Source organism: Protopterus annectens, chromosome 8.part0, assembly GCF_019279795.1.
Source record: "Protopterus annectens isolate FY-2018-M chromosome 8.part0, PAN1.0, whole genome shotgun sequence".
NCBI lineage: Eukaryota > Metazoa > Chordata > Ceratodontiformes > Protopteridae > Protopterus > Protopterus annectens.
Window position 1 is genome coordinate 820164751 of NC_056741.1, and position 72089 is coordinate 820236839.

Consider the following 72089-nt stretch of genomic DNA (forward strand, 5'->3'; position numbering starts at 1 on the left):
TGGGTAGCCCTAGTCCTACTTGATTTATGGATATGCAGGAAGTTCATTAGGTTTGGGCCTGAGATTGCTCTGTAAGCGAGGCATAAGTCTCACCTAAAAAGTCTATATAATACAGAGTATAGTGACAGGGACTTTAGTATGTCTATGTACAGCATGTGCTGGAGTCCTTTGATCTTCTTTGTTAGAAACCTCTGAGGTCTCTTGAATTGCTGCAGGTACTTTGTAAGGTACATGCCGTATGGGGCATTATACTCAATTATGGGCCAGATTAATGCCAAGTATAGAGGGGTTATAACCTCTTTTGGTCTTGAGGTGATGCCTTTACTAATCAAGTGTGCTATGTAGAAAGTCTTCCTTTCTACAGTAGACACATGGTGGTTGATGTTAAGATCATAGTCAACTTGTGAACCCAGGACCCTTACCACTTCATGGGTAGTTAGGGTATTGTTGTTCATTTGATAGTCTGAAGGGACATTGTGCCGAAGGGAATGCTGATGCATTTCTTTGCATTCAGTTTGAGACTGTGACTAAAACACCAATTGTTGGTCTGCATAAGACCCACGTGGAGTATACTGACATCATTTGGGGATTCAATTAATAATTGCACCCAGTTTGCAGTCATCTGGAAACTTGGTCAGCCACAACCCCTTAGTTTTGACCTGAACATCTGAGAAGCATATATACCAAACAGTAGGGGGCCCAGCACTGAACCTTGTGACACTCCGCTGGTAACAGGTCTGTGGTTGATGTGGAGTCACCCAATTCCATAATGGTACTGTATTTGAAGTTTACTACTGGCTTCTGCTTTTTGTTGTATCAATATACTTTAACCTTTGCTTAGTCAAGATGATAAATTGAAGTAGATCATGCTTGATAAGAAGTGGGAAAAATCATTAATTACTGAGTGTTGTATAAGTTGCATAAACTACTTCATGCATTTCCTGTAAATGAATTTGTAGATCTCTCATTTTGTCATTCTTTTAGGCTAGGAGCAACATCTATTTTTGTAATAATCCACATTGGGGTGGGGGTTATTTATTTATTTATGATTTATTAACGGAGTAAGTGATCTGCTCTATAGACTCTTTCCAACTGCTGCCCAAGCCACTTATAACAAAACTTTTTTTCTGCACAGAATAATGCATTTACCAAAGTTAATTTAACAGGACATTGACATTAAACATTCAGTCAAATGATTAGGTTAGAGTCAGAATCAGTGAAAGACATGTACTTACGCTTTAACAGCAACCTGGCATAGAAGTGACATTACTCCAACTCTAGTTACTTAATATTTAGTGGTAAGGAAGAGTATTTATAATGCAAGCAGTATAGTTAGGAGAAAGAAGAAGGCAAGAGAGTTGGCAGAAAAAAAAATGATTAACCTAGTCAGGAGAGAGAAGAACAAAAAAAGAGAGAGATAAACAAGAAAACCCTTTGTGTTATTGCTTTACAAAGTATGAATGCTGGAATTAACCATGACATTAAAACCAAACAGTCAAACAAAAAGCACAAGTGGATAAAACATTTCCCACACAATACAGCATAGCTGACTATTGCTAGTATTGCAACTTAATTAACTTTCACTTCTGTTATTTTAAATTGTTTACATTAGCAGTAAATACATCCGCGGTGGTGTAGCAGTAGCATTGTTGCCTCACAGCAAGACGTTCTCCTGTTCGATTCTTGGCTGGAGTGCGGGGAGTGCCTTCTTTGTGGAGTCTGCATCTCCTCCCAGTGGTTGGGTGGGGGTTCGAAAGACATGCATATGGGCGTGCCTTCATTGAAGGTTGAACATCGAGCTGGCACCTCAGCGTTTGTCAAAATCTACTGCCAATCATTAGCGGACCGGAGTTCCGCTGTGGTGACCTCTAATCGGGAAAAGTCGAAGGACAACAACATTAGCAGCAGTAAATAAAAGAGTAAAAGTTAAACCTTGAATTATAACGATGGTGATAATGCACTCTGGGATTTAAAACAGTAATGCATCATTCCTGCAGTTGTTTCCATTAGCAGCAGTACATAAAAGAGCAAAAGTTAATCCTTGGATTATAATGATAGTAATAATACACACTTTAGGATTTAAAATAGTAATGCACTATTCCTGTAGTTGCAAATGAGTATACAAGTATCAAGGTGGTACTTTTTTGGTGTTCAGAATATAAACAGCCCAACTCAGCTCAGACGTTTACATTGCCAAGTGCTTATTGATGGAAAACGATGGTTTAAATGTGCTATGACATGTGCACATTACATTTTTAGGTTGCTTTTCATGGACGAAAATGAAGGTTTCTTGCTGCAAGGGTAATGTGTGTATTTACAATTTTACCTCAGAAATGGTCAGGTTATAAAATGCTAAGATCATTTACTAATTCCATTTGAGTAAGCACCTGCTTCTGGCATCAATGAATTCTGACAACTTGACTATTCTGTGGAAAGACAATATGTTACAGTTCAGTGTCACAAAGGAACAGGCCCTTGGGCTCAAGATCTTAGCAGTTTCAAAAATGTCAAATAGTAAAATGTATAACCAGTGGTAGAGTGGAGAGAAAAAAACTCAAGGCAAACAGCAAAAAATAGAAAATATTCTCTCCATACTGTCAAACCAATAACAAATTTATTAAAACTGACAAAGCTTTCGGATAGCTATCCGAAAGCTTTGTCAGTTTTAATAAATTTGTTATTGGTTTGACGGTGTGTAGAGAATATTTTCTATTTTTTGCAGTTTCAGAAATGTGCCATTGCAATGTGAAATTATTAAGTGTTTTCATTCATTGTTCCATTACTGTGTAGAGCAGGGTGCTATTCATACCTCTCAACTGTCTATATTTTTGTAGAATGTCCAGATTTTTGCCTCATAATTTTATTCTTTCCTCATAAAATGTTTGATCTCAGGCAAATTGTTGAGGATTGAAGTCAGACAATAATGACAGGCATTTAAGTTTTAGACTTCCTATATTTAACATTCATGCTAATGCAAAATGTGTTGTTCTATCAACTTTAAAAAAAAACACAGAAAACATGTTTAAAAAATAGAGAAAACATGTTATATATATATATATATATATATATATATATCTGTGTGTGTGTGTATGCATTTATGTGTATGTATTTATATTATATATATATATATCTATATATATATATATATATATATATATATACATATTTATACAGAGAGAGAGATGTGATGCAGTCTGTCGAACTTACTCCTAATCGATGGAATGAATGGCTATGATATGGTAGATTATCTCATTCTTTGAAATTTTAACATTTTGAATGAATGTGACATTGAAGGTTTGTGGGTAAGTTAAGTCTAGGTCTGAGAAAGCCAAAACCTTTAGATATTCTGAAGGTTTTAGCATTGCAGGGGTAGGAGTGGTTGTAATATTATTTATACATTTATAAGAAAATTAATACTAATGTTAAAAAAATCATAAACTTTCCTTATTATCCAAGTTGTAACTGGTAAAATGTAATGGAGGCTATCATTAGAGCAACTGTGACTAGGTCACTGTTTTAGACGACTTGTAGTTAGATAAAATGATAAACTACTTAAATGGATTAAGACTAGATGGTGCTTCCTTGGCATCTTTGAAAGTTAGTAAAGCATTTTTATGAGATACTTTGTTATTAAAACCCTTCTTTTAAGATACTATGCATCCATTGTACCTAAATTTCATGCTGGAGATGCTAACGCTGTCCTTTTTTTAGTAGCAGTCACCTTAGCCAAAAAGGTTTCAGAACTTCAAGCTATGTCTTTTAAACTAACATATATTGCTTTTCCTAAGAACAGCATATGTTTAGACATTATCTGGTGTTCATGTCAAAGGTTGCTACAGAATGTAATCTCAACCAATCTATCAATTCACCTATGTTTTTCCTCAGCTTTCTAATAATGGAAAATATCAGCTGCATTGCCTTGATGTTCACCAGCAGTTTAGATTGCATCAAGACGTATCCAAATTCATCAGGATATATGATCCTCTGTGTGTCTTTTGAGTCTTATAAAGCAGGTCAGAATGTGTTTAAAGTCTCTATGTCCAGCTAGTTACCTGATTGCATTACTTTTTGTTATATGACATGTAACATAATGTTTGCCATGTAAATCCAAACCCCATTCAACAAGAGTTATATCTACAACTTCAGCCCTTTTAAGGCGTTATTATGGGGGTGATATATTTATGGCTGTCAAATAGGCCTCCCTCCACACTTTTGCAAGACATTACAAGCTGGATATGATCTCAGCATTTAGGTCCACCATTTTCTCTGGCATTCTGTCATGATCACATCCAAGCATAGTAGCTTGTGACTCTGTTCTGAATTCAAAGTGGATGGAGGGGAAAAGAGAAGAGAAGAAAATAAAATAAAGTTATGTGCTTGTCACAATGTTAATCTTAATAATCCACATTCATCCACTTCAGAATGTTCTCCCACCTTCTCTAGCCCTGATCTGGTATTTTTTTGTCATTTCTGTCCCCACTGTCTGTTGATCATCAGCCCCTCCTGGTTAACAGGCCCAGCTGTTCTTTATCACCAGGGAAATGGTTGACCAGAATCGGCTACCAATTAGGCAGCCATTGAAGTGAATTGAGTTTCTCCTGCTTAGTACTACTTCCCTGCAAACACAGCAACCCACCGAGGAGCGGATGTGCAATTTGTTGACTCTGGAGGATGTCCCCTTATTTCCTAAAGGTGTGTTCCCTTCCAGCAGCCTTACCACTCCCACTGAAGCACTTTGTGGTGTTTTCTTTAGCCTGCTACATAGAATTCAAACTATTTTGTGTACCTCAAGTGTATGTTTCCCTGTTCACTCCTGGAAGTGGAAGGCAGGTCATGTCCCTTCGTGCTTCCCCCTCTTTGTCTGGCTCCTCCAGCAGTGGAGCCACTAATATAACCCAGAAGAGTGGGTCAGACTTAGGACACCATCTCTCTGCACCACAGAGCCATGTAAAACATAATGAGTACAATTTTTGCATTATGATTATTAAAAATGAAACTACAGTATTTAGCCTATTTTATAGAGACCACACTGAAATGATATAGTGAATTAGCTCTTTTGTGGCATGGTGGCTGTATTAACTCTAAAAGGAACATTAAAAGAATAGTGTATGTATGTATGTATGTATGTAAGTATGTAGGTATGTATGTATATATAGGCTCAAATGTTTCACCTTTGTAATTTTCATGGGCATTTCAGTGGTCCCATCTCGAAACAAAAACAGAACATTCCCACATGCAACCCCTAGCCTAGGTAATGAATACCATCTAAAACAGTTCTCATATAGTAAAGAATAATACCCAGTCTGTTTCAGTCCATGGACTGCTCCAGTAATTATCAAGCAAATTAAGATACTCACATCAGTTAGTGGGAATACTTAAAATATGGAAAAAGGGAGACTGCATTAGTTACTCTTTGCTACTACAGTTACTGCAGTCCTAATAACTTGCCCATTTTCTAGCTTCAGTAATTAAATATTAAAGTTATGTCATATCCTGGGTATATCACTCCTCTACAATGATTAATCATCTTCACAGAAAACTTTAAAGATCAAGTGGAACACTTTACTAATGTCTTTATTTTTCAATTATTATTATTGACGTCATTCTTTTTTGCAATAGCTGTTTTGAATGAAAATTCATATGGTGAGTGTATAGTGTACTTTTATTTACCATATTTTAAAGATTTGTGCAGCTATGTTGGAGAGCAGTGTATGTGCTATTTCCTTGATTTGCGTATGTTTGCATATGATGTGTCTTGATGACATGTTAGTGTAGAGAAAATAAATATCGTGAGAATGAGGGAGTGTTTATTTATTTTGACCTCTTTGAAGGGTTGTTAGTTTTATTATTTTATTTTAAGTAGTTTGAATTACTGAATGGAATATTTTTCATAAAGTGTTTTTTTCCCAACAAACATCTTTTTTAAATTTTCACATATGACATAGGCAGTCTTACATTTATATAAATGGAAAAACAAACAACATGACACCACTTTAGTTGCAAATGGTATACATCACAGACACCATTGAAACAACAGTAGTTGCAAACAATTTATATCACTTATAATCTATCCAGTCATTGTCAGTTAAGCATTATATGGCTCATTCAAATCCTGTGTTTAATTGTACTTTAGTGAATAGAAGATTTAATTGCTATTATGTATATTAAGGTTGCAACATTTTTTTATGTTAGAAAAGGTTACATTTAGTATTGTTGTAAGGCATCACGGAATTTGTATTTAGTGAAATATTTGTGAATGCATTAAAGTGTGCATGTGCGTGTGTGTGTGTGTGTGTGTGTGTGTGTGTGTGTGTGTGTGTGTGTGTGTGTGTGTGTGTGTGTGTATATGTGTGATGCTTGGTGGAAGATGTAGTCTATGATGTATATGTGTTCTTATTTTATGATTCCTATGTAATAAATATGTGTCAAACCATTGATAGCACTTTCATTGAGTGCTGTATGATTGATGAGAAAGGAGAAAAACAAGTCTCTCCCAACCTTGGAGATAAGTTCTTTGCAGAAGATCTGAGGGACAGCCCCCACACATATGAATATAAATATATCTACTCCAAGGTTACACAACAAAAGAGAAAAAAAAAAGAAAAAAAGAAAACTCCACTGTTGGCAAAACTTATTTCTCTATTTTCCTGTCAATTTTATAACACTAAAGAAAAGTGCTGTCAATGGATTGACTACAACTTTTGAAAAACATAGGTAATGTACAAGTCTTCCTCTTTTTTCAAGTGACTTTTTAATGACATTTATACATAACATCATTATTTGTGTATTGTTTGAGTTTGTTTCCCATTTTAGCTTGAATTTTAAAGTGACTGTAAATATTGTATTATTGTAAGGGTGTAAAGTTGGTTTTGATGACAGTGAGTTATCTTCCTCATTTTGGAATGTGTATTAGTTTGTAATTTTAATATTATTCTTCCATGTGTTACTTATTATTTATGAATTATTTATATTTGCATTTTCTGTTTGTGCCTTCAATTAATATTTTCTTAAATATTTTCAAGTTGATCTTTAGGTTTTATTTTTGGTATGTGCATTGAATTATTTTTGGTGGAAATTACCTCAAAGTGTTTTCAAGTATTAAGGCTTTCCAAGATGGCTGCACACTGATCAATAGATTAACTTCAGATATCCCAGTGTAAAGAAAGACACTGAAACACAATGGTCAGAAACTCTATCACTTTTAGCAAATCCATTTACTGGCTACTAAGTAGACTGCCTGGATGCTAGCAAAGAAGAAAATAAGGGAGCCTCAAAGAAAATGAACTAGAAAAGGTGAACAGAAACACTGGCTGGCAAGAATCCTGCAGATGTTCAGCAAAAAGCAGTTCAAGCTCCAGCTTTGGTGTAGTGCATGGCTTCCAGAAATCTAGAGGAAAAATAAGTCAAATATGCTTAAAGTTGATTAACAAAACACAGAAGGAGTATATCAACTCATATAACAAGAGGCTTGAAAAAATGGAAGACACTTTAGACAGATACTCAGATGAGCTGATAAAACTGCAAATATCAGAAATTGAAATGAAGAAAATGCTGGCTGAGTATGAGACTGCTCAAGAAGAGATGTTTCAACAATGGTAGAAATAGAGGACAGAACACTCTGCAGTACCAGAGAAACTAGAAGGAACAGACTGTATTAATTTTATGAAGGCACTGATAAGCATCTGGATTGGTATTCCACAGCAGGGTCTGTTAATTGAAAGGGCAGATCATGTGTATGCTCCAAAACTGGCCATGAGAAAGCAGCCAAGACATGTATTAGTAAAGATGCAATCTTACCAGCAGAAAGAGTTGATCCTGACAAAACTGTGGCAAAAGGGCAAAATATTAAACGTTGGAGACAGTAGAGTGTGGAAAATGATTATACACTGTACTTCAGGCAGAATTAGAGCAAAGTTATTCCAGCAATCAGGGAATGTTGAGAGGTGTGGGATTCAAGCTGCTGTAGCCATCTGTATTTAGAATATTTTTCCTGGAGGATCAAAATCATTTTTGATGTAGAACAAGCTAAAGAGGAAATATAAAAGTTTGTCCAACAAACAGTGAGCCATTAAGCAGAAGGGGACTCTGCTTTTCATTCTTTTGATAATAATGTACACAGGGAGAATTTGCCAGTGAAGCCTTTTTCCAATTTTCCAAGGTAAAATGCTTTAGAGACAGAGAAAAGCACAGGAGTTGACTAGAAGAATTGGGAGTACCTTGGAATTGAACCCATATCTGGAGTTAGCAGATGGAGATGAACAGGAAAAAGACCACCAACATGGAAATTAGTGAGATTACATAACATTAATTGTGTTTGTGAAATATGGCTGTACAAGAAAAAGTGGAAAGAATGGACTTATGTTCACTTTGTTAAATGTGAGGAAATGAAAGGCCTTACTTCATATCATTAATGTTTGAAAGCACACTAAAGAGAAGGGAAGACAAAGAAAAGGGAAACTAAGTAAACAATTTATTTTCTTAACAGTATTTCTATAGCACTTTCCCTGATATTAATTGCATGTTTTATAGTAAAGCATTTTTAGTTACTGTATGTGATAAAGATACTAAAGAAAACAGATGCCTTTTTTCCTTGCTTTCAATATTTTAGTATTAAGAAATGTAGGCATAAGAATGCAAAAAGAGAAAAAAACTAGACAAAAGTGTATTTAAGTTAGGCTGAAATCTTGGGTTGTTGAGGTTAGTGATGGGGTAAAATGTACACAGATCATAATATATGTAGAGCTGATATGTTTCTCTTACTTTTGGGCAGATGAATGTCTGGATTAAGACCCTTGGCTAAATCTAATAGCAAGTTTAGTTTTAAGTGGAAACAAGTAAAGAAGGAAACACTGAATATAATGAAAAGTTTCCTTTAGCAATAAATGTTTTATCTTTAGAAGCCTGCAGCTGAATGTTATGTTCTTTTTCTTTACATTTTATTATATGCAAGCTGATTATAGGGCAATAAAAAAAGCCAAAGCACTGGTTTCTTCAAGGCAAAAAGTTAATGTTTTCGGAAAGCAAACAATTTGTTTTTCACATCTGGGAGGGGAATAAAGATAAAAACACCAGTCAGTGTAAGTAGGAACATAGGCAGTCATATGAGTCTTAATACAGATAACCTCAACTTTGAATTACATGAGGCCTGTGTTTGCAGCTGTTTGTTTTGGACAATTTTTCATATTAACAGGGTTAAACTTTATAATTTGAAGATGTAGATAGTTTTCTGTGTTTATATTAAGGTTCTGGGTGTGTGTGCTTTTTCATGTGAGGGTTTTCATTAAAACAAAAGGTCTAGTAAAATATTACATATGTTCAAATAGAAAAGATAAAAATATATATAAAAGGTCAACCTGCCAAACATTAGTGGGTGCATGTATCACAAAAGCTATAAACAGGCATTTAAAAACTGTCATATATATATATATATATATATATATATATATATATATATATATATATATAATAGGAGGGAATAATGACTTCTTATCATAATGGTGACACTTCACATATTATCTTGGAATGTGAATGGTCTCACAGCTATAGACAAAAAAAGGAAAGAATATTAAATTATATTAAGAAATGCAAAGTGCAAATAGCAGTGCTACAGGAGACACATTTGAAAAGAAGTGAACATATGAATTTGATAAAGAAAGGATTTCAGGATGGATATTCAGCAGAATATCAGAGACAAGCTCCAATACTGATAGAAGAGGGAAAAAAGATAAGAATGGTAGATTTGTGGCAGTAAGGGTCCACTGGCAAGGGATGAGGATTATGCTGAAATGTATTTATATTCTACCCAAAACTGCTATCATGGAGCTTAAGAAAATTTTAGGAAACATAATCAGCTTTCAGAAGGGAATATTACTTCTAGGTGGAGATGGGAATTTGATTTGCAACAATGAGGGTGCATCTAAGGGCCTAGAAGGGAAATATAACAGAGGAGAGTAGATTTCTGAAGAAATTAATGAAAATATTTGGTATGGAAGATGTGAATTCAATAGTAGAAACTCAGAGGGAATTTACATATTATGCCTGAAGGTCCAATAACTGGACTAGACTAGACAAAAATTATATTTCACAGGAACATGTGTATTTAATTGAGAACTTCGACACGCATCCAACAACTATGTCAGATCATGCCCAATAATAACTAACATAATAATGCAGGGAAATTAAATAAAAATATGACACTAATACTTCCCTACCTACCTGCTTAAAAGAGAGAAATTTAAGGTATGGGAAATAGAAATTATTTGGGAGTTATAGGGAAGATATAAAGTATTCCAGAAGTTATAACTAGTGAGTGGGATAAAATGAATTAGAGTTTAAAAATGGGGTAGAAATAAAAGAAAAAGAGATATGGTTAAGAAGTAACAATAATTATTTAGAGGGGCTGACAAAGGTTAAAGTAATGCAGAATAAGGGAAATCTCACAGAATAAAATGAGGTACAACTGCAGAGTGCTAAAGAGGAAATAAGGAGTACCTAGGTAACATGCATGAGTTTAGAAATATTGCTGTTAAGCAACTGTTTTTGGTAATAACTCTAGAGCACAAAACCTTTCGCACACCAACTTAAGGAATAGAAAGTAGAAAGAGTTATTACTGGACTTAGGGAACCTATAATAAGAAAAAACACAATAAATCATGTAGAGGTATTAGAGTTATTTTGTACATTTTCTGAAAACTTGCAGAAAGCATAGACATTGGGAAATCAAGAAAAAGGACAATATAAACATGCCAAGGATAGAGGGAGACAAGACTCAACACCTAACGGTTAAGATAGGAGGAGATGAGATAAAAACAGTGATGTATAACCAATCTGCAGTAAAGTCTCCAGGAACAGATGGTATTACAGTGGAAGAAGGTAGTAAATATCTGGAAGGCCTTGCTTAACAGTATTTTAAAAGGAGGGTAAAATATCAGGTTTCATTTAAATGTAGTTTGTTAGACAAAATACAGTATTCTCTTTGCATAAGTCTAGAAATGCAGCCGTATTAAAGCAGAGGCATATATCATCATTTTACATTTTACATGCAGATTCAATAATAAAGGAATGTTTCGGTAGCCTTCAGTCAAGAATACTGATAATAAAATATGTTAACAGAATGTGTAGTACATGAAGTACAAACAGGCTGGGGGACCAAGGTTAAAGAGGTGTGTAGAAATATACAGGGTTTTGGTATTATTAAGAGATTCTTCAGTCAGTGAATTAGTTACTTTGGACTGATAAGTAGGAAGTCATCACAGTGCTGTCCACAGACAGTTGGTACAGACACTAGAGAGTGAATGCAGAAGTCAGGTCAAATGTCCAGCATTCAAGATTATTAGTTATTTTATTCAGGAGAAAATAACTAATTCTGAATGTAATGAGAGCATAAGCTATGAACATTGTAATTCAGTCTGTTTCAGTTTATCGGCATTGTTATTGGAGACAGTAAGATATGATTCAGAATCTGCTGACATCTATCTCCACCATACATAATAAAACATTCTTAACCAAACTACATTATATGCAGACTTTTATTCTAAAAGGTACAAGAAGATTTGGCACATAAAGGAGAGATTGTCACCTTTTCAACACAGTTCTGGGTAATTAAAAGATAAAGACATTAATTTCAGTTTCTTACAGTTATTTCCATTTCATTCCTGTATTCTGCAGTCCTATCAGTTCTTACAATGGCAAGCCACCATCATTTGGGGGGCAACATTTATAGTCCCAAACCCCATAGCAATCTAGCAAATCTATCAGCAGACAGATCACGTGTGTTTTACAGAGCAGCAGTGTTCCTTCAGAACATTACGTCAGAAAATCTACTATAAAGCCTCAAAGAACTTCAGACTCTCCAAGGTACCAGTTAAAGGACATTATCCAGTTAACAGCAACATATCAGAAAACTTGACAGACTTTCAGGTTTCAAGTGTGACATCACAGAGCCAAGGGAATCCTTATAAGAGGGAGTTTGAAAAGCTGTGAGACATCTGACCACCTTCTTAATGCAACTTTAACTTTCCATATGTGAGCATCATTTTTATTACAATGCATGTTCTAGCTAAATCAGACAGTAAAGCTCAGAAACGTTTAAATACATCAGTAAATGTAAATTGTATAAATATGTCAAACCATAATTCTACAGTAAAGGCACCAGTAAATGTGTAGTTTAAACTTAAAAATCAGGTAAAGCAGTCTAAAAAACTGTGCTCCGGAATTGTTCATTTAAATTTAAATTTTATTGGTTCAGGAATTTTAAACCTTTCTAGATGCAAAAGGATTAAAATACAGAAGTACACTGTAATGAGTAAGGTAATGGGCATACTTTCTTATGATTTGCAATATAATTCAGTTTCTAATATCAGTATGATTTCAGACTTACATACAAATTTTAGTTTACAGTATTCAGAAATCAATGTATCGGTACAGCACATGTAGTTCAAAATATAGACTTACATCACAATATTTCAAATACAGATGTAAACATAGGTAGTGTATGCAACATGCACATTTCCAGACAAAACACAAAGCAAACCTTTGCAGTGTCTCATGTTCACTTTAATTTAAATACAGATGTTTAGAATGTAATAAATTCTAGTTTATTGTTTTCAGAAGCCAGTGCAAATATTGTTCTGAGGGGGGATAAGAGGGATCAGAGTGCAGATTTTGATCAGTTTGATAAAGTAAACACCAGCAGAGATGATACATAGGCTTCAGGGCAAAATAAATAAGAAATGCACACCATAGCTCGTCAGTGTTGTTGTTCTATAAAAAAATATTTTTGTCTTACCTATAAAGGGTGTGGCAGTCCAGCATCAAACCAGATTATTTATCTGTCATTGTTTAAGAATGAGAGAAATGACAATGTTTCATTGTTTGCAGAAAATAAATTATGGAATAATGTACTGATAAATACAGAAACATCAGTTTCACTTAAAAAATAGACCTCTACTAGAGGACACAAGTGCAGCTGTGTCAGGATTTGAAGCATCAAAGGTTACAGAAGTGAATAATTCTAAGTGTTACAGTGTCGTACTAGGCATGGACTTTCCATCAGAGTTACATGTTGCATTTAGACTTCAGTAACAAGATTTTATGGAAAAAATAAAAATGCTTCGGAATGTAAAGTAGTGTACACAGATGACACTTGTAAAAATTTGTGTGCAGAAGATATTGCAAATGTACAGAATTTGAAAAATTGCTTATGACAGGAACATGCAGTTTCATGGGTTAAAGATAAAATAAATTCCAGTTCAGCTGTTACAGCTGAAATACAGACAGTCAAGTTATCACCTTTTCAAAAACAGTATCTTATTATCAGAAAAGCAAAGACAGACTGGAAAGGAAATTTCAATTCACTTTTTATGGCCAGTAATAAAAAAGGTAACAGTTTTAGGCTAGTACTAGATTTAAAATTTATATACATATTTACCATTCTGGAAGCATATGTGTATAATACACCAGAAATGACAATCAAATTAATTCACACAATAAATGGTTTACAGTTACAGATCCGGTAAATGATTTTTTTTATGTTATTGTTTTGCTTTAGGAGATATTTTTAAGACCTTAGAAATATGGTAGTAAAGTGTTGCAATGCATAAATAATATCTTGATACAGACAGAGACAAAAGAGCATTTATAGCTATTAAATGCTGTTTTGATAGTTTTACAGAATGTAGAATTTAAAGTCAGTGTTACATTTTAAAAGTGAAATTACAGTCAAAAGTTCAGATTCCATGTAAGGTAAGAGTGCAGTATAAATATGTATACTTAAAGCCACAGGTTCAAATCTCAAGTCAGGAATAGAATACAACTATTTGAGGAAACTTCACATACTTGCAAACGACAGACAAAAGTTTCATAATCAAATTAGTTAAATTTTAGTAATAAATGCATATATGTAAATGGTTCAAGATTTTATATATTTCATGCAGAAATTGCAGTTTACCAGAGCATATCAGAGGCATGGACTTATATAACTGAATTACAGATTACAGGCCAGCTCAGCGAGCTGCATTAAAGAAAGTATTGTATGCCATAAAACATAATGGTGAAGATCAGTTAAATAGTTGTGAAAGTTTTATGCAGTAATAGTTCTTACTATTTATCCAAGAAAATTGTAGACTGTAATGGTGAATCCTTGCAGCATTCAGTAGTACTGAAAGAGTTAAATTGCATCAGCTAAAAGAACAACATGTAAGGCAGTGGGAAGACACCTGCACAATGAAGAAATTCTTTTGTAAATTATGACCTGAGGGTCAAAGAGTAAACAAAAAAATTCAACAGGTAAGACTAATTTTATAATGGCACAGAAATGCAAAACAAAATCTGAAAAATTAATATAGTGTCAGATTAGTACTTTAGTTTCATTTGAGTTTATGACAAGAAAAAACAATGCCACTGAGGTTTCGGTATGATTAAATAATGAAGTTAAAGCCCTTTAATTTTGTTGTAGTACATTATCAGTTCAGTTTCAGACTTGCAAGAATTTATTTATTATTAACAGGTCTATGTCACTATAGTGCCTTATCAATTTCCTTACAGTCTTATAAGAGTTTATTAGTAACATATGTTTATGGCATGTAGAAAAATATAAATAAAGTCAGGACAACAAGCAATGCTATCAGTTTACAATTGTTAAAGCTGCAAATGTTATTTTAAGGACCTGATACTTATTTATTTGTACTTTGCAGATATTGCTATAAAAAGACATGCAGTCAGTTTTGGATATTTGAAGAAAAAAAAGTTTGGTTTTCCAGAATGGAGATTTTGCAATAAAGGCAAGAAAAAATATTACATCTGCTACCCAGACTTGCACCAGAGATGATGGGGGAGGGGATTGGAGAGTCTAATTGTATAAAATACTCATTAAGGGACCCTTGGACATTAAGGCAGCTCTTCGAATACCTCACCTGTGATTGGAACAATGCAGAGTAAGGCTTAAACTTGGCAAGAGTTGTGGTGCAAAAGTCAAGTATCAGCAGAAAAACAAGACCACCAAAGCCAGATGTAAAGATTATTGATTTCTCTTCAATGTTTGTTTACTCAGAACATATACAGTAAATGTGTTTCAATTATCTAAAAATATTCTTTAGAGTTAAAATGTATATACAACAGATATACATTTATGCAGATTAGAGTAAAAGTAAGTATGCAGAATTTCCATTTATGTTTCCAGACAAATGTATAACAGTGCTAGTTTTCAGTTTATGTTTTTTTTTCTGGGTTCAAATGATTACTGACAGAAACAAAGTATTCTTTTAGCATTAGTTTAGTTAGTTTCCAGTATAACATTTATACACTGCTATTTTAGATTGTTCAGTACAAATATGTATCACTTTAGTGTAAATTTCAGTCAAGTTTCAGAATATGACATTCATACCCAGATATTAGTTCAGTAAAGTATATTTCAGTCAGATTTCAGAATATAACATTCATACTGAGTTATACATTTCCAAGAGCATTAGTACACACTTTAGAATATGCAATTACACAACACCTCATATTATTCAGTCATTAGCTTTAATGGCAAAGTGACAGAATTACTTATATAACGAGCTTATTAAAATAAGTTATTTAAATAATAAGTAGTAATAATTATTTAATATACTCAAAGCATGGCATGTCATGCTTAATTTGTTAATTTACAAAATACAGTGCACATTACATAATTATTACACATTAGACAAAAATTAAAAAAATACACTGACAGGGTATACAAAATTATAGATCTGAAATGCAGAAAGCATAGGTTTTAGTAAATGTACTTCTACTATTACAGCACATTGATATTTAAATGATGTTTAAGTCATAAATATAAAAGGCAGGCATATACTAGACCACATAGAAATTAAAAAAGCAAATAGACATGATTATTAGTAACACATCTAGCTAAAAATTTACAAAAATAAGTTAATACAGTATATTGTATTTATGCTTCAAGATACATATGGTATAGGCATTACCAGAAATAACACATGCTAAAGACTTGCCCAGATATAATTAAAACATAAAATTAGGAGACTTCAATCCAGTCCAGGGGCAACACGTGCTGATTGGGGTTTATTTTTTGGGGATAAACTCTTGGCTAGGCTTGTAAGAGCCCCAGAGCCATTAGCCTAGCAATCTCCTATGATCCTATGATACAAGACTTTCAAATAATTCACAGACTATAAATGCTCAAGTGATACCTACAGGTCAAAATTAAAACTGCAAGTTTATTTATCTGATAAAAAAAATTATAACTGCTATATTAGTTCTAATGATCATTATAGTATCCTTTGCTGACTATATTAATACATTTATAAAGTAATTGCAGAAGTAAATCCCATTTCAGTAATATCAGAGACAATTGTTAGACAATAAATCCTGCATAAATACAGTTAGTAGAATAGACCTTGCATAGGCCTGAAAATGTAAGGTCAAGCATGTGTCTTCATTTTATAAGTAACTGCAGAAATAGATACCTGTTAAGGCATCTCTAGAGGAATTGTAAGATCAGGTTTCATTTAAATGTACTATATTAGACAAAAACACAGTATTCTATTTGCATAAGTCTAGAAATGCAGCTATAACAAAGTAAATGTATCTTCATTTTACATTTTACACACAGTTTCAATAAGAAAGGACTGTTTTGGTAACCTTCAGTCAAGAATACTGACAAGAATAAAATGTGCTAACCGACTGTGCAGTATGGTAAGTACAAACAGGCTTGGGAACCAAATTTACAGGGTTTTGGTATTATTAGGAGATACTTCAGACACAGTTAGTTCATTCAGACTGATAAGCATAAAGCCATTGCAGTGCAGTCCACAGAAGTTTGATACAGATTCTCAAGAGTGAGTGCAGAAGTCAGGTCAAATATATGGCATTCCAGGATATTAATTATATTATTCAGGAGGAAAGGAATAATTCTTAGCATAATGAATGCAGAAGCTGTGGATATTATAATTCAGTCTAATTTCAGTTTATTAGCACTGTTATTGGAGATAGTAAGATTTGATTCAGATATTGTTGGCATCTACCTCCACTGTAAATAATAAAACATTCTTAACTGAACTGCAGTGTATGCAGACTTTTATTCTGAAAGGTACAAGAAGATTTGGTGCATAAAGGAGAAACTAGCACCTGTTCTGTACAGTTTTAGGTAACTAAAAGATAATGGCATTCATTCCAGCCTCATTCCAGTTTCTTCCAGTTATTTCCAGTTCATTCCAGTATTTCTACAATCTTATTAATTCTTACAAAGGGAATGCAGCAACTTCCTGTAAAAAGGTTGTGGTAGCTGTAATGCCTAAAGATGGCAAAAACCCATCAGATCTAGCTTCACATAGGCCTATTTCAATTTTAAAACATAAAGTGTTTATGTCTATAATGGCAAAGGTGTTGCGAAAAAATGATAGTTATGAATCAATGTGGTTTTGTGTGTGTGTGTGTGTGTGTGTGTGTGTGTGTGTGTGTGTGTGTGTGTGTGTGTGTGTGTGTGTGTGTGTCTGTGTGTATGGGCGGCCACAGTGGTGCAGCAGTTAGCTTTGTCACCTCACAGCAAGAGGTTCTCTGGTTCGATCCTCGGCTGGGGTGCCTTATGTGCGGAGTCTGCATGTCCTCCCTGTGGTCGCGTGGGTTTCCTCCAGGTACTCCGGTTTCCTCCCACACCTCAAAAACATGCTGTAGGTGGATTGGACACTCTAAATTGGCCCTAGGTGTGAGTTTGTGTGTGCCTTCTGTGGAAGGTTGGGCGCCTGGCTGGCAATTCGACACCGTAAAACTCCACTGCCAATCATGAGCGGACAGGTGTTCCACTGTGGCGACCCCTAACCGGGAAAAGAAGAAGAAGTGTGTGTGTGTGTGTGTGTGTGTGTGTGTGTGTGTGTGTGTGTGTGTGTGTGTGTGTGTGTGTGTGTGTGTACAAACATTCAACAACATTAATAAAACAATGATGATCTAAAGTGAAGCAGAATATAGGAAAATACTGAATACTGCTGCCATTGGTGCATTTTGCTGCAGAAAAATCATTTAACAGGGTAAGCTGGGATTATATGAGTAGGGCAATGGAAGCATTTTAATTTCCTGATACAATAATAAGGTTACTTAAAAAGATATAGTAGGGATCAGAGGCAAAAATCAAAGGGGAATGGCTCCTCTCTGATAAGTTGTGTCTGAACAGAAGGACTAGGCAGGGGTGTCCTGTTTCCCCTTTGTTATTTGTGTTATATTTAGAACCTTTGGCAAAGAAATTAATAAACCCAGAAATTCAAGGATATAATTGGCATGGTGATCAAGAAAAGTTGGCTTTATTTGAAGGCAATATTATTTTCTACCTGACAAAACAGAAAAGGATATCTCAGTGCTGTGGAACATTCTGAGACAGCTTTAAGCTTTTCTGTATATGCATTTAACAAAGATAAAACAAAGGCTATAGCTATAAATTATGTATTTACACATGAATTGGTTTAGCAATGCCCACATTAAGGGAGGCATTATAAAAATATGTATTTAGAGGTATGAGTTAAAAAAGGATTATTTTATAGCAGCTAAGGATATGTGGGAAGAGACTAAACAATAGATAATATAAAAACTGATAAACTGGAAACACTTTATTATGAATATGGATAGCAAGATACAAACAGTAAAATGTTTTAGTCCATTTAGTTTTATACACAGGTCAGGCATATTTTTATCAATCAGAAGAAAAGTTGTGGATAGTAATTAATAAAGAGTTGAAGGATTTAATCTTGGGGGGGGTAAGAGTCAAGTTGGTAAGCTGATCCTTCCAATTGAACAAGATGGTTTAGGATTACTTGATTTAAAGGGATATTTAGAGCTACATAGTTAAGGTTCTTATACATAACAGAATCAGAAAGCTACAATTCAAAGTGGAAAGGGATGATGATGAAGCAATTCAAGAATTAAGGAGAGAAAGGGATTTTGGATGCAGATCCTTAAGGAGAATAAAAGCAGTTATATAGAATATTATATTCAAAAAGTAGCAGAAAGTATACTAAGAACTAAGTCAACATGGGAATGGAGAAAGGAGACTGTCAATAGGGATGATGCAATTAAGGGTACAGAGAATAGGGAAGAGCAAGCTGGAATTTATGGGAGGAAGCTGGTAAACCAACCAAGGTATTGGGAATAAATAATTAGATAGGGAATAGAAATAGAATGGGAAGAGGCCAAGCAGACGTTTGTACTGAATGCTAGAAACTGCTTTCTCTATCAAGGATAGATATCAGAGTATAGGCAAAGGGATAGGGGAATACTTTGTGAATGACCTGCACTGGTTTGGGTTTTATTTGAATTTAGAACAAAAGCTAATGTTAAAAAAGGAATACTTAGCATGCATATAAAATACTGCACAATAGTATAGGAATCAAACAGAAGAGGTCGGAAAAGATTGGAAAGTAAGATTAGATAAGCAATTCATAAAGAAACAATGGTAGGACTTGTGTATGGCTCCCAAGTCTGATACAAAGTCTGGAAGATTTAGGATTTTTTTAAGTGCTTGCATAGGTACTTTTATACCCCAAGCAGACTTCAGAGAAGTTTTCCTCAGATAGATGGCAAATATTGAAGGTGTTATGGGGACGAAAAATGTACCTAGGAGTATATATATATTTTTTTGTGCGTAATGAGTTGGCAGACTTTAACAATTCCCTCAGAGTACTCTGTCAGGAATACTGAGAAAGCAAATGAGTGTAACTAAGGAAATTATTTTTTTGTATGCTGGTATACCGGATCTGAATTACCTAAACATGTTAATGTACTGTTAATTTTAATTATGGTGGTTGCCAAAAAACAGCAATTACTAGAAAATGGAAATCAAAGCCTAAACATGCTGTATTTGAAGTAAATATTGTAACAGAGATATAAGAACAGGAAGTGGGATCTTTAGAAAAGGAGCAAATTACATAGAAAAAAATTGAAATTGTGGGAACGATGCATGCAGAAAAATGTTTTGAGGGAGTTATAAGCTTTAAAAAAGGCAGAAACTGAACAGTTTATGCAATGTTGGATTGACTATATTCTGTAGAAGAATATATGTGATGTATAATGTTTATAAATGTGAATGTTTAATGTAGTTTGGTAACTTTTATATAAATGTAAGTTTGCCTATGTCACAGATGATGATTCAATAATGTTTTTTTTTTTTTTTGTAATTGTTGGGAAGGATTTAAAGGGAATTACCTCAGACAGTGATAAATTATTTGAAAGGGAGCACTTAGGAATTTGTTGAAGTATTTGGTGGGAAGTACCTCAAAATGTGGCTAAGGATTTGTTTATGTAAATTTATTTGTTTTTGAATGATAGGTAATGTTGCTTTTATTTATGTATTTTCTGTAAGAAATACCACTGTTCAGAAGCAGTGGATATTATCTTATTGGAGAAGTGTATGTGTGTAAGTAGATTGTATTTTGTATTGTATTTTTTGTTTGATTTTTAAATTTTTTTAATATTTTTAAGTATTTCCTGTTATTAATTTTAATTGAACAAGGGAAGTGCGGTGGAGTGAAATTTTTTAAAGTTTTACTTATTTATCTTATGCTAAGAAGTGCAGAAGGTCTTCTTTCTTACCAATGATTGTGTTTGCGATGTTTGAATATTGATATGATTTATATTTTTTTCTTTTTTTCTACTATGTGTAATATGAAATATACATACATAGGTTTTAATAATTTGTTTGTTACTCTTATTCCTTATGAGAAATGTACGTGCAATATCAGTGAGGTAGTGTTAATCCTTTTGTTTGAATTTTGCATTGTATGTTTTTTATGTAGAAATCACTAAGAAGAGTTTTGTTTTCATAACAGTGTTTGATTCATGCACTGTTTACCATTTGGTTTAAGTCTATATGTATTTAATGTTGAAGTCTTGTTCATAGGTTCATAGATTCATAGGTAGGTACTAGGCTATTGGCCCTAGCACCTAAATAAGGCTAGCTAAAAGGGTACCCTGGGTTTCGCCACCCAAGAAAATTATTTTCCTGTGCCCCTGTCGAGCAGAGCCACAGAGGTGATCCCCAGGGTGAATTTCCTATTTCCCATCCAATCATCAACATTTTTCTTGAAGAGTGCTGAGGAGCTTTGTTTGATATAGGTAGGTAGTTTGTTTTAGAGTATGGGAAGTCTCTGGGACAGGAATCTATCCCTCCAGCATGTTCTGTTTATTATAGTAACAAGGTTTAGGTCCCTAGAGTGTGTAGCTTGGAGATTTCTTTAAGTGGAGCATGTCCAACAGCTCTGGGTTTGACAGAGCTTTGTATGTTAGGCAGAGATCGCCTCTGAGTAGGTGATATGTGACGGAGTAAAGCTGGAGTTTTTTGAGATAGTCTGTGTAGGGCATCTGTTTGAGGCTGGTAATCCTCTTTGTTTGGTATTTCTGTGGCCTTTCCAGTTGTTGTACATGTCTTGTGAGATACATACCAAAAGGGGCATTCTATTCTATAATGGATCTAATGAGCAAGGAGTAGAGGGGAACAATGACCTCTTTTTTCCTGGATGAGAAACCTTTTGTGATGAGGTGTGCCACGTAGAAGGACTTCTTGACTACTGTGGTGATGTGATTATCAAAGGAGAGACTATCACCTGTGTCCAAAGGTCTCTTATCACACTTTTGGTGTTAAGTAGACTACCACCTATATGGTAGCTCATGGGTACAGAGTTTTTACCAAAGAGGATGACAATGCACTTTTTTGCATTGAGCTTGAGGCCATGGCATTGACACCAGGCATCTGTCTCAGTGAGGCCCTTTTCACATCATTAGGAGTTTCGATTATGGCTCCTAGTTTGCAGTCATCTGCGAACTTCATTAGCCAAAGACCTTCTGTATTTGCCTGTGCTTTAGAAAAGTTGATACCAAACAGGAGAGGACCCAGGACTGAACCCTGTGGTACTCCGCTTGTCACTGGTCTGAAGTCTGGGCTCTGTCAGTGAGCCAGTTGGCAACCCATCTTGTGACATAGGAATTTATACCTAGTTTGGTGAGTTTATCTATAATTCCAGAGTGGGGGGATGGTGTGAAAAGCCTTAGCGAGATATAGATAGGCTGTGTGGACCACCTTACCCTTGTCTACGTCTTTGGTGACTGCTTCAAAGAAGACTATCAGGTTTAGGAGACATGATCTGCCTTTTATAAACCCGAACTGGGTGGGGTCCAGAGTTTGGAGATTACCAATGTCTTTGTTTATAAGTTCCATGATGATACATTCCATGACCTTGCAGACCAGGCTCATTAGGCTAATGGGGCGGTAGTTCCCGGGGTCCGTGGTGGCTCCCTCTTTGTGGAGTGGGATAACCGTTGCTGTGCGCCATTCAGTGGTCACAAAGCCTGAGGTGAGTTTATGATTGAACGTGGTGCTTAGGTGGGGTGCCAGTTCATTCTGTAGTTCATGTAGAATGCGCCCTGGGATGTTGTCAGGTCCTATGAATGCTGTGTTCTTCGCTTTGGAGAGTGTGGTTTTTATGGGTCTATATTAAAATCATGAAAGCTGACTTCTGTGAATGCAATTATATCAACACATAAATGTCGATCTACGAAAACAGCTAACAACCGTTAACATCAAAAGACAGAATGCCAAACAAATCTCCTTGGCCAGCAGGGTGATCATGGGGATGAGGAAATATATCCTTTTTCCCAATATAGTGCAGTCTTGGAGTTGGTATATATAAGTAGGGGGGTGTGGGGGTGCAGGGGTGCTTGCCCCCCTGCAAAAACATTTGGAAAAGTGTTTTACTTTAGGTTTGTTTAGTTAGGTTTAACTTACTTGTATGGTGCTGTTGCTTCTGGAAATTCGTTCGGTGTTCTGACATTCGACATTTCCGTATTTCGCTGTTTTCGTAGATCGATGTTTATGTGTCAATGTTATTGCATTCGCAGATTCCAGCTTTAGTTGCTATAATATAGACCCAGTTTTTACCTGTGCAGCCTTGATTACAGGAACGTTGCATTCTTCCGGTATAGACATGGGCCCTTTAGGGGGTGAGAAGGGGGTAAAGTTAGCATTGAACTTATCTGCCAGGATGTTGGCAATATCAGTTGATTCTGTATATCTAGTGCCATTGTGCTGTAACTCAGAGCAGATCTGAGTGTTGCCATTGAGATTCTTGGCAAAGCTATAGAATGCTTTGTGGTTGTCTTTAGAATCAGTGGCGATTTTGTTTTCGTAACTAGCTTTGGAGGATTTTATGAGAGAGCTCAGCTTCTTATGGAGGCTGACCAGGGAGTTCCTCCAATCATGGGATTTTACTCTTTTTTGCAACAGTTTCTTTCTTCTGTTGTAGAGTTTGTTTGTGGCAGGGGGCCACCAGATTGGCTTCCTTTTTTTGGAGGATAGCATTTTGGTTCTGTTAGGGGTAGCATGATCCATGCACTCTTGTAAGTGCTTATAAAGTGGATTTGTGTAGGATTCAGTAGTCATACCTCTAGTGTCCATTTGCATGAGTGTTGTGAAGTTTGCCACTTCTGTCTTAAGAAGCATGAAGTTGGCTTTGGAGAAATTTTTTACGGTGGTTTCCATAATGGGGGGTGGAGGTGGGATGTGGATATCTAGGGTGATTAGCTTGTGGTCGGATCTGACCAACAAGGAATTGACCTCTGGTGTGGAACACCAATCGCCCATGTTGGTAATGACCAGGTCTAGGATATTGTTGCCCCTGGTGGGGGTGTGGATATGTTGTTCCAAGGTGTTGGAATTTATGAATTCCAGAAAACGTTGAGCAAAAGAGTTGGTACATGAGTAGTTTTCCCAGTTTATGGTGGGGTAGTTGCAATCTCCGATTATTAGGGTGTTGGGTTGTACCCTAATATTTTCCAGTGTATCAAGAAATGAGGAGTGGGAATCCTGGGGCATGGTGGGAGATCTGTAGCAAGTTACAATTTGGATTGCTGTCTTGCCCAGAGTTAGTTGCACTTGTATAATCTCAGATGCATTATGCTGAGCAACTAGCTTGGAGGTGTGGATATCCTTAATGAATATGGACACGCCTCCACCTTTAGTGTTTTGGTCCAGGTTAGGTGGGCGAAAGGTGTTGTATGAATTATAGCCTGGTAATGCAGGAGTGCTTTCTGGAGCCTTGAAATGGGTCTCTGTCACTGCACAGATGTCGATGTTCTCCATTTTAAGAAGTGCCTTGAATTAATGCATTTTGAGGTTTAGACTTCTAGCATTGAGTAGCATTACCCTCATATTTTGTTTGCTTGTACCTGTTACGGTGGTGAATTTGTCATTTGAACCTTGCCTAAAAAAGGCACTATAGGGGTGGCAAGAGCCTTAGACAGTATCCGGAATCCCAAGGTCAACAGGTGCAGGCAATCTCTGGCAAAGCATCGTGGTCTGTCGATCATGTCATCCCAGGCAGATACTGGATCCTCTTAGAATGACACCAGAAGCTTTGCCAATTGTTGAAGTCAATCATTTTGTCATTATACTGTGATATCATTCTGGTTGATGGCAGGATGCTACTCAGGGCTAGGGTCATACCTGCCTGGGCTACAAGATTGGAGAGCTCCTCCATGTCTCTTTTCATGTAGTCCAAGGAGGTACATCTTAGGTCATTCGCACCAACATGGACAATGACAGAGTCATATTTGTACTTGTTTTGGAGTGACCTGAGTGCGTACATTATGTGGCAGATCATAGCACCTGACAGAGTTTCTCAGATTTATACTCCACCAAAATTGAAAATCTGACTCTGAGGGAAAATTTTTTCCAGATTTTCTACAGTACATGCTTGTTGCATTTCTATTCTTTAATTCATTTACTAATCATTTCTTGAATTTTTGTCATTTTTGTATTAGTTAATTTTTCCATCTGGTTTACATATCAAAAATTATTTTTTTGTTTTATTTTGCTGGATTTTGTAATTGACGTGGCCTAACTTGACTTGTGCTGCTTATGCTGCATTTAGATTTTGAGGGCAGCCAATGAATGTTTGCTCATATTCTGGCCTTTTGAATAAGCTGATCATAATGCGTAAGCAACTTTGGCTCAGACCATTTAATAATTAGCTTATCTCTATGTTCCCTCATAAATTTTGCTTCTGTTTAGAGAGGACTGTAATTTCCAGGAGGCTGTAAAAGTCATTCAGTATACTTTATGTAGAATAATATATGTTCACCGTGAGATCACTGATGCAGTAGCTTAAGCTATATGAGATGTATCCTGATAAGGACTGGATGACTGGTAGCTTCTAAAATTTTAGGGCCCCTTCTATATACCCAAACAGCTGGACAGCTCGAGAGGAGTTCTATAAAGCCAGTGGCTACTATGCCAATCCTTCAGTCCTTTCCACAGTAGAAGAGCACTCTCCTCTGTAGGCTTTGCGTGATCAGTGGTTGGCTAGATCTTCTTCAAAGCTGGGCAGATAAGTACTCTGTTAGGTAATACTTTCCAGTTTTAGCACTTTTTTTTGTTTTGCCATTTGTCATTAAAAATGTTATCTCAGACCTTACTTTTTCAGTCAGGAGGAAAGCATGAATTGCTAAAGTTCCTCTTGTCCAACGCTTTTTTTTGACAGAGTGATGGAACTGGGTCCTGGCTCCTCAGTTGTTCCCATCCTGATCCACAACAAAATAAAACTTATATGGGACACCGCTGTCTTGACTCTGGCTTCCTCTTTACCCTGTCTGCCTTTCAGTGACTCTGATGTGGCCGTATTTCATTCCTTGGAACAATCATCAATTTCTTTCAGTGACTCATATGGTGCTGGTTGGTAAGTACTAAGGACTGAGATTCTGGCATGCCCTCTGTGGTTGTTCAGCAGTTCTGTTCAAGCAAGGGATAATGACTCTTGTTGGCATCAGAAAATGAAGCTAGCATTGTTCCTTTGTGAAGCCTCTTTTTAGAGCTTGATTCATAGGGAAAGAACCTGTCTTCAGAGTGATGTTTTGCTGAAGGGTCTTCTATGAAAAGAAAATATAAAATTAGGCAGTTTTCTTAAACAGTTTCTCTGTCACTGAGGGCAGACAAGGAGTTTTGGTTGGGTTTTGTAAAAATATATTTAAAGCCTTTCCATCTTTGCATTCTTCTGAGATAGTTAACCAAATTTCAGTTGTCCAAGTCTTACACAATGAGTTTTATCTTTGTTGGAATTGCATCAGATTTCTTGTTTCAGGCATTGTCGAGAAACATTATTATGCTGAAAGGCCAACAAAAACATGATTATGAGGTTCAACATCACAGGAAATCAGTCAACATCCCCAGCAATTTACTTCCCTTGTTCAACTGAATATGCCATTGTTTAAAAACCTATGAAAAGAGGTTCAACATCACAGCCGGACATCTGTACAGAAAAAAATCATTTATGCTGAAAGGAAAGGTCAGATCCCAAAAAAAAAAAAAACAAAAAAAAAAAAAAAAGATTCTGCATGGCTGGGGGCAAAAATTGCAGGATGTGGCGATGAAAAGTACCCGGGAGCAAAATGCTGGGGGCCAAAATATCCTGGGGCAACATGTGTGGGGGTGAATATTCCAGTGGTGAAATGTACCTGGGTGCAAAATGTTGGGGGCAAAATGTCAGGGGCAAAACTTCCAAATCCCCAATTAATCCTATTCCTTCTGATAAAGACAGGGAAAACCTTTGAAAATTATGGGAATAAAGTTTTTACTTCTTCCAGTTTAGCTTTAAAAATATTGATCTGACAGGCTCACATGTCTAAGTTTCTACTGGCTTCTTCTGAAAATATGAGGAAGTTAATTGCTAACTTTCATTCTTCAGAAATTAAGACATCTGAATTTCTTAATATTTTCTGGTGACATTGCTGATGCTGTTTTTAGAGGGTCTGCCACTGGGTACGTGATGAGATGATTTGCTTTGCTATGTTTCCCAAATTTGTCAGAATATGTCAAAGCTGAGTTCCTGAATACTCCCTTGAATAAGGTGGTATTATTTGGCCCTTCTTTTGCAGGAGTCCTTAAAAGATTCAATGAAAGTTAAGTTGGGGGTTACCCGATGTTTTCAGCCTTCCATGTCAAAATATAATAGAAGCTTTCATTTGAATCTGGGTCGTCTTTATAGGAAACTTAATAAACAATCACAATAAGGGACAGATACAGGCAAACAAAATTTCAGAAAGCAATGGCAAGGAGGTACAAATAAGAAGGAATGGTTCTCCCAAAACTCAGGATAATCTAAAAAAGTAGACTTACTATATGCCCCATTATGTTTTCCCCCTCCCCACCCATAAACTATTAGTAATCACAAATGCCTCAGACTTTGTTTGGGGAGCTGTATCCAAGGGGGTCAGAGTTCAGGGCCTGTGTAACAAGCAGGACAAATTAAAGCTCATACATATCAAAGAAGTGATGGAATTAATAAATGCTATCAGATCTATAAACCATCTTTAGACTACAGGCTGTCTACTAGTAATCACAAACAGCACCACAGTAATGTGATACATTAACAAGCAAGGGGAGCCAAATCCTACTCCCTTTGCAGACTATGGTAGCATGGAAACTAGCAAGTCAGCATAATCTGACCCTCTAGGACATGTACATTCTACCAGAGCAGAATATTATAGCAGACAAGCAGAGCAGAGACAAGACAGACCTCCACAAATGGAAATTTCATTTGGGGGTCTTCCAGGAATTCATAGAACTATGGGGAATGCTTCAAGTAGATCTGCTTGCTTCCATTTACAATGGACAGTTAAAGAAATTTTGCTGCAGAGTTTGTTGAACAAATTCCTGGAAGACAGGGGCCTTCCATTCCTGTGGATGGGAATGTTTCTGTATGTCTTTCTACCCTTTCCTATGATAAACACAGTTCTTCTAAATATTCAGATAGCATCTGCAAATATGATACTGGTAACTCCTTTTGGCATAGGCAACAGTGGCTCTACTGTTTTCTAAAATGTCCAAGGGAAATTACCACAAACTTCCTCACAGGATGAGCTTACACAGGACAGGGGTTGTTTAATACACCAGAGCCTGCAATTTCTATAACTCACTGCCTGGACAATGGAAATTTTATACATTTCAGGCACCTGTTTTTGAGGACATTTCACATGTATTAAAAGAGGCCATGAAGTCTGCTACTAGAAGATTGTATTTGGCTAAGTGGGAGGGATTTTCTAGTTGGTGCCATATCAACAACAAGGATCCTTTTAAGGATCAACTGTGTCTGATTCTGCAGTATTCTATCAAGATTCACATTTTGGCCATCTCTGCTTGTTTGCTCATGATCCCCCCACTCCCCTTTCTACATTTCCTCTAAGAGATTTTAGATATTATATATATATATATATATATATATATATATATATATATATATATATATATATATATCTAGAAGACAAGTGGCTCCTTCCTGTGATCTTAATTTTGTACTGGAGAAACGTATGCTTTTTCTTTTTGAATCTGCTCATGAGGCTGATTTGAAATTCTTATCTTGGAAAATAGTGTTACTTATTACTCTGACTTCTGCAAGCAGAGTATATGAGTTCATACCTTTCAGTTGTCCAGAGTTTCTCAGACTGCCTGGATTTTTGTCACTTTATTTTTGGTTTGTTCCTCAAAACATTTGTGGTTTTCTGGCAAATCACTGAAGTCACTATAATAACATACATTTGAGGCATTTGAGTTTCAGACTTCAGATCCTTCAGAAATGCATGCTAACACAAATCCTGTTATTCTAGAAACTTTCTAAGTTTATAAGAGCAATATTTAAACTCTATCCTTATTTTTGGGCCTTTGTCCCCATATTAATTTAAGCATTATCCAGATTTCTTGTGCTAAGAGATTAAGAGGTATGTCTGAGTTACAAGCTCTTATGCTAATTCAACCCTATCTCATTTTTTCAAAGATAGTGCAACTTTGAGAACAAATCCTTCCTTGATATCTAAAATGGTTTTAGAGTTTATTTGAGCCAGGCTATTTACTAAGTTCCAATTTTTCTATCTAGATCCAAAATGCAAATAGAGAAGAGATAATTCTACAAACGCTGGATTACCACAAGCAACTTAGATACTATACTGAAGGGACAAAAAGCTTCAGGAATTCTAAACAACTTTTTATTTTCTGTGATAATAAGAAAAATGGACAATCAGTAGTGTCAAAATGGACAATTTCTAAAGGGTTGTGTCATGCTATTGCTTTTTGTCATTCTCTCTATAACAACACACTTCCCAGGCAAAGGCCAGGCCTACTTCATTACAGTTTTGTCAATTTCTGCGGCTTTATGGAAAGGAGTGGACTCTAGACATACACTAGATGCAGAAACTTGGTTATCTGAGCAGACTTTTACTAAGCACTACAAACTATATTCCTTCTTTAGATCAGAGCAGGCTTTGTTAGGTCGATTCTCCTGAGACTATGATCGTACTTCCTCCTCCATTTCATTCCAAATTCTGGTATTCATTCCATACAGTTTAGGGTACTGCAACAGTAATCAAATGATGAACATGGTAGAGTTATGTAAGTAAACGTAGCATAACAGTAGATGTTCGAATAGATCACTGCTGCAGTTGGAAGACCCTCCCTCTGCCCCTTTTATTTTTACTGCGTTGAGTGTTTATGTTTTCCTTTTCCTTTCTGCTAGCACATACCTAGCTGGCAGGGCTTTAGCCTTCCTTATTCTGAGATAAGCAAGCTCTGAAGGTTGTCATCCTGACCACTGACTTTATACTGCTCTGTTCAAGCTGAGCAGTGGCTAGCTAACATGGAAGGTTCCATACGGCTTTGGAAGCTGGCTGATTATCCATCCTTGGATGGATATGCCCCATATAGTTTAGGCTACTGCAGTGGTATTCAAACATCTTTTCTTATGGTAAGTTTACTTACACAACTATACTTTTCTCATTTTCTCCCAGAGGCAGTCACAGTTTAACTACAAAGTATACTGTGTGCAGCTTCATGTGCTAGGCTAAATGTCTATGAATCTTCTCCCTCACCCCCCATAGCTTCATACTTTATTTTATTTATGTTTTTCTGACTGGGTTAGCTCCAGTAAGCTTATGGCCCATTTCAAAGGAGATCTAAGGAGTTAATCATATAACATTCAAGATGGGTTCTGTCTTAATGTCTGTAAAGAGGGATAATGACTTGTTTCCTACTGGATATGTGACACCTCTTGCTATGTACCACATTCCTTGCTTTATTTCAACTAATCATGTGACTTTAGTCTTATACCATTTGTCATATCATGTGACTTTAGTCTTATACCATTTGTCATATCATGTGACTTTAGTCTTATACCATTTGTCATATCATTCATCTTTTGTTATTGCTTCTACAGCTTTCCTCCTTTCCAGATATGCATTTCCTGATGCTTTTTTCAGCTTCCTTTGCAGTGCATTAAGTTGCTGTGTTTTGCACCATTCCTCAGATCACACCAGGCCTTTTTTTATTCATCCTACATCTTGTTATGAATCAACCCTCAGACAGACAAACATTCCCTGCAGCTGCATTGTTACTTATACATTTGTTGAAAAGAGCCACACACTGTAATAATCTCTGTGGTATCTCAATGATTACAATCTGCATACCTCACCAAACTCCATTTACTGGTACTGTCCAAACTCTCCTTATTATATAGACAGCAGGTTGCCCCATATGATTGTAGGACTCATTCCACATCTTCCTAATTTGTTCATTAAGTTTTCATGGGATACAATGTTAAATGTCTTGGTAGAGTTTAAATTGGCTGCATCCTCAGCAGCACTTAGATTTAATATCATGGTTAACCAGTTAAGAATCTCTTTGGATTAGTCTGGCATCAGTTCCTTGCTTGTGAATTCATATTGCTTTGAATTATATTCCTACGATTTTAAAGTACTTCAGGAACTTTCCATCACCCATCATTATATAGGTTTTACTTACTGTTTACAGGCAAACTGATAGTTATTAGTTTTCAGCCTATGAATTACTCACTTTCTTTCAGTATCCAGGAACCTCCCTACTCTCGTTGTTCATTTTTTAGTGGTTAATTAGTGGTATTACCAGTGTTCTTAATCCTCTAAGAACTCTAAGGTGACTTTTGCTAGGCTGCACTGTATTGTGCACATTTAGTTGTTTGAAACCTTGGATCCTTCCCTATATGGAGGAACTCCTTGAATGCTATTACAAATCTATTTACCTTTACTCAAGGTATAAACTTGTTACTCTGCAGTCATGAGTGTCTTAAAATTAAAACCAATAATGAAATGATGTGTTCCTTAATTGTTTCTTAACAAACATAATACATCTGGACTGCTGTGAAACTTATATTTGTATAAAACTTTTGGTATCCCCATAAAGACATCCCACTCCAGCTGTGTTAGCTGTGTACTAAAAATATGTTTTGTATATAGCACTGCATTTAAAATAAAACCTAGAACACATATTAACCCTTTTAATATGTTGCTGTTTTAATGAATGTATTCTTTCTTGGTATGAATGTAGACAAGCATAAAATAAACAAGATACAGTAATGTTAAGAAAAACAGTGACATGACATGAAACAAAAATTAGAAAAAAATAGAAACTTGCATATTGCTAGCAAGAGTTCTCGTAGTAGTTACACATTCCTGGAATGTTTGCAGAATGGCATTCCGGCACAGAGAGAATAATATAGGAACCCTTAGTGGCATGATGTTTTTCAGCTTGATGTAACCTAATGTGAACAGGTTATTAATCTTTTAGTGGTGTCAGAGAGACAAAAACATGGTATGGTATAAGGTAAAGAGAGGCATCAAGTTAAACCACTCAAGTGTAAATTTGTGGTAATTAGTGGGAGTTGGAAACCAAAGAATTATCTTAAAGAAAAGTTTGCAGATGGAAAAGCAAGCCTGGGAATTCAGAAATGCCATGATAGTGATCTTGGCCAAGCACTATTTACATTGTATGGTCAATGAGCCTCAAATCTTATTAACCATGTATATAGCCATGAGCAGCTTCTCGCCACAGCCACAGGACAGACACATGTCCAGACTGTGATAGAGTACCTCACTGTTGGGTTAAAGTTTGAGCAGTTTGAGCAGTTGAATTACACATCAAATGTGCATGAGCATCTCTATTAGTTGTCGTAATTCCATGTCAAGAGGAAAAGGTAAGCACTTGCACCACACCACACCACACTCATCACAAAGTCCCTCAAAACCTATACCACCAAAACACACACATAGAAACACAAAACACACACCTACATTCATGGAGGCTCTCAATAAAAGTCTGCCCAAGCTACAGGGACCTCCAAAGCAGAAACGCAAGCAATCTCCACCCCCCCAACACAACACAAATGACACATAGCCCACAAACTCAGTGTGCCACTCAACCACAGCCCATAAGGCATAACAACGTACCCAGCACTCTAGTCATAGGTGACTCTATAGTCAGGCACACTGAATTTCCACTCACCAGGCTAAACAAGGAGAAAGTTACTGTCAGCTGCCTGTCGGGTGCCAGGATCTGCCACATAACGCATACACTCAGGTCACTCCACAAGTACAAATATGACTTTGTCATTGTCCATATTGGTGTGAATGACCTGAGATGTACCTCCCTGGACTACATGAAAAGAGACATGGAGGAGCTGTCCGATCTTGTAGCCCAGGCAGGTATGACCCTAGCCCTGAGTAGCATCCTGCCATCACCCAGAATGATACCACAGTACAAGGACAAAATGATTGACTTCAGCAATTGGCTAAGCATCTGGTGTCATTCTGAAGGGATCAAGTATCTGTCTGCCTGGGATGACATGATCGACAGACCATGATGCTTTGCTAGAGATAGCCTGCACCTGTCGCCCTTGGGATTCCGGATACTGGCTAAGGCTCTTGCCACCCCTATATTGCCTTTTTTAGGCAAGGTTCAAATGACAAATTCACCACCATAACAGGTACAAGCAAGCAAAATCTGAGGGTAATGTTACTCAATGCTAGAAGTCTAAACCTCAAAATGCACTCACTCGAGGCACTCCTTCAAATGGAGAACATCGATATCTGTGCAGTGACAGAGACCTGGTTCAAGGTTCCAGAGAGCACTCCTGCATTACCAGGCTATAATTCATACCACACCTTTCAGCCACCTAACCTGGACCAAAACACTAAAGGTGGAGACGTGTCCGTATTCATTAAGGATATCCACAGCTCCAGGCTAGTTGCTCAGCATAATGCATCTGAGATTATCCAAGTGCAACTAACTCTGGGCAAAACCACAATCCAAATTGTAGCTTGCTACAGATTCCCCACCATGCCCCAGGATTCCCACTCCTCATTTCTTAGATACACTGGAAAATATTAGGGTACAACCTAACACCCTAATAATGAGCGATTTCAACTACCCCACTATTAACTGGGAAAACTACTCATGTACCAACTCTTTTTCTAAATGTTTTCTGCAATTCATAAATTCCAATGCCTTGGATCAACTTATCCACACCCCTACCAGGTGCAGCAATATCCTAGACCTGGGCATTACCAACATGGGCAACTGGTGTTCCACACCAGAGGTCAATTCCTCATTGGTCAGATCTGACCACAGGCTAATTACCCTAGACATCCACATCCCGCCCCCACCCCATATTAGGGAAACCACCGTAAAATATTTCACCAAAGCCAACTTCACGCTTCTTAAGACAGAAGTGGCAAACTTCAGCACACTCATGCAGATGGACAATAGAGGAACGACTACTGAATCCTACACAAATGCACTTTATAAGCACTTACACGAGTGCATGGATCGTGCACTCCCTAAGAGAACCAAGATGCTATCCTCAAAAAAAAGGAAGCCAATCTGGTGGTCCCCTGCCATAAACTCTACAACAGAAGAAAGAAACTGTTGCAAAAAAAGAGTAAAATCTCATGATTGAAGGAACTCCCTGGTCAGCCTCAGTAAGAAGCTGAGATCCCTCATAAAATCTTCTAAAGTTAGCTACAAAAACAAAATCACCACTGATTCTAAAGGAAACCACAAAGCATTCTATAGCTATGTCAAGAATCTCAATGGCAACACTCAGATCTGCTCTGAGTTACAGCACAATGACACTAAATATACAGAACCAACTGATATTGCCAACATCCTGGCAGATAGGTTCAGTGTTAACTTTACCCACCTCTCACCCCCTAAAGGGCCCATCTCTATACCAGAAGAATGCAAAGTTCCTGTAATCACGGCTGCACAGTTAAATACCACACTCTCCAAAGCCAAGAACACAGCATCCATGGGACCTGACAACATCCCAGGCTGCGTTGTACATGAACTGCAGAATGAACTGACACCCCACCTAAGTACCATGTTCAGTCATAGCCTCATCTCAGGCTTTGTGCCCACTGAATGGTGCACATCGACGGTTATCCCACTGCACAATGGGGAGCCACCACGGACCCTGGGAACTACCACCCCATTAGCCAGATGAGCCTGGGCTGCAAGGCTATGGAATGTATCATCGTGGAACTTATAAACAATTGGTAATCTCCAAACTCTGGACCCCACCACGGACCCCAGGAACTACCACCCCATTAGCCAGATGAGCCTGGTCTGGTCTGCAAAGCTATGGAATGTATCATCGTGGAAATTATAAACAATTGGTAATCTCCAAACTCTGGACCCCACTCAGTTCTGGTTTGTAAAAGGCAGATCAGATCATTTCTCCTAAACCTGATCATCAAAGCCGTAGATGAGGGTAAGGTGGTTCACACTGCCTATCTAGATCTCGCCAAGGCTCTCGACACCATCCCCCACTCTGGAATTATAGATACACTCACTAAACTAGGTATAAATCCCTATGTCACAAGATGGGTTGCCAACTGGCTCACTGACAGAATCCACACTGTGAAAGCAGCAGATTCCAAATCTGACTTCACTCCAGTGACAAGTGGAGTGCCACAGGGTTCAGTCCTGGGTCGTCTCCTGTTTGGTATCTACTTCTCTGAAGTACAGGCTAACACAGAAGGTCTTTGGCTAATGAAGTTTGCAGATGACTGCAAACTAGGGGCCATAACTGAAACTCCTAATGATGTGGACATCCTACAAAAGGGCCTCACTGAGACAGATGACTGTTGTCAAAGCCATGGCCTCAAGCTCAATGCCAAAAAGTGCATTGTCATCCCTTTTGGTAAAATCTCTGTACCCATGAACTACCACATTGGCAGTAGTCTACTTAAAACTGAAAGTGTGATAAGAGACCTTGGGACACAGGTGGACAGTAGTCTCTCCTTTGATAATCACATCACCACAGTAATCAGGAAATCCTTTTATGTGGCACACCTCATCAAAAATTTTTCTCATCCAGGAAAAAAGAGGTAATTGTTCCCCTCTACTCGTCACTCATTAGACCCATTATCGAATACAGCTTCCCTTTTGGTATGTACCTCACAAGGCATCTACAACAACTGAAAAGGCCTTAGAAATACCTCACAAAGAGGATTACTGGCCTCAAACAGATGCCCTACACAGACTGTCTCAAAAAACTCCAGCTTTACTCTGTCACATATCTCCTACTCAGAGGCGATCTCTGCTTAACATACAAAGCAAACCTAGAGCTGTTGGACATGCTCCACTTAAAGAAATCCAAATCCCTCTGAGCTACATGATCTAGGGACCTAAACCTTGTCACCACAATAAACAGAACATGCTGGAGGGATAGATTCCTGTCCCAGAGTCTTCCCATACTCTGGAACAAACTACCTATCTATATCAAACAAAGCTCTTCATTAGCACTCTTCAAGAAAAATCTTGATAATTGGATGGGAGATAGGAAATTCACCCCGGGGATCACTTCTGTGGCTCTGCTTGACAGGGGCACAGGAAAATAATTTTCTTGGGTGGTGAAAGCCAGGGTACCTTTTTAGCTAGGCTTATATAGGCCCAAGGGCCAATAGCCTAGTACCTACTTACCTATGTGTTCAGGCAGAAAAATAATGTTGACAGTGTTGATGTAATGTACAGCAACATACATGCAGAGAAATGTTCCATAAAAGGAAAAATGTCATGAATGGCCAAGGGTAGAGTAAAGAAGAGATTTCATTACAACAAGAGAAACCCACAGAAGACTGCAAAGGGAGCTGCCCACCAAAACAAGGTTACAAAATACAAGGATGAAGGTGGTATGACAATAAAGGAATGTAGCACAATGTGAAACATAAATAGGAAAAATGAGATACTGTAAAGTAACATGATGACATACCAACCTGAACTAGTCTTGGCAACATCTGATTGTGAGCATTGGACCTAGCAATAATGTAAATGTCATTAAAATATCAAAATATGATACCCTGATGGGGGTCAACTCACCAATTCAATTCATATGGCAGTATCTCCAGTCGCCTAGCAAGGGGAGCCAATGAAATAGTTAGCCTAAAAGGATCATAAAACACACATATCAGGGAAATGTATCACAAGAAAAGCTACTAAACCATTCAGAGTAAAAGGAGTCACAGAGCACACTTATCTAGGAAATATATCACATTTTCATACTGACAGCAAAAAAAGAAAGACAGGCTTTAAGGGAATTGAACCCATACCTTTTCTAGTGATATTCTCTATACCAGTGCATTAACAAGTGGAGCCACTCAGACTAAAAGGTGTCATAAAAAACACTTATCAGTGGACTGTAACACACTGACAGCAAATTAAACATTGAAAAATGACATTCAACCTCCATGGGATATGAACCTCCCACCCATGAAATGGCACACTACAAATCATTTAATGAGTACACTGAGCTGTCGAAGCAGTTACAGTAAAGGTATTAGCTGTACTTTATTTCAGATTTGCATGGTGATGATTAGCAATGCCTAGTTCTTTTGCATGACTATTAACAAGATTGCTGCATGTGGCACAGATTTGGCTTATTTTGTGCTACTGAATGAGACATGTTATGCAATGCTGGTTATAAATTTCCTTCCATAACCTTCTAGAGCAGCCTTAGGCAAAGGTGTCCAGCTTGCACAACTTGAATATGGCCCATCCCCATTTACCACTGCCTTCCAAAAAACACTACAACCTTATAATCTCTTTGTAATAACATTTGCTATTCAGTAGCATAGCTAAGATAGGGAGAAGGGGGCTACTGCCTCACATGCAAAGCGTTGGGGGTGCAATCAGCCCAATCCTAATTGCTGTTTAATGCATACCAGCTTTTAAAAGTCGGTATTGCAGTTACACTTGAATCTAAGCACTGTAGCTCCGTTTGGTCTAAACTGTTTGCTGCAGTTTAGAAGTAAAAAAAAATCTTTAGTTTTGTCTGAAATCTGAGCACTATATTATTCCCTGTATGGTATAAACTGTAGCAACTGCTTGGTACATTTGTAGCAGGCAGTTTGCTACAGTTTCAACGAGAAAAGATTTCTATATTTTAACTAAAGCCTGAATGCCCTAGCAATCCATGCAAGGTATAAACTGTATCAACTGCTTACTACATTTCTAGATTTTTTTCTTTCTTTTTTTAAACTAAAATGAAAGGAAGGAGGGTTGGAGGAAGGAATAGAAATAAGACCTGATTAGTTGGGGCAGGAGGGGAGATGTGTGTTTCTGGCTGCCTTGTTGGTGTGTTAGGAGAAAGAACAGTTTTTTTTTGCTCTTTACTTGAAGAGCTGGCAGCAAGGCATGGATTGGATTCTGTCAGCTGGAAGCCAACCAACTGGCACCATGCAGTTTGGCAGAAGTCCTTAGTATGCTGCTGTCCGACTTCATTATTTGGAGAATAGAACTACAGATATGAAAAAAAATGCACAGCATGCAATTTAGAAAGTGCATTGTCTTTACTATGCTTTATCTTTTGTCAGAGACATACAAAGAATATTATTAGATTTAATGGCTGTATTCTATACAACATACAACCCCGTTTATGAATAGAATGTGTCACTTTCTGTGTGGTAACCTAATTCCAAAAGTTCTTTGCTGTTATCTAAAAATAATTCCACAAACTTGGACTATACTTTTAGTACAATGCATGTTCCAGGCGAAAGGTTATCGACAGTAACTTGCCTTTATGTGCTACAGTTTCCCACAGTTATAAGTAAACTGAAAACAGTCTGACCAAGCATGAATAACTATATGCTGACACTTGCCATAGCTTAATGATTTATTGAAGGTCCTACCAAATCATTAACTCAAAAAGTCTTGATTGTACTAATATACTGTTGGCACTGTAGCACACTTTTAAGAAAATAAACTGCATCCTACCATTCCCTAATACAAGTGCTAAAAGAAATGTATCATTAACTACAAAAAAGTGATCCATGAATGAAGACCTCCACTGAATGATTCATTAGAAGGAGATTTATTTGGAAAATGCATTAGAAGGAGATATTTTTGGAAAATTAAGTGGTTAGAACTAAAGTGATAGACTTATTAGGAAAGGCAAAAGAGTTACTGCACCTTAGTAGATTAGTGTTACTTTTTGCACTGTTACAAGAAAACTCCTTAAATTTTGAAAATGTTCGCAGACACATATAACCTCATCTGTAGTGTAATTATTCAGCACCATTTCTCAGAATCAAGACTAACAGGAGTGACACATCCCACAGTGTTTTTACCTCTGGGAAAATGTATTTTGGTTGCCTTGCTATCCTCTAAAGAACTTTACAACCTGGCAGATATGATATACATTTATTACAAGTCCATTAGGAAGAGATTGGTAAATCACTTTCATGAAAATGAACAGATTCCGCTCAATTGATCATTTTTTAAATCTAATTGATGAAGGTGTCATTGTAACATGCATGTAAGAGACTGAGACTGCAATTCAGTAGGAATACGAAAGTTTCACTTTTCCCTAATATTATGCATTTCAGTTTTTTCCCAATATTATGCAATCTTGGAGTCAATACATTCTGTGATGTGAGGAGAGGTAAGGTATGAAGGCTTTCAAGAATGCTTGCCTTCTACAAAACCATTTCTTTATTCTGGTTTCAGTCTTCTCATGTCACTGTAGTTATTGCTTGATCTGTAGCAGGATTACAGAGTAGTGGGGTAATCTTCACAGGTGAGCAGGGGTGTGGAATGTGCAGAAAGGCTTAACTTTGTTTTTGCATTTTTTAGTCACATGGGATTTGATTAGTTATAGATACAGAGGAGGAGAAAAAGAGAAATTCTTATATATATATTGCAAGTTTCATCCTATTGCTGTTCAGATATGCTTTGCATTTTTCCAAAAATGTATTATATATTCTTTTTAGCATCTAAAACATGTAGTACAGAAACGCACTAGAAACAAATTAAGGGAACAAGGAATGAGTTATACTGTAAACAACAGTTGTACATCATGCACTTATGGAATTGTGTTAAGCTTAACATTGTACTCCTTGAAGGCTTATGTGAAGCCGAGGTGCTAGAGTGCTTACTCGTTTTGTGCCACTGTAAGATTATTTGCTGTTTTTTATTAAAATTTGGACCATACCTTGACGTTTGTTGTTTTTGGGATATTTTTTCTTATTGTTGTCAAGAATATTAACATTGTAGTTGTTTCACTATATTTGTTGATTGAATGCTGTGTAAATAACTACTGATCCTTCATAGCTAATGAGATTTTAATCCAGATCTATATGCAAGTCTGTTTCATTCTCCCTCACTCTCTATTAGCAAATACTATAGAAATATACGGAAGTCATCTGCCTTTTCTGAAGTATTACAAAAACATAATGGTTAGAAATTACTGGAAATATGCACTTCAGCTCTTTCCTGGCTTACTGACAATGCAGGGATCAGGGATATAAGTTAACTGGGGAGAAGGTAAATATGTTAGAATAGTAATCTGTTTATGGGAGAAAGTCATGCCTGTGCTAAAGGTGGTACTGGAGGAGTGCTTTATGATAAAGCATCCTTTAAGCTAGCATGTATGGAGAAAATGTTTTTCCTAGTCCCAAAATACATAAATCCATCACTAAGACTCCTTTTCATTGGTGAATACTAAGCTTGTTGTCACTATGTGCCATTTTAAGCTAGATCAATTTCAGTTTTAAAGGTGAAACTCAAACACTCTGTACCTTGTATGTGAAAGGTAAACACTTTTACCATTATAACAACCCCCTACCTCCAAATTTAACATGGGTTGAACCCTGGACCGTTAGAAGCCACACCATAAAGCAAAGCACTAGTGCCACTTTATGACTTTGGACCATACATCTCAACTTCCTAACACAACAAAATCTGTATAAAGCCTTAAATAATGGGGGGGTTTACAAAGACCCAAAAATAGGGGTAGATTTTAAATATTATTCTTAGAAACATAGAATGTTGTTAGAATAACAAGTTTTATATTAGCTTGCTTTTTCTGAAGGATATTTGTGGTTTTATATTTTGTCTGCTCTTCAGTTTGTGTTTAAATGATGGTATCCCACAATTACATTGCAATGGGAGGGGTTACACAATTGTGTATGCAAATGTTATGTTAATCAGCGCCAAGATTTTTGGCCAGTTGTACCTACTTTTCATAGGTCTTTGTCCAGATTTTTGATGTTTCCAGGTTGAGAAGTATGTATATATCTAGTATCCCATTCTCCAGGTATTGGGGTTTTCTGATTAGTATTCTGCAATTTCTGTTCTCTTCACTGCCAAAATGTACCACTATACTTGTATGTGCTAAGTCTGCTCATTTGGTTGCACCACATTTGCCTCAAATATAACATTGTATTGTGTAGTCCCGATGCCACATCATTTTAAGCCTTCTTGTAAATATATGTATATTTGTACATCCATCTTATTTATGTCACTGTACTATATAATTTTGCTACATGTTTAATCGTACTTTACTCGTTACTATGTACGTAACCTGGGTTGAGCTTACAAATGGTAATGTTTGATTGGTGTTCTACCCCGTAAGTAAAATGAAATAAATAAATAAATACAGATGCATCAAAGCTGCTGTCTGTGACCCATCACTCACTATTACCACAAAAATGTGATTTTTGTTTTATAATCCCTTTATGGGCATGTGTATGTTGTGCTTATCAGTTTTTTGACCAGATTATAGATTGGATATGGGGGTATAGGATGGAGATGACAAGGGGAAGAAGGCAGAGGGTGGAACACAAGGTGAGCAAATCTTGAATGTTCAGGATGGAGGGGGGATAGGAGCATACCTCTCAACTTCTTAGCTTATGAATCTTGGATAATTACAGCAGTTATAATTACTTCATAGCTTAAATTCTCAATTGGTTTGTCAAAATACTACTTTTGTATGATCAGCAGTTGGAGCCAATCATGGGTATATTTATCAAATATCTTGGAAGCTGAGAGGCATGGTTGGGAGTATTTTCTTAAGGGAGCAGTACAAAATCCAAGAGTCAGGGTAAAACCAAAATATACGTGAAAGTCCTCCAAATAAAACAAACTCAGCAATGGGTGAATAAAACAAGTTTAATACATAAACAGCAAAGCTTTCAGGTGGATAACCCTTTGTCAGTGCTAGATAATTTACAATTAACATCCCATAAATACAAATTCTAAAAATACACAGCCAATAAAAATTCATTATAATCAGCATCCTAAAGCTCTTAAAGAACCAAGCAGTTCATTTTAAACACATTTGTTTATATCTGAGAATTGGTTTCAATTTAACAGTTTAATTTATACCCGGTGGGCAATCAGCTTGTAGTTGAAGTATCCAATTATATTCTTTAACTTCTAACTTATTATTCAAGTCTCCTCTCCTCAAATTCTTAATAACCATTTCTATTACCCTAAAAGAAAAAGTATGCATTGAATCCCTATCATTATATTTGGCTAGAGAATTAGTAGAAATATTTCTCCTAATATTAGATCTATGTTCTTTGATCCGGTCTTTCAACTTTCAAGTGGACTTTCCCACATAAAAACTCATAGATGCATTACAAGTTGCTAAGTAAACAATATTTACAGAATTGCATGTTGCAGAGCATTTAAACATATATTTCTTTTTTGTAGTAGGATGAACAAAAGTACAATCTCTATTAAAAAAGCTGCAACAACAACACCAATTATGGCATGACAGTGTACCAACTTTACTAAAACTACTTATATTAGAAGCTGTAAGAACATCTTTATAACATAAACGTTGTTTCAAGTTAGAACAGTCAATTATATGACTGGTTCCAGACAGCAGTACAACATAAAAACCTGTGCCCATCCAAACAAGGACAGTAGGCCAATGTCAGCTTAAAGATCTACTTAAAGATGGGGTGTATACCTCTCACCTTCTTCGTACAACCAACAGGGATAAAGACAAAGAGTAATGAACAGCTGAGGCCAAAAATTAGGGGTGTTTTTTTTAAATACTGGCCTTATTTACTTAAGACATTACTAGAATAATAGGATTTCTATTGGAATCCTGTTCCTGAAGGATATTAAGTCAGAAGTGCAAATGTATAGCATTATTTAGTGACAGCAACTCTCTAAGATTTTCCAGAAAAACACATAGTTTATGGGGAACAGGCCACAAATATGATGAAAAAACAGAGACTGCTGAGAGCTATGCCCCTGCCCAACTTCAGAAGTCAAAAATCAAAGCCTTGAGATGAAGAAAACACCCTCGCTAACTGTATACTGTGGCAAATATAATTTAATGCAGCATTCCTTATTAACACATTAAAAAAAGGCATAGGTGATGATCTGAAGTTTCCAATTCACTCTTTTCTTAAGAAAAAGGTGTATCTCACAGGATTTATGTTAAGAACAGCTGGAAAAAAGCACATATTCAAGACAGCAGACTAGAATTGATTCTAAAATAAACTACCTTACTGCTCCACTCTAAACTGCAGGGTATTAATGAAACTGTACATGTTCATGGGTATCCTCAGACTTACTCTGGGATTAACTGGCATGACCTCCTGGAGAAAGGAGGTGCAGCATTAGATAGGTTGTTGGCAAGATGTGAAAGGTAGCGATGCATAGTGTACTTGGAATACCTATGAATCTAATCTAATGTCAGTTCAACAAGACAACACTGTTTCAGCAACATACAACAAACACCACAGTATTGCATAAAAAAATACTTAAATGCACAAGAAAATGATTTGTTCCTAAAACTCTCCCAGTGGTTTTAGTCAGTATCTTTTTATGAAAATAAATCACTAAAACTGAAGCATGACATTGTTCCCTTGTTTCTTGCATAGCCTTTTTTTTCTCAAAAGTTACGTCATGGACTTTGCTGCTCTCCTTGAAGTTAGGAATTTTGCACATGTATCATCATTTTTCTTAGGTCATACATATTAGTTACATCATACGTGTTATATACATAAGCTCTCTAGTGCACGCCGTGAGGAGTTCTGGTTGCCTCTTGGGTAGATTTCATTTACTATGTGTGACTTTGCTGATGTGGAACTTCCGAACTGTCTTTAATACTAAATGAGGACATCACTAACTGTCTAAAGAGATGGCTAGCATGGTGATGCCTTTCTTAAGCACTCTGGTATCTCTGGCTCTTCCTCATTACCTTTAGATGCTGCCATCCTGTCATAATTTATTTTAACCCATATTTTTTTCCATTTCCAGTTTCATTGTTATTAGCTCCGTTCCCAACTTTTTGTGCATTTTTCCTCTCTTTCCTCTTTATCTTACTTTACCTTCCTTGTATCTAATCTTAGCTGGCATACTGCCAATTCCTCCAAGTGGGCTCATTTCAACCTTTCTGCAACCTATTTCATCATTTCCTTTCTATCTTGTGCATCAGTCATTTACCAGTAAAATAATAATTGCATGCCCATTAAAGAGAATTAGTTTCAGTAATTAAATATATGGCACCCTTGAGTTAATGTTTTCACTATCCTAAAAACACACATAGATACATCCAACACCAGGATATTACTATGAAGTAATATTTTAAACTTCCTTCCATTTGCTACACATATCTATCCATGTCACTTTCTCCCACGTCTGTCCTTTTTGAATGCCATCTCTCTCACCTGGTCCATTATAGTGATTCCAAACACAAATCTCAACCTCTTAGCACAAAAATTAAGGATAGAGCCAAACAAAATGAAGGCTAAAGGCCCAATATAAGGGACATATTTTAAATACTGCTTTTATATACTAGAAATATAGGTTTTATATTAGTATGCATGTTCTGGGACACGTATAAATGAAGATGTTAACTGGAAATCAAAGAAGGTAAACAAGAACAGATTGCAATGGTTCATGCACATGTGCAAGACTGCAGAAAGCAATTTGGTAAAGCAGATTTGATAGTGACAGGAAGAATGAAAGAGGAAACAAGGATGCCCTGCCAAGAGGAGAATGGATTGCATGAAAGAAAACCTCTGACAGATGTGCATAGCTATCTATTAAGGAAAGACAATGGCAATGAATTGAGATGAGTGGCATCAGTTGGTACTATACCTTGACCAAATGGAAAGTGTAAGAAAAGATGAGGTATTAAATTCAAATGTCTGTCATCACTTAGCGACTGCAGTGCTCAACGATTTGCTATAAAATCACACATTTTATGAAGAGACTAAAAACATGAAGCAAAATCAAGGGTAGTCTGTGATATCAAAACCTTCATCTCACATCTTCATGTTCTCTTCTAATGTATACATGTTAAGTATTCTAGGCTTTTCCAGCTCATACTATGACATTCACACACCCGCACACCCACACACATTAACATGCACACTCACATATAGATTTATAATATATGCATACCTTTTAACCAGTTTAAAATAATTCTACTGGAATAAATGGTTTTGCATTACCATGCATTTTCTGAAGGCTATAATGTCTGAAACTCCAGTGTCTGTCATTATCTGTGACTGAAAACCATATTAATTTGAGGGAAAAACACATTTTACAAGTATCTGCCTAAAAACTGTGAGGCAAAAATCAGGGTCATTCTACAAAAGTTAGGGACAGTTAAGAGCTGTCTAATTTTCTCAACTGTCCTTGTGTTTAATGCACAAAAAAGGCAGAAGGAAAATCAGTTGTTGGATTAAACTGTGGACTGTTGTGTCTCAAGACAGTTACTCATTATTAGGCTGATTACCGGTGGTGGTGCTGCGGTAGCATTGTCGCCTCACAGTAAGACGTTGTCCTGTTCGATTCTCAGCTAGAGCATCTTCTGTGTGGAGACATGCGTGAATGGGCGTGCCTTCATTGAAGGTTGTGTGTCAGAGCTGGCAACTCGGCACGTAAAAATCTACTGCCAATAATTAGCAGACCGGAGTTCCGCTGTGGCGACCCCTAACTGGGAAAAGCTGAAAGACACAACAACAACAACCTGTTGTAGGAAATGGGGAAAAATGTGCTACTCCTTTTTTTCTAGCTCTGTTCCTCTTGTAATTTGATGGAGCTCTTCATTGCATACTCAGCTCTGCTAAAAATAAATAAATAAACATATCCCAGCTGTATGAGATTAGCAGCAGTACCAGCGGCAAACAAGCCAAAAAAAAAAAAAAAAAAAGAAAGAAAAATCTGTAAAAGCCAGGAGTGATAATCCTTTTTGTGGCCAAGTCTGGCAGTTCATCAAATTAAAAAAAAAACAGGCATAGAGAACATCCAGTGGGTTGACCCAGTGATAAGGGCAGTGATATACACACAAAAAAGTAAAGGAGGTAAAGGTTAGTTTGCTTTTGATTTCTTGTACTTTGTATTACTTTACTGCCTTTTTCTGTTTTGTATACTGTGATCTGCTTTCTTTACACTGTGTATTCTGCTTTTAATTGCATATTAAAGCTTGAAAAGAAACCCCAGGTGTGTCTCTTGTGAGTCAGACAGAAGTTGCTGTTTTAAACGCCATTGTTTTTATAGTTGTCTGCCCCTTATGTTAATTTGACCATATATCTCCATCCCTCTCTCCTTTCACTGCCTGATATGAGTAGACACAAAATTAACATTTTGTGAAATCACTCGCCTTCAACTATTTAAATTTATTGGCCATCCCACTGTATTCCTTAGTACCAGAATACAAAAGTGCCCACCTATCCCCTTTCGCTCTATCTTGCTGTTTTAAAAATAGTGGCTCTCCACTTAGACAGCTAAAAGTTAAGTTACTCACTTTCATATCTGTCTCTCTCCTACTTTGGACACAATAGAAGAGTCTTTGTGGGTTCTGTTTAAGCAGCGTTATTTTATATGAGCACATCACGATAGAAGTTTACTGACTTTAACTTAAGTAACTTATATACAAACTAACTGCTGTATTCATACATGCTTACTCCTTGGCTGCATTCTCAAAATGGCACTAGGAATGCCACATGCTTGATATTTATATGTGCACACTCAGACTTTGATGTGCCACTTAAAGATGCAGCACTTGCTCTCTGATCTACATCCTCCCTCTTGAAAAAACAAAACATACAATGTTATGGATATTTGGACATGCAGATATCACAGACAATTATCAGTCATGCATTAATACAAGATATAATATATATATATATATATATATATATATATATATAGATACACACACACATATATATATATATATATATATATATATATAGATACACACACACACATATATATATATATATATATATATATAGATACACACACACACACACATATATATATATATATATATATATATATATATATATATATATATATACACACACACACACACACACACACACACACACACACACACACACACACACACACACACGCACACAGTAAAGTCCATGTTGCTGCATATTTCACACTGGGCTTACATACTCGTCCATGTGATATAAAATTGGGAATTGGGCTTAACTACTGGAGCTGTCTCTGAAAAATGTTCAATCTATGATTTACTTGGAACATCTTCAGTGATGGAATCAGAGGTAGGAACAACCTCTGGGATAGAAACAATAGTTGGCTCTCTCTAAGATTTAGAGTCTAAGTCATTAAAACAATGTTGTGATGATGATTCTGGTACAGGTAACAGAAGTTTATGGTTTTGCCTGTACTGCATACCTTCTGAGTCTATAAGGTAGGATCTCAGTTCAGGACATTTGCCAATAACCTCCCCTTTGCGGTCAAAACCTTTTTCTGTTTGAAGTCTGACCATTTCGCCTTCCCTTAATAGAGAAAGAAATTTGCTCAACTTGTCATACGATAACTTCTGGATTGAATGTTTCTTAAATAATTAAGCCTTGATGGTCTTATTATTCCTGGCTTTAGGCTTTAGTAGATTGGTAGGAATAGGTAGCATAGTTCTTGTCTGCCTGGAAAGAATTAGTTGAGCTGGAGATCCGAGAACATTATCACAAGGTATGTTCCTAAGGTTAATCAGATTTAAGAAAATGCCTGAAATGTCACGTCTTGACCTTTCAAGTAGCTGTTTCGCACTCTGCACAGCTCGCTCAGCCAGACCATTTGGCTAAGGATACTCAGAACTGCTGGTAATGTGTAGAAAGTCCCATTCTCTTGCGAATTTCTGAAACAACTAGCTAGTAAATTGAGTACCATTGTCAGAAATAACTTTGTGCAGACTACCATGGACTGAGAAATGACATTTCAGCTTAGTAATAACAGTAGTAGATGTCAGATTAGGTAGTAGATCAATCTCAAATCAATTTGAACAAGAGTCTACCAATACCAAGTAGTGTTGATTTAGTTCAGGAACTGGATGTAGCTGAACCGGTTCTTTTTGCAGGTGCAGTTTAGTACTATTGCATACTGAACAAGAAGAAAGCACTTTATCAATGTCTTTTAAAAATGGAGGCCAAAATACTAATTCTCTTGCTCGCCTCTTGTTGGATGCGGAACCAGGGTGACCATGATGCAAAATCTGGATCTACTTATGTTGTAAGGAAGCAGGAACAGCAATTTTACCTTTGAAAATAATGCCATCTTCCATCAACATTTCATCTCTGTAGGGAAAATAGGTTTGCACTTCTGGTAGTACACTAGATTGCTTTGACGACCATCCAACATTAAGTTAGTTATTGAGCTTTTGCAAAATTGGATCAGTCTTAGTGTGATCTCTCAACTTATCAAGTCTGGTGGTAAAAAAAATATGCACTGCCATCACATCAAAGTTAAAAGTCTCGCCATCAAGCTGTTCTGTTGCATTTCTGGGTGATCTGGATAAGGTATCAGCCAGATAGAGTTGTTTACCTTTTGTATAGACCATTTTGAATTTGTACTTTTGCAATTTGAGCATCATTCTTTGTAACCTTGCTGGAGCTGAATGCATAGGCTTCTTTAGAATTGTAACTAGAGTTTGGTGATCAGTCTCAATCTGAATATCTCAATCATAAATATAATTATGAAACTTGGAACATGTAAATACTAGTGCCAAACATTCTTTCTCAATTTGAGCATACTGCATCTCAATTTAGGCAAGTGTTCTATATGCATAAGCTACTAGTCTGCCCTCTTGAAGTATAACTGTGCCTAGGCCAAATTTTGAAGCATCACAGGAAAGAGTAACTGGTTTGTTCACATCATACTATCTTAATATAGGTGAGGTGGCAATTTTCTGCTTGAGGTCATCAAATTCTAACCATGACCATGCAACATTTTTGCATGTTAGCTCTCTTAAAGGTGCTGTTAACTCACTGAAGTCTGGTAGAAACTTACCTAAATAGTTGACTATGTCTAAGAAATGTTGCAGAGCTTGTGCTTGGTGCTGACATCTCAAGAATTGCTGCTTGCTTGGTCGATCTGGTCTCAAGCCAGTACTGGTAAATAAATGACCTACATATATAACTTCTGAAATTCTGAATTTGCACTTCAGAGGATTGAGCTTCAAGTTCACTTCATCTGCTCTAACTAGGACTTTCTTTAGATTTCTGTCATGCTCTGCTTCAACATTGCCTCCAACCAATAAATTATCTGCTATAATGGCACAAGGATAACCCGGAAAAATTTGCTCCATCGCATGCTGGAAGACTTCACTTGCAGAATTTATTCCAAATGGCATCCTTAGAAATCTGTATCTGCCAAACAGAGTACCAAAAGTGGTTATTAATAAGGATTTGTGATCAAGCATCACTTGCCAAAATGAACTCTTTGCATCCAAAACAGAAAAAACAGTGGCATTTGGTATTAGAGCTGTGACCTTTTCGACTGTGCACATTGGATGAAATGGTCTTTTCAATGCTTTGTTCAAATCTCTTGGGTCAATGCATATTCTAATTTTGTCTGAGCTTTTTTTTGTGAGCTGCTATCATAGACGATACCCATTCGGTTGGTTCTGTAACTGGACAAATTAGACCTTGCTGTACCATTTTGTCTAACTGACCCTTAACTTTATCTTGCATTACTATCAGAACTCTTCTTGCTGGTCTGACTACTGGTGTGACTTCTGGGTCTAACTTCATGGCATACACTACTAGAAGTTTTCACAACCTATCATCGAAAACATCAGCATACTCTAAGAGAAAGGCTTCTGAAAAATTAGAACTAGGAGATGCACTTATGTGATGAACTTCTTTGGTAAAAGAAACTAGATACATTCTCAAACTATCTTTGAGACCCAATAAAGACTATACCGGTCTTCTAACTACACAGAATAACATGTTCAAACAGTTCTTGGCCAAATAACATGAAAGCATCACTGAGCTTTTGGTTTGAATCTCTTCACCTCCATAAGCAACTAGTTCCGTACTACTAGCCACATTGAGTTGCTCATTAGTTCTCACTTTAGCAAATGTGTCTGCTGATATAACATTACAGTTTGAATAAGTGTCTACTTTAAGCTCTGTGGATTTACCATTGATCCAGAATAAACAGAATACTTCAATCTTTGCCAATAAATTCACTGCATCAACTCTTTCACCAATTACTGACATACCATCCACATAGAAAGCTGTCTGCTGCATTTCTACTTGATCAACCTGCTTTTTTGTGTAATCTTTCTTTACTACTGTGTGAGGTTTACCTGATTTACAAACTTTTTGGAAATGGTTCTATTTTTTTACACTTGTGGCATTGCTGACCAAATGCTAAGCATTTTTTTCTTTTAGACTCATGACTTGCACCACAATTGCAACAGTTAACAATAAAGCTGGACTTGGGTTTTGCTGATTCATGCTTGTACTGTACTGAGCAGGCTCCTTTAACTCAACCGATCTTAGAACGTGCCGGAAAACTTTATGGTTTCCTTGATGAGCCAGCAGGGGTTGTGGCCGCCACGTGCTTAGTAGGCCTATTTCTGTTTGCCACGTGCTGCATGCTGTCTTCATTTGCTCTGGAGCCTGCTGAAACCATGCTGTTGTCACTTGCAAGCATACATGTGCATTTTTCTGTCACTTCATGGATTTGGCAAATCTCTATGGCTTTACTCAATGTTAAATCACTATCACGCAGCAAGAGCTTTCTCACAGCAGCACTATTAATACCACACATGAGCCTGTCCTTTATTAACTCATCTTTTAAGTCACGAAACTGACACGTTCTAGCCTTGTTTCTCAGATCAATTATATAAACTGCAAAAGTTTCCCCTGGTTTCTGATGTCTCATGTAAAACAAATGCCTCTATAGTGTAATACTTGTCTAGGTGTTACACATTTCTCTAAAATTGTGCTTCAAACACTGTACACATTATGACGGTTTTCACCTTCTCCTTCATATACTGTTGGTGCATACACAAATGAATGCTCTCTTTATATGGCTTCTGATGCAGCTAAGTTTAACAAAATGAATGCCTTGGTGCTTGCATCTTTATCTGAATAAGCTGCTTGTATAAAAATATCATACTCTTGCTCAAATATTCTCCAATTCTCTGTAATATTCTGATCAAATACAAGCGATAAGGGCTTTTGAAGTCCGTCTGCCATATTAACACATACCAGTGAAGGGTTTTGCAAACATGCATGAATACATATATATATATACATATGCCAGAAATTTATGCCAGTACTTGTAACTTTGCCAAATAGTACAGTGAGCCTCTGTATAATTGAACTTTGCAAAATAAGTATCTCTCAGGCACTGTAATATTCTTGAAATTACTGTATTACACAAAATCACCTCTTATCAATATAAGAAACACATGAAACTACTACATGATGTGAATGAACTGGGCAGGAAAAGCTAGTCAATAACATTTCAAAGTAATGGCACTTTGTGAATAAACTGTACACAACACACTGAAGCTTCCCCCAAATGGCGGTACCTTTCTAGGCAATTCTCTACATTGCAAGAAACACTCTGTAATGGCGACACTTTGCGAATAGACACACCCAGCACAAGAACTTTTTGAAATGGCTATACTTTGATTGCACTTTATGTCCTTATTATATTCGTTTTGCTCATTTAGTCTCTTTTCATGCCCATTGTACTTTTCTTGTGTTCGTTTTACTTGAAACATGCCCATTTTGCCTTTAGACACACTCGTTTTGCCTTTAAACACACTCATTTTACTTTTCTGTTAATCATTTCATCAAACACCTTTATTTTAAACATTTCCCTTAGTCAATAAGCCTTTTGTGCCTCTCGCTTGTTTAATAATGCATATTATTTTTATTTTTTTTATTTTTGTTTTACATTTGTTAACCGGGAAAGTCCGACTTGGAACAAATCAATTTTCAGCAGAGGCACAGGGAGAAATGCTCCAGACGCATGTCTTTGTAACGTGGGAGGAAACTGGAGCACCCAGAGGAAACCCACATGAATGCATGGAGGACATGCTGACTCCACATAGAAGGCACCCAGCCAAGAAATGAACTGGAGAACCTCTTGCTGTGAGGCAACGACACTATCGCTGGACCACTGCGCCATCCTATTTATTGTTTATTGTGCCCTTGTACTGCCCCATTTTGTTCTTTTTATGAAACAAGTACTTTGTGCATATTTTCATTACTTTTGCTTCTTTTCTGGCTCTTTTTCATGCTCATTTCTCTGACATTACCTTCACTGTCATCTCTGCACCTCATGGCTCCAAATCGGATTCTCTTTGATCCCGGTTCTGATATCATGTCACTCTCCTACTTTAGACACACTAGAAGAGTCTTCGTGGGGTCTGTTTAAGCAGCTTTATTTTATACAGACACATCACAATAGAAGTTTATTGACTTTAACTTAATTAACTTATATACAAACTAACTGCTGTATTCATACATGCTTACTCCATGGCTGCATTCTCAAAATGGCACTAGGAATGACACATGATTGATATTTATATGTGCACTCTCAGTCTTTGACATGGCACTTAAAGATACAGTACATAGCACATACTCTCTGATCTACAATAACTAACTGCTTAGTGCACACTGCAGTGTTTAAGATAATCTATTTTTTTTCATCTTACCTTTAAACATCTATTGCAAGACCACCAGTTATTGGTAATCCCACATTTTGCCTCTCAGTAGTCATCTTGGGATTAGTGCTTCTGTTTTCTCCTGGTGACAGAAATAGTACAAGGACATTATTTCCTGAAGACTGCTGATCACAAGAAAGCCTAATAATTGCTTTATAGTTGACAGCTTGGAATCTGTGCTTATATTCTGGTCCTGGTGAGAGAAAGAACAGAGTGCATTGATTCCTGACTGTTTCTAGTTGGACAGTGATCGTTTGTGCTTAACATTCCTGATTGGTTTGGTTGCTATTCAAGGCATCTACCAGAAAGGGCTACAAGCCTACAGACCCTTGCATCATCTGGGACAATACTGTGGATCATCAAACAGCCTGTGGCCTGCTTCTCATCTTGAGATTGGTGCTAACATTTTGCTTCTGGTAAGAGAAGACGCAAAGGAGTATTGTATCCCAACAGAGTGAAGCTGTGCTGAGACCAGCATTAGTAGTAGCCAGGCAGTAGCTATTCATGTAACTCCCTTCTTTTCATCATTCTTGACAAGCTAGTTCTTTGCTTTCAGTACGTACTGCTTGATTTCTTTCTAGTTTCAGAATATCTGCCTAAATACTTCATTCTTAAATTTTCAGGGTCTATGTATTAGTTCCCTCTCAAGTGTTTGGCAGTGCTCTCTACAGACTCAGACACCTTGAGTGACATTTTTCCTGTAAAAGCACAACTGAAATTTCTCCAATACCTAGTTGCACACAGGACAATTAGTTTGCAGTGACACGCAGTGCCCCCATAGTTGCAAACTAATACTCCTGACAGTGATTGATATTCTCACTCCAGCTGTATAATCAGTAAAAAGGGTCTGTAGCCATGGATATGAACATTCCTACTGTTTTCGTTGCCGACTTGGTGGATATGGGCATCCTGAGGCAATATAGAAATTGCCTCATATTTACTGACAACCAGGTAATTCTCAAACAAACTGATATGGCATGTGAGAGATGTTATTTACACAATGTCACTGGAGGCAAAGCTCTCACATAAAAGTACTCCTAATGTCAATAAGGTTGTCAGTAGTACACACGCTGCAGCCATCACGTACAGTTCAAAGCAGACATATCAACCCACATATGCCGAGGCAATTAAATGCAACCTTCCTAAACCATAAAGACCTCCTAGATGAAGCACACATAGCAAATACCCTCAGCAACCCCAAATGCACTCTTTCAAAACAAAACCCACATCAACACATACAGCTACATCTCATGGAGCCTCTACCTTTAAGCCCATAAGGCAAGCCACCACACAATCCAACATTCTAGTCATCGGAGACTCCATTGTAAGACACACTGATGTCCCTCTCACCAGGATGAATAAGGAGAAAGTCACGGTCAGTTGCTTATCAGGGGCTAGGATAAGTGACATTATGCACACACTCAGGTCATTTAGCTACAATTACCAATATGACTCAGTTACAGTCCATATGGGAGATGTATGTCTCTAGACTATATGAAGAGAGACATTATGGAGCTCTCAGAATATGTGTCTCAGGCTGGTATGAGACTAGCACTGAGCAGCATTTTACCTTCTCCATGGATAATGCCACAATACGAACAAAAGATGATTGACTTTAATAACTGGCTTAGTTTCTGGTCTCATTCTAAGGGGGTGAAATATTTTCAGCATGGAAGGAGATGGTCAACAGACCACGATGCTTTGCCAGGGATGGGCTGCACCTCTCCCATCTAGGCTTTCAAACATTAGTTAAAACATTGTCTTCCCCCATAGTGCCTTTTATAGGCAGTGCCAGACATAAAGTCTTCTGACATAGAACATCAAAACCAAAAAAATCTAAGGGTATTACTGCTCAATGCTAGGAGTCTAAACAAAAAACTCTACCACCTAGAAGCTCTCTTTACCCTAGAGAATGCTGATGTCTGTGCAGTCACTGAGACATGGTTTAAAGCCGAGGGGAGCACACCAACAGTGCAATGTTATAATGCCTTCCACACATTTAGGACAGCTACTTCACAAGCAGGGACCAAGGGTGAAGGTGTCTCTATTTACATCAACAACAAATATAGTTCAAGGCTGGTCAAACAGGACAATGCACTTGAGCTGCTCCATGTTCAAATCACCATAGGAAAAATCCAATACCATTTCCTATAGGTCCCCCTCCATGACCCAGGAAACCCATACTATGTATTTAAACTTATTAGAAACACTAGCCACCCATGCCAATACCATATTCATGGGTGACTTTAATTACCCCTCTATTAACTGGGAATCTTATACAACACCAAACGTACATGCACAGATATTCCTGGATTTTGTAAACACAAACTCCCTGGATCAGATAATCTGTTAACAACCAGGAAAATAGTGATCATAGAGATGATCACTAAAGATATAGTAAACCTCCAGACTCAACCCAGTTTGGTTTCGTTAAGGGCAGATCATGCCTACTCAACCTGGTGGACTTCTTTGAAAAGGTCACCAAAGCAATGTATGAGGGCAAAATCGTTCAGACTGCCTACCTTGATCTGGCCAAGGCATTTGACAAAATACCACACTTGGGCATTGTTGACCAACTCAAGACGTTAGGTACAAACCCATATATCACCCAGTGTATAGCCAACTGGCTCACATATAGGACCCAGGACGTTAGCACTGGGGAATCCACCTCTACAAAGAGGCCATTCACAAGTGGAGTCCCTCAGGGATCAGTCATTGGACTGCTCCTTTTTGGCATTTACTTCTCATAAGTCATGGCCAATGTCAGTGGTCTGTGGCTGACTAAATTTGCAGATGATTGCAAATTAGAAGCTGTCACTGAATCTCACACTGACAGAGATGTTCTCCAGGAGGGGATGATACAGATGAACAACTGGTGTCAGAGCCATAGACTAAAACTAATTGCCAAGAAATGCATAATAGCATCCTTTGGGAAGTCATCCATCCCTGGGAACTATCCTATTGACAACACACCCCTTACAGTTGACCCAGTAGTCAGGGACTTAGGGACACACATAGATAGTAATATAGCCTTTGACAATCACGTGTCTACAGTGCTGAAGAAATTATTTTATGTTGCGCAACTTATAAACAAAGGTATGGCATCTAAGTCCAAGAAAAGCATTGTTCCGCTGTATTCGGCATTCATCAGACCTATCATTGAGTACAATGCCCCTTTTGGTATGTACTTAGCCAGTCATATCCAATAACTGGAATGTCCACAGAGGTTCCTCACTAAAAGAATACAGGGCATAAGTAAAAATGTCCTATGTAGACCGCCTCAAGGGCCTATCCCTGTATTCTGTCTCCTATAGGCTTTTGAGGGGAGATTTATGCCTGGCATACAGGGCTGTGTCAGACCCAACTCTGATGGACCTCCTGCATATCCACAAAACAAGCAGCACCAGAATTACCCATTCTAAAGACTTAAACCTTGCCTGTGATATAAATAAGACCTGCTGGAGAGATAGCTATGTATCCCAGAGACTACCCCATCTATGGGACAGGCTTCCCATCCATGTGAAGCAGAGTTCCTCCCTAACCCAATTAAAGTGCAACTTGAAAAATTGGATGTGAAACCGTAAATTCAGCTGTGGTTTGTTTGGCACCCATGTCTTTTATGGACACAGGTAACCTGTAAATGGTTCACAACACCGAATGACATTTGACAACCTTTATTAAACTTCCATAAATATGATTGTTAACCCATCCATGGAAGAAAACATAAAATTAACATAAGGGCAGCATAACCACTCACCCTTGATAAACAGCATCCCCCACTTGCTCACTTACCTTTGCACTAACCAGGCAGCATTACCCTGCTCACCTTCACTTTATTGAATTACACCACCATCCAAATAAGCAGCTCTGCTTGCTTATTAACTTATCCAAATGAGCAACTGCTCACTTTCCTTCTCAACTTATTGAATTGCACATCCAACACCAGAGGGGAAACAGAAGATGGCAAGCCTGCCCCTCTTCTCTGCCCACCAGCCTGACCAGGCTGTTTAACCTTCTCTCCAACCAAACTTCCAGTAAACTAACCCCAGTAAGGCACTAGGTCAAACATCATTCAGTGTACCCATCCTCCCTAACCAAGCTGGCTCCAAGACATTACCTCCTAACCCTGTATATAACTAACAGAAACAGCCAACTACCTAACAAGTGAAAACAAACCACTGACCCCTCACATCTGCTAAGGTAGCAAACCATAACCTCATCACCTATCATAACTACTGCCTGTCATAACAACTGTCATGATGTAATTAAACCATACCACCCAACCACAGAAAGCCTCACAATGATACCAAAAGCCTTACCAGCCACTGGACCCACTACTAAGCCCACTACCACTGAAGCCATGCTGAGGCAAATGCATACCACCATGCCACATTGCAACCCCATAGTACTGGCCAATTAGATTTTTTTTTTGCAGTCCAATGAATCTAATACCCTTTTTAAATCTGTTCTAAATTCCCTTTAAGAAAATGCTATCAGCATCATTACCCATTATAAACAATAAGACACTTAAACTGCTATCATGGCCGGAAGCAGTATGACCTCAAAACACCCATAATGTCCGGCATCACCAACAAATGACCAAGCTAAGCAAAACTAACCCACACAATATAACAACAAACTATAGAATGGCCAATGGCACCAGGTCAGGTCACACCTGAAACTGCAGTAACTTAAATACAAATCCTCCCACCCAACCTCTCTCTATCTCACAAACCTAACTGACAAAATGTAACTCACTAATTCCCTACCCCTGGTGTCTGCATTAATATCTGACCCATTGCAAAGAAGATCCCCAACTACCCATAAAACAATATCAAATTCCACAAAGATGCTCCCCGTACAAGATCAAACAAAACAAGACCTTAACTTGTGGCTGCAAGGAAGAAAATGCAACAAACCAACAACTCCATATTCACTGCACTGCTGGCAAACAATGACCTCCTTTCATACCAATCCATCAGCCGAGACCCTCATGTTCTTTTCTCACCTGTCAGGTCCACATTTCTTCAGTCCCCCGAGGACTGAAGGCATATCTCATTTATCAGCTGCATAAAATGCAAACACTAGCAGATGTAAAACACCCTTGAAAATTAAATGTCCTACCAAAGATCCCATAAAATTACCTCCCAACTCCCCAATAATAGTACAACAGATACCCCTACGAAATAAATCAAAGTCTTATTTTATAGCTAAAATTATCACTCTTCTACAAACACAGGAAGTCTTAACAAAATTAATGACTAGACAAAGAAAAATTAAAAAAACGGCCAAATCCTACTGTAAAGGCATTTACAAAAACAAAGATAGACATTCCCCCTACAGCTCCACCTATGTACCCTTAGGACAAGGACAACATTCACCCTAGCCCGTCTTAACAAACAGCAACATGGACTGCACTCTGAATTGTGAAAACTCACTTGCCTGAATATGGCTAGGTTATGAAAACCTTAGAACCATAATTCCGGAAACCACCCCCCAAGTGCAGAATAACAAAATTATTATCATACTGTTTACCACACCTCCATCCAGAATCCCTCCGCAGCCTACCCTATCTTCCAAATGAATTGCGGGACTTTTTATTTATGCAACTAGCAAGGAATTGAAACCTGGCTTGCATCTACAAAGAAGCCCAAACTATACCTTGCTTATGCCTTCTAACTTCTCCTAATGATGACGACAAAGCACCCAGTTCCAGAAATATTCTGAATGCACCTGCATACTTGCAATGCTTCCTGAAACCCAATCTACAAATAACTGAGTAGAGTAGAATCACCTGAGACCTTACTGTATGCCACTGCAACCACCAGAATATCCACCCCACATAATCCATTACCTTTCATCTCTGCTTCCTTCAAGCCACTGACCTCTTCCCACCTGTGACCACATAGGGCCTCCTTCCTTCCAGCCATCACCCAAGTTCCCCTCACCACCTCCTTTCCTGACACCAATATACCTATAGGTCATCTTGGACGTAACCTGCAATCTAGCCAGCTCACGCCAAAAATGTGAATCCTCTGAAGGGTATAAGCCTGAATCTCAAGTGTCAGGCATTAAGTTCTAACTTCTTGATGATTTGCTAAGCAATTTGAGGAACAAAAGGAGAACCCACAAAAACTCAGGCTCTAAACCCCCCCCAGCCTACCTACCTCACTGATACCCCATAGATCCATGGACGTATATTGACAGCCTCACTAAATTGCATTTAACCTTTCCAAAACCACTGCTAATGTGACAGCATAACGGGTTTTGAGTACATCAGTTTCCATAGGATATGAGGTCTGAACTTGCTGGCAGCCCTGTCCATCACCTTTGGAATCCCCTTCCTTCAGGTCACCAACCGATGCCTGCTCCATTGTCATACCTCGCAATCTGCAAAAGAAAACAGATTAAGCACCTTGCCTTTCAAGAAGTGAACAAAGATCAGCCTCAGACCCTATACCTTGTGTTTATGTGGCAAACAACTTATCACTATGACCCATCTTTTACCATCTAGATTAAATTATCCGTCAGATGTGATAACCACGAAGTTTAAAGAAGGGCCTAAATAACAAGAAACCACCGCCAAAATGGAAACCCCAATGTATACCACTTCCAAATTACAAACCTAAATGATTTACAACTAATACCCCAGAAAACGCCAATCATGCAAAGTCTGAAACACAAATGTCTCATTTTCAAACTTGAGTGATCTGCCTTTAATTGGCTCACCTAATCAGAGATGGCCCTGAACTCAGAGACAATTCTGAAGCCACACCTGTGCCGCCAATGGCCATTACTGTGCAGGCATCTATCAGCTTGTGAACAGACCCAACTATTAGTCCAAACCTCTAAACCATTCAGAAAATAATATGCTCCTCCAACGCAGAGATCCTGCTCCCCACTCCCAAATTGTCAACACCCCAGACCATAGGCCTTAATCAACATCATTATGTAACACATATTATCCACTTTTTGATTCTGGGGAAACAGAGGTTGACCTTACATGCTGATGACAAAACCTGTCTCACAAACTGTCACAGCCACCAATCAAGAAAACAATGATGGGGAATGTATCACAGACTCTGGGTATGACAATCTGGGAGTTTTAATTCTCTGCACCACCTGCCAGCCCCCATCCCCAAATACACTAACAGCCATTTTTACATTACTTTGTATTTCTAAAGGGTACAAAGTCTGAAACTCAACATTTGTCAGTTACTGTCTACCACCACTCACCAGTCTCATGGAAATCTGTATACCCGAGAGGCATGCAAGTAGACTTAAAATATAATTCATACAGAGCATGTAGCAAACTGAGCTACTGAGTCACTGTTAACTTCCATCTTTAATGATTTGACACTAATTTACCAGAACCCACGATTGTATGAAAAGAGGACCAAAATATGAGGCAAAGATCTGGACATTCTGTGAAAATCTGTACAGCTGAAAGTGATGTATCCACATATGCAACCGCCTGCCATCCAAAGAAAATGAACACATTCTCCCCACAACACCAGTGGACATCACATTACCAGCCCAGAACTTTCACTCGCAGAAATGTCAAACACTACCAGACTCAATGACTCATGTTCAATTCATCAATAGCTTTCACTCACCTATCCAATACTCTGTTAACTCTGTTAGCACTACTCTGTCAGTTTCCCATTCTGCAGAAGTGACGAGTGCCTCCCCCAAAGGTACCTCACATTCATCCACCGCAGGTTATCAATTACTACCATAAACTCCACAGTACGCCCTTATTCTATATCTAAATTGCGATCTTCTTTACCATTCCAAAATGTCAGACTAGCCCTGTATATTATGCCACACAGTACCAGGACTTGTTGCATTCCTCCCAAAGGGCAGCACCACAATCTGCTGAACCTCCAAAGAGGAAAAGCATTCAGGCAGCAACACCCGCCAAACTGAATGAACAATAACTTTTTTTTTACTGCTGAGAAAAGCAGCACAACATACTGCCCCCCTAACCATTGACCATGCTACATTTATGTATGGCCAACAGCCAGTGCTCTCTTGCCTGCAAACCGGACAGAGAAAATAACCTGTATGGTGTAACAACTCTTGCAAACCAAAGCAATGGAAATGACCAGGCCGATTGCATGGAACAAAGGAAGTACCAACATTAGGTCAGAGTCTGAACTGTGTTTGCGTCAGTCTGGACCGTGAAGCCAACACTGATCATATCTCTCTGCATGAGTGACTAAGGCCATCAATTACTGGCCTCACAAAGCCCGCGAACAAGCTCCAATGAAGCTTCAAAAGTCAAATGGAAAGTCATTGGAGTTGCAAATTTCAGTCTTCACTCTGAGACCAAAGAAATACAGAGGTGATGGCAGCATTGTAAAGTTTAAACACTAAAAATGGCAAGCTTGCTAGCATTCCTCATTACTGGAGCACACTAATGCATGCATAGCCACAGAATCTCAGTCTAATTGTAAGAGCAGCATATATTCAATACAGTGGCATAGTGCTCCACATTTTATTCAAGAACCCAAAAGAAGAACCATATCTATTGATATCACGAAATCTATTACATGGTATTTGTAACAAGTCCCTGGTGACATTAAAAATGTTAGGTGCAAACACTGAAGATATGGATACTTATGCACACAGGAATGACCCCAAAGAAAACCACCTCCTTCACAATAAGCTCCCCAGTTCCAGCAACTCACCTCACCTACATACTGTCTGCTCCATGCAAACTTAAGCTTGCATCCTGCTTTCTTTGTGACATTATACCCAGTTTACAACTCAAAATGCAAGCTTTTTTTTTTTTTTTAATATATAAAATGCATCCTGTTGACCTGGCAGGTAACAACTGAAAATCAGCCCCTTCGTGTTTCTGTGTGTGTGTGTTCATGAGCAGAGAAAGCACATGGCCTTGATAGCTCTACACTGCTCATGTGTGGTGCTAACTGTTGACTAACTCGTTCATAACCCGCGAAAAGATATTACCGGAAATGCAAAAATTACCTCAGAACATGGCACAACGGACTGGCTCATAAAAGAGCATTTTATTTATAGTCACAGCTCACTCTTACCGCTCCCACTCTTCTGGTCCAAAAAGTTAACCACCACCTCTTACAAAGCGCAACAGATTAGCAGAAAAGGGAAACACTTAACAACCCATGCTAACCTCCCACCACACTGTGTAATTATTCCTGCAGTACTTTAAAATGTTATGACTTAATGTACTGCTTCCAAAATGTAAATCAGACCCTCACCCTTTCAGTATGTGGCACGGAATCTTTAAGAATTAAAAGAAGGTACAATTATTAAGAGGTGAACCGAACATATTGTATTACTGCTACACCACCTGTACCCTACTATTTGGTAAATATTAATCACAGTGTTATGTATTGTGCTGCCTTATAACTAACTGCAAACTATTTTGTTAGAATGTTCTAGCATTTATTTCCCTATTGCTTTCCCTTACCCAACTGCAATGAGTCAAAGAGAGCCAGAAACCAATATGACAAGGGAGAGAACATACTCATTATCTCATGATCTCAAACTGCTATCATCCCAAACTAATAGCTACATAGCAATTACTCACCTCCAGTACCTAACCATGGCCTTCTTCCCCCAGTATACCTAGGTCGTCTCGGACATAAACCTGCCATCAAGCAAGTTTATGGCAAAATGTGACTCCTACCTCAGTTTCACTTGACAAAACCCTGTAAGCCCCTCCCTAACCTTACCTCATTTCTTCCTAACCATCCCTCCATCCCATTTAACCCTGTCCTCCCCTTATTCTCATAATTCCTGCTAGTCTATGTATCTAGCCCCACTTGAAGATGTCCCAGGACAAAATGGTCTGTTCCAAACCTCATTTATCAAGAGTATCAGAACTTGTCAGAGACTTGGGATGCATGGTTAGGCTTAAAAAGGCCTCTGTGGTCATTAGCCTAGTAAACACCTATGAACCTATAAGAACCTATAAGAATGAATTTAATTATTTGCCAGCTGCTTCTGTATTTAGTAGGAAATCAGTTTAGCTTCAGCTAGTAAAAATCTGTAAAGTCAACCTTCGGAGTTCTCCAACCCAGTATGTAGAATATCTCTTCCAGTTTCAGTTCGACAACCACTATAGAATTTTTGCCTGCTGCCCTCACCACTTCAAACATAAAAATAATAGTTTACTTACTTTGTTACTCTGACAGTCCCTTCCTCCAGTCAGAAAACAATGCAGACAAATTAAAGATGTGGAAAGTGCAGAAATGAAAGAAGCATTAATTAACAATTTAGTCTGGGGCAGGTGCCTCAGTAACTAGCATTCCTTTTAACTCCAGAAACAGGCAATCACTTATGTGGAGGGTTAACAACACAACTTTTTTATTTTTTTTCTTTAATTTTTTTATTTTGTATAAAGTTAAAAACAGAAGCCTTTTCTCATGAAGTTGCTACACACTCAGCTGAGTATATGCACACTATAGTATACATAGCAGACACTTGCCGATATCCTTGACATGGAAATGGCACAAAAAATAGTACTTGTGTTTTGGTCTCCACACAATGTTGGCCATCAATTGGCATATTTGTGAAATGGATGGCAGATTAATAAAATATAGGCACTGTATTATTATGTTTACAATGGCACTATATGGTGAGAAAATGTCTGTCCTCCATCCCTCTGCTGCTGACAATATCTATTCTACAGTGATTGTATCTTCAAATGGTTATTTATGGGATGACAACTGTCTCACTGCTAATCTGTTATGTGCACCTCAGTTGTGCAGAGTTGCCAGGAGGTGCATAGGTGTCTAAACAGCACTGTGTAGTAATCTTCGCAATGTTTATCTTGTTTGGTCATCATGCAAATTGAGCAATTCCGAAACAGTAATGGAATGTGCCCTAATTAGTATACTCATGCATGAATGGGCATGCCTTTGCTGAAAGTTGGGCATCGGGCTGGCAACTCGGCACCATAAAAATCTACTACCAATCATTAGTGGACAGGAGTTCCGCTGTGGCAACCCCTAACCGGGAAAAGCCAAAAAGATAAACAATTGAGCCCAAAGGGGTAAATCTACGTGAAAAAAGGCAATCAGCCTCATCGTGCTAAGAAAGAAGCATTAGAACATGAACTTCTAGCCAGGGTGGTGGTTCATCCAATACACTTCCTGGAAGATTCAGATCTGTTCCTGGCCTATACAACCGATTATAACTGTGCCCTGCTCTTTGTACTTTTTTAGTTAGTTTCCCTATGAGGTATGCCTGGTCTGATGATAATTTTCCACACAAAGAAACGTTTTTACATAAATAGTTTAGATCTATTTATAAACACTATTTTTCATGTATATTTTATATACTTATGTTATTTTTTTTTCAGAGGCCACATCATGCACCACTGAGCAAAGCAGGTGCAATAACAGCATCCTGCAGGTACAATGGCTGTGGCAACCCTAAGCATATTTGCATGATGTATACTCCCTGAGCAAGGACATATAGTGGAGTTCAAATCAAAGCACAGTGTAGCATTGCTGCACAGTATTTAAACATTTCTGAATCATTCCACAATGCTTTTTGCCTCATTATCTTATGCGGATTCTCATTGTGTAATCACTGGTACAATAGGTAACACACACACCTTTGGTGCCGAAGGCTGTGGATTCCATTTCCAGACTTGGTAGATCCATTGCTGACACTGCAGTGCAAAATAAGGGAAGTGCTGCATCCCTGGGTGTGTCATCCTTCAGATGAGGTATTAAATCGAGGCCTCATCTGTCTGAGTTGATGGTAGCTCAGGTGGATGTAAAAGATCCCATGACACCTATCAAAAAGAGTAGGTCTGTTATTTATATACAAAAAATGAGTCTTATTTACAACATATTTAAATATTTACAAATATTTCCAAATGTACAAATATATAGACACACACACACACACACACACACACATATATATATATACATATATATATATATATATATATATATATATATATATATATATATATAGGTTCATAGGTGCATAGGTAGGTGCTAGGGTATCGGCCCTGGGGCCTATATAAGCCTAGCCAAAAAGGTTCCCTGGATTTCGCCACACATATTCATAATTTTCCTTGCAATCATATTAAGCAGTCATCCTTATTGATAAGACCATAGCTCCTTTTTTCCATATTCACCATCTGATTTTACTTAATATTGTTGCTAAAATCCCTTTGCCATTAAACCTAATTTAATTTATTCTTTCATTCCATATAACCTTTGTGACATCAAATAACTTTTTATCTATTCTTTTAACATATTCTTTACTTTTATTTTTATAATTGTTCAACTTGTTTTCATTTATCCAGTTTAACACTTTGTATAAATTTTAAAAAGAACACTCCAAAAGATGTAGAACATCAAACATACAACAAAAGCATCCACTGGAAGACAGCAGGGATCAAGACGAGTAAAATTTACCAATGCTTTATTTACTAGATCTATTAAACAAAACACTGGATACATGTATAAATTTAATGAAATAGCATATGCCACTGCTTTAATTAACCCCAAACCTCCTTCCTCTTTATTTATGTAGAAAACTCCTCTTTTTGCTGGGTTTGATCTAGAACCCCATATAAATGAAAGAAAAAACTGCTATAATTCCTTTTCAAATATTTTTAGCAGCTTAAAAAAAATGATAAGAATGTTATCTTTCCCATCAGTACTGAATTTATCAAATAAACTTTTTTTTCTGAAAGATAATTCATATGTTATCCAGAAAAGACAGATTTGTTTTATTTCTTCCATTGTTTTTTAACCATTGAATTCTATTTACATCTTTATTCCCAAATGTTATGCTGAACACAGAAATGTTCTTGTAAAATATATACCCCTATCTTTACATCACCTAAACCAATAATTTTCTCTTTATTTAAAGCCATCCCTATTACCTCTAGACACTCACTTGTGCAAATTATTACCTATTTTATCCAGTTTTGTTTTTTTACAGTTATTATTGTTATTATGTCATCTGCATATGTTGACAGAACTGAAATTCTTAACTCATCAGGTGTTATACACCCTGACACCTTCATTTGTAATTGATTTCACATACTTTTGCACTGCTAACTAATGCAAAGCATATGCAACTCATTGGGCATCCTTGTTTTATTCCACTCTTCATATGCAACACTTGGCTTAGCCAGACATTTGCAAGTATTTTTATTATTATTATATGCTGACATACATAATTTCCTAATTGTTTCACTTATATTATATTCTTTCATTATTCCCCATAAGATTTCATGTCCAATTGTATCAAATGCCTTATTACAGTCTCCTATCATGCTTTTCACTTATTCTTTTCTATTCATTTCATCCACGACCTTTATATTATTAATAATTCTTGACAGCCCTTCTACTTTCTACTACATATACTATCTTTCATACTATTTTCCATTTTAGTTTCAACTCTCTTTTGTATTATTTTTCATAAAGATCTTATAATCATTATTATTCAATACTACTGCTCTCCAGTTTTTGTCTTCTAGCTTCCTTCTTCCATATTAAAGTATTCTACTACATAATTCTTTATGCATAAACCTTCATTTAACCACTCTTTCAAAATCTTTAAAAATATATATATTTTTTGCTAGTCTCTTAAATTTGTATATATTTCGTACACTATTCCATCTGGTCCTGCAGCCAAATTGATATTTACTTGTCCTAATACTTTATATAGCTAATATAAAGAAATCTTTATCATCTCCTCCTTCTCTTTTTCTGTTAATTTTTATTTTGCTTTCCATATTTTCACTACCTTATTTTTTCTTTAAAAATTTCTTGTATGGTGTATCTTTTCCTGAGTTATTTCTATTTCTCCTTTTACATTTTTTATTCTTCTCATTACACTACTATCTTTCTTTACTAATCTGCTTTAGTAACTCGATACTTCTCTTCTTCCTTGCAAAAAAATATATTTGCTTATATAACAGGTCTTGTATTTTTCTTGGTTTCTTTCACATATGTTTTTTTTTCCTTTGTTAAAGTACTTTACATCATTATGCTCTAATTCTTCCAATACATCATTATATGTTCTTTTATATTTCTCTTTCTCTACTTTCTTCATATCATATTGCTACTATTAAAACATTTTTATTTATATTTTCCTTAAATATCATCCACCATTTGGACCAGTTTTTATAAAATGTTCTCATAGAGGTATAGGTTCATAGGTTCATAGGTTCATACTAGGCTATCTGCCCAAGGGCATTTATAAGCCTAGCCCATAGATATGTGGCTTTCGCCACCCCTTTAGTTTGAATAAAAACTATGCCTATTATTTTGCTGTGCCTCTGTCAAGCAGTGACACTGAAGTAATCCCTGGGGTATATCTGCGATCTCCCATCCATTGGTCAAGATTCCTCTTGAACAAGGCCAGCGAGGTGCTCTGCCTCACATGTACAGGGATTTTGTTCCACAGCATAGGGAGTCTCTGGGTGATGAATCTGTCCCTCCAGCACGTCCTATTAATAACCGTGTCAAGGTTTAAGTCTCCCACCCTTGTGGTTCTGAGGGATCTAGATTTTTTGAGGTGAAGCATATTCATCAAATCTGGGTTTGACGTGGCCTTATATGTCAGGCACAGGTCACCTCTGAGCAAGCGGTATGAGACTGAATAGAGCTGGAGTTCTTTCAGTTGGGCAGCATAAGACATATTTTTGAGACCCTTTATCCTCTTGGTGAGGAACTTTTGGGGCCTTTCCAGCTGCTGCAGGTGTCGGGTCAGATACATTCCGAATGGGGCATTGTACTCAATCATAGGTCTAATGAGTGATGAGTACAGGGAGACAATGACCTCCCTTGATCTAGATGTGAATCCCTTCATGATCAGGTGGGCAATGTAGAAGGTTTTCCTGACTACTTTAGCAACATGAGTGTCAAACGAAAGGCTAGTGTTAACCTGGGTCCCCAGGTCCCTGATGACTTCTTCTGTGCTCAGTGGATTGCCACCTATATGGTAGCTAGGGGTAACCTTGTTTTTCCCGAAGGGTATGACTATGCATTTCTTGGCGTTTAACTTTAGGCCATGGCTCTGGCATCAGTTATCCATTTCTGTGAGGCCCTTCTGAAGGACATCTGTGTCAGAAGTGTTTTCGACTATGGCGCCCAGTTTGCAGTCATCTGCAAACTTTGTCAGCCATAACCCTCCTGTGTTTGCTTGTACTTCAGAAAAGTAGATGCCGAACAAGAGTGGACCCAGGACTGAGCCCTGTGGTACACCACTTGTGACAGGCTTTGAGTCTGACATGGCTCCAGCAACTCTGAGCCTGTGGGTTCTGTCACTTAGCCAGTTTGCAACCCATCTTGTGATGCATGGGTTTACATTCAAGCTGATGAGTTTTTCGATGATACCTGAGTGGGGTATTGTGTCGAAGGCCTTTGCCAGGTTGAGGTAGGCTGTATGGACTGCCTTTCCCTCATCAATGGCCTTGGTGACTGTTTCGAAAAAGTCAACCAAGTTTAAAAGGCATGATCTGCCTTTGACAAAGCCAAACTGGGTTGGATCCAAAGTCTGCAAGTTCCCTATGTCTTTATTTATGAGTTCCATTATGATCCTCTCCATGGCTTTGCAGATAAGGCTTGTCAAGCTAATGGGACGGTAATTTCCAGGGTCGGTGGAGGCACCGCCCTTGTGAAGTGGGACCACAGTCGCCCATGCACCACTCCTTGGGTACGTATCCTGAGGTGATGCTAAGATTAAACAGCTGTCCTAACTGCGGGTTTAATTCCTCATTGAGTTCGTGGAGCACACAGCCGGGGACACCATCCGGTCCCATGGATGCTGTGTTTTTTGCCTTGGAGAGAGCAGTTCTCACCTGGGCGTTGGAGATGTTTGGGGGGCTACAATCCTCTGGTATAGATATCTCTCCTTTTGGGGGGGGGAGAAGTTTGCACTGAACCTGTCAGCCAGTATGTTGGCAATATGTGTAGGTTCAGTAATCTTCACATCATTTTGGACTAATTCTGAGCATATCTGGGAGTTTCCTCCTAGGTTTCTAACATAGCTAAAGAAGGCCTTATGATTGTCTTTTGTGTCCTTGGCGATTTTTCTCTCAAAATTAGCCTTGGATGATTTTATGAGAGCTCTTAGTTTTTTACTTATAATGATCAAAGGTGTCTTACCTTTCAAGGATTTTGCTCTATCTTGTAGTAGCTTCCTCCTTTTGTTGTAGAGCTTGTTTATGGCTGGGGTCCACCAGACTGGACGCTTGACTTTGGTACAAAGAGTCTTAGTTTTGTTTGGGATTGCCTGATCCATGCAGTCCTGTAGGTGCTGGTAGAAGGCATTTGTAAGTGATTCAGCGGTTTGAGTAATGTTTACCACTGGCTCAGGGGCCTTAAAGGAGACCACACTAGTTTTAGAAGTGTGAAGTCAGCTTTTGAGAAGTTTTTCACTGTGGTCTTTTTTATTTCAGGTGGGGGCGGGATGAGGACCTCCAGCGAGATTAGTTTATGATCTGATCTCACCAGTGAGGGGTATACTTCCGGTGTTAAACATTGTGATCCCATGTTTGTGATGATGAGATCAAGTATGTTTTCTCCTCTTGTGGGGATGGTGACTAGTTGTTCCATGGCATTTGAGTTTATGAACTCCAGGAACCTTTGGGCTAGAGAGTTTGGGCTTGAGTAGTGTTCCCAGTCTATATTAGGGTAGTTGACGTCACCTAGTATGATGGTGTTTGGAGATACATTTGTCCCCTCCAGTGTTTTCAGGAAGGCCATGTGAGGTTCCTGAGTTTGAGAGGGTGGCCTGTAACATGCTACAAATTGCAGAGCAGTCTTGCCTATGGTTAATTGCACCTGGATGGTCTCCGATGCATTGTGCGTTGCCACCAACCTTGAGGTGTGGGTGTCCTTGTGTATGATCTTTCTATAACTGTATTACTAATCCCTTCCCTTCTTCATTCCATTCTTTCTCATGTATCCTTTTTATTCCTTTGCCTAATTTTATATATAGTCTTTTATCTCCAGCCATATTATAAGATGATCAGAAAAAACAATTTCAACTAGCTCTCCTTCTCCTATAACTAAACCTTCTGTTACAATGAAATAATCCATTTCAGTTCTATACATACCCTTCCTGTAAGTCCTTGAATTTTTGTCCCAAAGTTTTAACTTACCGCATGGTATATCTTCTACCATTTTTCTTATATAATTTCCTTTCTTTTTATGCTTGCCTCTTAAATCACAACGACAGTCTTCTGTTATTCTAATATTCATATTTATCACTACATAGTCTTAAATCTGATGAAATAAGCTTTCCCTTTCTTTACAATTAGTATAAACATATAATGTTATAATTCTATATATTTGATTTTTTTCCCATTTTAAATCTGCAATCAGTAAGCTTCCCATTTTTGCTGAAGTTGCATTCCAGAACATCTCTCATTTCCCAAATTGCAGATTATCTCTCCTCCCCATAGTTTCTCTATTTGTAATCTTTCTTTACTTGTTAAAAATATTGTGCCTTCTAATATAATTATGTCTACATCACATGTAATATACCACTTAAAAAATCCCAATTTTTCTCACAATATTCTTTATACTATTCACATTTATAGAAAGCACTCTAAGATTTCCATTTTCCCATTTCCTTGGATTCATGGTTTCATAAGTTCCTAGCTAATTAGTAGGAAATCTATCTTAGTGGGCCATTTTAAGTCTAGCCAATTTACCTCCCAAAGGTGAAAAATCAAACACTGTATGTTGTGTCTGTGAGTCAAACACCTTAACCATTATACTAGCCCCAACCACTGTGTGTGTGTGTGTATATATATATATATATATATATATATATATATATATATATATAATATATATATATATATATATATATGTATAAAGAATTATTGTTCATCCATTTTGTTTCTTTTTCCTTGTACCCTTTTCCAATATAATTTTTCCTTTTGCTATATCCCAATTTATGTCTTCTTCTTTGCTTATTTCAGAGCCTTCTTCTATGTCCTATTTTCTGTTTTTTTCTCATCTAATTTTTCTTCGGTTTCTATTACTTCTAACATATATTTTCTTTATTCATTTTTTCCTCTTTTTTGTTTTCCTTACTCTCAGTTTTATTTTTCTATTTAATCCAAAAATGTCCAATTTTGTCGAATTCACATTTTTTGGTATCATGTCCGATTTTCCCACAAATATTTTATTTTATCAGAGTTACTTATCAAATCTCCTTCTTTTTCGCACACAGAAAAAAAAAACATGTTTTGTGTTGTCCCCAATATTTTGCAACATCCCTATTCCCCACCACATTTATTATGCTTGGTAAGACTATGATTTTTTTTCTTTCTGTTTTTAATGCAATATTACAATCTCATCCATCATCCCATAAACCCCTTTTATCATAAACGTTTGCAATGTCCAGTGCTTCTTTACATAAAGTTTTCAAATGTCCTTTCAAAGTCTGTCTTTCCACCTCTGTTTGAAATTGTACTTAAATTCTTTTTCTCTCTCTGTTAAATGTTTATATCATATAAAGATTCTGTGGGTCACAGTCTTTCTCTTTTTCATATACTCCAGGAAAATTTTCATTGTCTTGATGTTAATAAGAATAAATACTCTTACCTCTTGCACTTTTACATCCAAAGGAGCCATTAAATTGTCCAACACTTCATAACTGCCCATTTCTTTGATTTCTTTACCTTGAATCCTTACCATATATTTTTTGTTTTTTCATTTTCCCTTTTTAGCTTTTTTTACTTTCTCTGCATATGTTTTCTTTTCCATCTCAACTCTATTCTTCAGGGTTATCTCTGCATCCTCCTTTTGTGTTTTCATCTCCTTTATTTTCTGGATCTCTCTGCATCACTATTTTTGTAAGTAAATCATCTTGCAACCCTGCTGACTGGAGGGTCATAATTATACATCCATCATTTGCTGACTCATCTCCATTAAACAGATTTCTTTGAAACGTCTCCTTAGAATGCTGCGTGCATTCTCCAGTCTTGATATTGGTTTTCTCCTCCATTTCTCTCACCACTCTATTATCTCCTTCTCTGTATCTGCTTCCTTGTTTCTCCAGGCCACCTACACACCTTGAATGGAAACTGGAAGTACTCATGCAAAATGGGTCCCACTCGCAATAACGATAAGTAGGGAATGTTCCCTGATGGCCTAGCCAAATTTCTCCTAGTAGTGTAAATATCACCTTGGGTTTCCCCTGAAAAAAGGCTACTACCCTAATTGGTCTAACCTGGTTAACAAAGGATAAATAAATAAAAAATAATATAAAATAAAAAAATAGCATATTGCATATCTGACCATGGCCTAGTCACATCATGTACCTAGGTTTTCTGAATTACAGCAGCCCTTTGCATGGTCACACATTACGCACATTCAAGTTAGCAAGTTGCAGCAAAGTTTTCTGAATTTAGCCCACTGTTTCCTGAAATAACAAATGTTGTTTTACATAGACAGCATTGTAAGATATAGTGTACCACTACCACAAGAAATTGTAGCTCTGGATAAAAAAAGCAAAATGTAATTGTGATCATATGTTTCACTTCTGTTCATAACCCAAATAGTTAATTTTACTTTTAACTTGTTTTACCCCTATCTAAAAAGGCAGCAGCACTGAATCTGACTTAATTCATTTTTTCATTTAAAGCCTCATCTTTTCAAAATGTAATTACTTTTTGCCAATTTTAGTTTCTTTAGTGCTCCTTTCTAGCTGACTTGGAATTACAGTGTGATGAATCCAAGTAACTACTGAAAAAGCTGCAAGTGTAGTTTTTAAATCATGCCCTTTGAATGTTGTCATTTACAAGCTTGTTGTCAGAGTTTTATGAGTCCTTTCAAGTAACAATGGCATTTTTTCTTGATTTTTATAAAAAGTATTAACAACAATGATAGAGAATAAGTGGGTGAGCAGAAACAATGTGTAGAAATAAACAGCAATAAAAATAATATCCATTGTCTCTTGCTTAAGCAAGAATATGGTTAACACTGAAGCTTGCAACTAATGCAGTTCACACATTAAAAA